Source organism: Benincasa hispida, chromosome 10 (genome assembly GCF_027475165.1).
Source record: "Benincasa hispida cultivar pf3 chromosome 10, pf3_genome.v1.1, whole genome shotgun sequence".
In the NCBI taxonomy this organism is placed as follows: domain Eukaryota; kingdom Viridiplantae; phylum Streptophyta; class Magnoliopsida; order Cucurbitales; family Cucurbitaceae; genus Benincasa; species Benincasa hispida.
In genome coordinates, this window is record NC_143487.1 from 48,802,299 (window position 1) to 48,874,387 (window position 72,089).

At 31.1% G+C, this 72,089-nt stretch overlaps 4 protein-coding genes, 3 long non-coding RNA genes and 2 pseudogenes across 16 annotated transcripts in view; 7 read left to right on the plus strand and 2 right to left on the minus strand.

The window, feature by feature from the left end:
• LOC120088354 (uncharacterized) overlaps window positions 1–2,044 on the plus strand; it is an 8,439-nt gene extending 6,395 nt beyond the window's left edge. The window contains exons 2-4 of one of the 4 annotated variants that reach the window (XR_005484898.2): window positions 20–185; window positions 1,203–1,260; window positions 1,703–2,044. This is a non-coding gene — a long non-coding RNA (uncharacterized LOC120088354). The remainder of the gene's footprint in view (window positions 1–19; window positions 186–1,202; window positions 1,261–1,702) is intronic. The other 3 variants (XR_005484897.2, XR_016523892.1, XR_016523891.1) reach the window with 3 other exon arrangements.
• Window positions 2,045–8,665: 6,621 nt separating this feature from the next.
• Window positions 8,666–9,268, minus strand: LOC120088632 (auxin-responsive protein SAUR24-like). The gene has a single exon (XM_039046050.2). It carries the CDS (start codon window positions 9,199–9,201, stop codon window positions 8,914–8,916), a length of 288 nt encoding a protein of 95 aa, XP_038901978.1. The 5' UTR covers window positions 9,202–9,268; the 3' UTR covers window positions 8,666–8,913.
• A 9,608-nt stretch (window positions 9,269–18,876) lies between these two features.
• LOC150033433 (uncharacterized) lies at window positions 18,877–33,821 on the plus strand. 3 transcript variants are annotated; one of them, XR_016523896.1, is made up of 3 exons: window positions 18,877–19,184; window positions 19,321–19,404; window positions 25,011–25,308. XR_016523896.1 is itself a non-coding variant. In XM_090305917.1 (3 exons), the coding sequence occupies exon 3, from the start codon at window positions 25,320–25,322 to the stop codon at window positions 25,962–25,964; it is 645 nt and encodes a 214-aa protein (XP_090162043.1). In that variant the 5' UTR covers window positions 18,880–19,184; window positions 19,321–19,404; window positions 25,315–25,319; the 3' UTR covers window positions 25,965–26,126. The 3 variants fall into 3 exon arrangements, 1 of the variants encoding a protein (XP_090162043.1); XM_090305917.1 differs by lacking the exon at window positions 25,011–25,308 and adding an exon at window positions 25,315–26,126 and having other exon boundaries at window positions 18,880–19,184; XR_016523895.1 differs by lacking the exon at window positions 25,011–25,308 and adding an exon at window positions 33,304–33,821 and having other exon boundaries at window positions 18,897–19,184.
• A 429-nt stretch (window positions 33,822–34,250) lies between these two features.
• On the minus strand, window positions 34,251–34,890 carry LOC120088129 (auxin-responsive protein SAUR23 pseudogene; annotated as a pseudogene).
• A 287-nt stretch (window positions 34,891–35,177) lies between these two features.
• LOC120089122 (auxin-induced protein 15A-like) lies at window positions 35,178–36,901 on the plus strand. Its single transcript, XM_090305918.1, has one exon. It carries the CDS (start codon window positions 36,454–36,456, stop codon window positions 36,745–36,747), a length of 294 nt encoding a protein of 97 aa, XP_090162044.1. The 5' UTR covers window positions 35,178–36,453; the 3' UTR covers window positions 36,748–36,901.
• Window positions 36,902–37,766: 865 nt separating this feature from the next.
• LOC120088128 (uncharacterized) lies at window positions 37,767–50,050 on the plus strand. Of its 3 annotated transcripts, none has more exons than XR_016523898.1 (4): window positions 37,767–37,998; window positions 38,309–38,381; window positions 45,701–45,767; window positions 48,919–50,050. It is a non-coding gene; the product is annotated as an uncharacterized LOC120088128 (long non-coding RNA). The 3 variants fall into 3 exon arrangements; XR_016523899.1 differs by having other exon boundaries at window positions 45,701–45,761; XR_016523897.1 differs by having other exon boundaries at window positions 45,701–50,050.
• LOC150033434 (pentatricopeptide repeat-containing protein At2g03880, mitochondrial pseudogene) lies at window positions 43,644–45,297 on the plus strand (annotated as a pseudogene). Of its 2 annotated transcripts, XR_016523894.1 has the most exons (2): window positions 43,801–43,940; window positions 44,048–45,297. The product of XR_016523894.1 is annotated as a pentatricopeptide repeat-containing protein At2g03880, mitochondrial pseudogene, transcript variant X2 (transcript). The 2 variants fall into 2 exon arrangements; XR_016523893.1 differs by having other exon boundaries at window positions 43,644–45,297.
• Window positions 50,051–56,236: 6,186 nt separating the features above from the next.
• LOC150033435 (uncharacterized) lies at window positions 56,237–58,334 on the plus strand. The gene is made up of 3 exons (XR_016524155.1): window positions 56,237–56,533; window positions 57,431–57,529; window positions 58,119–58,334. It is a non-coding gene; the product is annotated as an uncharacterized LOC150033435 (long non-coding RNA).
• Window positions 58,335–61,794: 3,460 nt separating this feature from the next.
• LOC120087833 (SAUR-like auxin-responsive protein family) lies at window positions 61,795–62,800 on the plus strand. Its single transcript, XM_039044763.2, has one exon. It carries the CDS (start codon window positions 61,971–61,973, stop codon window positions 62,301–62,303), a length of 333 nt encoding a protein of 110 aa, XP_038900691.1. The 5' UTR covers window positions 61,795–61,970; the 3' UTR covers window positions 62,304–62,800.
• Window positions 62,801–72,089: the final 9,289 nt, after the last annotated feature.

Genomic DNA, 72,089 nt, shown 5'->3' on the forward strand with positions numbered 1-72,089 from the left:
TGATTATAACCCGTGACAGGTGGTAGCCAATGGCAATGTACAACTTTTTTCCAAACTAGCAACCTCGACGTGTAGCACCCAATGAACTCATTGGCAGATGGAGCGAGAAAGTGAGATAAAAAAGGGAAAGAGCAAGAGAGGAAAAGAGAGAACAAATGCGGGAAAAAATTGATATGTTGGCAAAGGTTAGAACATTTTATTTTGAAAAAGTCGGTCAAATTTCATTTGAGTCCAATTTCTTAGGTCATCCATAAAAAAAAACTCCCGTAAAAGATATATTTTTAACATTGATCAAAAGTACAACTCCATTAAAGAAAAATGAAAGTGTCACATACTATCAGTAGAAAGCTTTCTAACAAACAAAGCTTGAATTATTAGCTTCACTTGTCTTAGAGAGCAATTTGAATGTTATGATTAACTTTTGATAATGTAGCTTGATAACACAGAGATAACAACTAAAACCAAATGGGGTTATGAACTTTGAAATGGAAAAGTTTTGATAAGAATTGTTTAGTGGTATTTCTCTCTTTTGGAGCTTTGGAATTTGGCAATACTTCTGGTTTCTTAATTTCCGTTTAGTAATTATTTGATTTTTAATTTATAGTTTTTTTTTTTAAATTATGCTTGTTTTCTCACAATTTTTCACTTGTAATTTTCAAATTTTGTTACGTAAACATACATCCATCAACTCCTTAAATTGGTGTAAACATTATTGAAGTTTGCACATTTACTTATCAAGTAACTTTATTTGTTATTTTTTTATTTTTTTTACTTTCCACATTTTTTAGGAATCCTTCCTTACCTCTATTTCTACTTTTTATATTTATCAAGTAACTTATCTTCCTTTCTTGATCTACTTTTAACAATTATTGAGGAACTCCATCTTACAATTTTAGGAAAATTGTCGGTTTTGACCCAAAATTTTTTTCCCATTCAAAAGTAATCTCATCCTTAAAATCTAATTTTTTTTTTATCCCTTCTTCCAATTTTCAAACTTTAAGTGGGGGTACCCACCACATAAAAAGACATTTTACTCCCGAATAAATGATCATTCAATTGTCTTGAATATGAAATCACCTAACTTACCTAACTCACATATCTTAAAATAGAAACTTCAATCTTCAATTTCACATTTTGTTTTCAATAATAGAATGCTTTACGTAAGTTAAGGGTCCCAACCTCAGAGGAATAATCTTTTTCAGAGGGTCCAAAGTTCAGAGGAACAATTTCTTTCCTCTTTGAGAGTTCCAAAAGAAACAGGTATGTTGAAAGGTAGTTTTTTTTTTTTTTTTTAAAGTCATGAAAATGGAGCAAAAAATTACTTTTTAAAGAAAGTTTTCAGTAAGCAACAAAATTCTTATTTTTTTTTTACTTGTATACGTGGAGTATTGTTACGTTTTAGAAGAAAAAGTGAAGAGAAAATTGAAAAATGAAAGTACTAGAACATGAAAAGTCTCGCGAAGTTGTCTTTCTCGTGAAGATGACTTTGTCTAACTTCACGAGACAACTCTTTTGTTCAACTTTTGTCTCATGCAATTGGACCAATCGAGCTGTCTCGTGAAGTTGATCAGGTCAACTTTCTCGTGAAGTTGACCAAGTCAGCTCTCTCGTGAAGTCAACTTTCTCCTAAGTTTTTTTTTTTTTTTTTTAGTATTTATGTATACATTTCCTTCTAGCCAATAAGTTTTATTTTCACTTGCAGAATGCCTCGTTTGTCTACTACGATAGCATTTGGAATGAGGATGAACGAGAATGTGCAGGTGGTAATCTAGAGGGTTTGAATGTAAGAGGTGACATTTACTTTCAAGACTTCTTGTTGGAGGTGTATAATCTAAGTGGGATTGACCCAAAAAACCACGATCTCACCCTAAGATGTCTATAAAATTTTGGATCTAGGGTTCCTACGTATTTGATACGAAATGATCAAGAAATTAGGTTCTTTTTAAATGGTGAGGATGCATGTAGACCCACTATATATTTATCAATGAAATCCAAACTTATGTATTGCGAGAATGATTTAAAGAACCCCAGTTGCTCATACCAATCAAGCTTTCCATACAATTTAGCCCAAGAATATCCATCCCCTTATATCCTACACAACCTTCCTTTGAAAAAAATTATTCATCAGAGACTATGCTACATCACTAACCTTTTTAGATAATAATGTTGCCCCATATAACCTATCTGATGACAGTTTCTTTGTTTATCCATACAATCCCAAGGATAATGGTTCATCCTCCTCAATGTACAGTGAGGAGAATATTGGTTGTGCAGACGGGGGGTTTGGGCATAATGTAAGTGAGGAGGATGACATAGAAGATGAAAATGTACGTGTTGAAGGGGTTCTTGAGCATGGTGTAGGAGAGGAGAACGTGAATTTTGTTAAAATGTTAAATACCTATTCGTGTCACAAAACAAGGTACAATGTTAAAATCCCTAGTGAAATAAAATACCTTTAAAAAGGACGAATTTCACAAGAAAGAAGCCAGAGAGCCATGACCAAAAGACAAATTTTGTGCAGTTTGCAAAAAAGCTTAAGTTGCACTCTCTGTGGGTTTGTCTCGTGAAGTTGAGTTGATTTCTGTCTTTTGTGTCGTAAAGTTGATTTGAAGTCAGTCTTCTACCTCTCGTGAAGTTGAGTTTGTTGGGTTTTATGTCCTAAAACTTGTAGATAGTAAATGTTATTAATTGGTTGTCATCAATAAAGAGTTACTTATGTTAATTCAATAAATGTTATTAATTGTGTTATCTATTTTGTCCTAATAACCCAAATTCAATAAATCAACATCCAAGGTGGCCTGATGAGTCTTGAATTGTATGTAGAGACATACATGAATCAATGTTCAAAATACAACCTAAAGGGTTTATAATATAGAGATAAGGTTGGGTACCTTATCCTAGTAACACTATGGATACGACCCACTTTGTATTTGATACAAACGCAATGATCCATCGTATTCGTGTAGGTGAAAAGCGAGTGGGGGTATCCTATGCAATGAGTTTGCATAAGACCAGACCGCGAAATAGTAACCACTAGATGTAACACCATTAACTAGTTAGGTTCTTATTTCAATAGGATGAACTAGGCAACTTAGTCTTAATCCTGAGTATATTATGAACTCTTGTTCATGAGGAATTGTCCTTTGATTTGTATGGGTGAGGGTGGCCAGTTCGCCGACATAATATGCCTACCATTTTACAGAGAAGACCAACTGGGAACATAATAATACAAGATGGAATTCACTTCTTCCTGCCTTAAGGGTAGGTAGATGAGTGTTCCCTTAAGTGGTGTCTCCGAGACTTGAACAAAGAGTTGTACCCTTTTACTGACCCGAAAGGGGTTTCTGTTTATTGATTGGATCATAAACAGGTTGTTCATTAGAGGAGCACTGGTACTTAAGGAGTCAGAAGTAACCCAATGGTAAAACGGTAATTTGACCCAGTTGGAGTTACGAACACTCATGAAGGACTAACTTGTTGTTATTGATCTATATCCGTGGACACATAAATATATATGTAGTGTGAAGAGTACAGTTGTGGGTCTTTAGTGGAGTGTACCCACAGTCAACAAACATTGATTAATTTGGTTAATGAGTTTAGCCAATTAATCTCATATCATTGAAGCTTCTGATCTACAGGTCCACCAAGTTCCCTTGTTAGCTAACTAGAGTATATTTAAGAAGGATAATTTGAATTGTTCAAATTAATTCGAGGAAACTATATATTAATGTGATTAATATATAATTGATTATGAATATAATCTACAATTCAAATTGGAAAGAAATACTTAAATAAGATTCAAATAATTAATTCAAGTGAATTAGATTCATAGAGAATTAATTAATAGAGAGGTATTGCACATAAGCATACGATGTTTATGATAATTAAATATATACACATTAAATTGGATTTAATGTATAAATAGTTATTTAATTGATGTGCAAACTAAATTAAATAATATTTAATTGTGCTAATTAATTAAATAAGTGTTATTTAATTAACTAATTGCGGAAAAGAGAAATAGGAAAATGATTAGGAAAATGGCTTGACAGTTCTCTACATAAAGACCTCCATATGGACCATCTGACAATACACAGCACACAAGTGTTATTGTGCAGAATTTTCGCTAAGCCACAAAAAGAGAATCCTCTCTACTCTCCAAAACCCTTTTCTCCTCTCCCTCTCCTAATAGTTGGATATCACATATCCCTTTATTGGAATCCTAGAGAATAATGAGGTTACTCTCGTGGTAGTGTTCGAGATTGTTTAAGAAATCGTTCATGATCAAGATCGTTGGAGGAGCCGTTCGTAAGAAATTCGAGAGGATTATTCTTGAAGATTGGGAATCTACAAAGGTAAGAACGATTCTAATCTTTTTTTTTTCCTAAAGCATGCTATTTTACATGTTTATATTATGTTTAGTTTATGTAAAAATTAAATTAAGGGATGCAAGGCGTTCACAACGCTTCTACTGCGAGATCTGATCCCCTATAAAGTTGATTTTTGTTTTCCATCTCATGAAGTTACTTCATGAGACAAACGACAGAAATCAACTCAACTTCACGAGAGGAAGAAGTTAGTCTTTTGTCTCTCGTGAAGTTGAGTTCATTTATGTCTTTTGTCTCGTGAAGTAACTTCACAAGACAAACTTACAATATTACGAGACAAATGACAAAAAACTTTCGAGCTATGTTAAAAACTTCCCACTATTGCAAATACTTCACAAGACAAACATTGGCAACAACTTCATGAGATATTTTTCTTCTGAAGTTCAATACACCCAAAAAATGTCAAATCAAACCCAGACGAATATATAACCCTTACCCCAAATATTTTATAGGTTCTTTTAAGTTCTTAAAGTTCAAAGGATGATTAAAAAAAGGGTTTTGGGTTTTTTACTACACATTCCTACCAGAAATCACACACTCCCCCTATAAATAATAGAATCGATACATTTAGAAAGAAAACAAATAGAAATGATATCTTTTGTCAAAATCCGAATCGGACGAAGGGGTAATGGAAGATGAAAAGATTGGTCTTTTTTATAGAGGCAAGGGAGTCTTTGCGAGAAGAGAGTCCAACAATGGTGAAGACAACTCAACAAGAAGAAGAATAAACCCTAACTTCCACCGGAAGATGAAGAGATTTCCACGGGAAGATGAGATTTGATTTAACTTTTTTAAATAACCATTTATTTAGGAGTAAAACTATCTTTTTACGTGGTGGGTCCCCCCACTTAAAGTTTGGAAAAAGGGTTAAAAATAGTAGATTTTAGATGAGGTTACTTTTGAAGGGGGAAAAAGTTTTTGGGTCAAAACTGGTAATTTCCCGCAAGTTTATACCCAAAACACAAACTTACTAACTCCAACATATTAACTCCAAACTTATTAACCCCGTTTAGTTAATCAAATGTTCCCTTGAATTCTTAGCTAATTTCAAAAAACAAAAACAAGCCCAACAAGGCTACCTAAATAGAGCAAGAATGAGACTCACTAAATTTCATTGTTAGAAATTTGAGGATTTCACTCACACGGCTAGGTTTAGACCAAGGCTTGGATACTAATTGATAAGGACAACAAGACCTTTACCGATCTTTATAATGGTATGATATTGCTTACTTTGAGCATAACTCTTGTTTTGAAGCCACCCAAAAGGCCTCATATCAATGGAGATAACTGTCCACACTTATATATCTATAATCATTCTCTTCTCTAATCAATCTAAGAATTAGTTTACACTCCCAATAGTATATTTTGTTGTCTAAATTTTATGAGTGTTTTCACATTTTCAAATATTATATAGGAAATAAGAAAACCATGAACAAACACAGCAAAAGAACCAAATGATTTACTTAAAGGAACCCAAAAGGTCACCATGTCTATCCAATCCTTTAAATAAGGAGCAACATCTGCATGTGAGAAGCTTTCTGCTATAAACAAGTGGACCCAATAAGGCAGTGGCCAATGCCTAAAAATAGATTTGTGCTATTGAAACTGAAAATATGCTTTAAAATAGGCAACTGGACCTCAAACTGTACCATACCATTCAACTGTGAACAAGTATGGCATAGAACTTTTTATCAATATTTAAGAAGGCAAGTTGTAAATATATAAAGCACTTGGAGTATTAATGTTCTTGCTTTTACATTTGTAGTACGAGATTTCATCACAAAATCAATTGACAAAAAAAAAAGAGTCATCCATCTATCTTAAAAAGAGTGTAAGGTCTCCTGATTTTTCTAATGTAAGATTCTCAATGTCCCCTCGAGATGGTGCCTCTTTTGGGTTCACCATTTTTTTATTGGATCACATTTTCTTTTTATTTGATCAAATTGACTCTTTGGACTTGATACCATCTTAATTTGACTGGAATAAATTATTTTATATTTCAATGAATAATTATAACATGCATAGTTTTCTTAGTTAGGAAAAAGGCTCAACACATAAAAGGTAAAAAAACTATAATACGAATAAAATAAAATCTTAGGTGATTTTACAACTAATTATCTAATTTACAACCAACATATTTTAAAGGCTAAATTATCAACAAAAAAATCTGATTTTTTTTTTAAAAAAAATGAATATACCAATTCTTTCGAAGGTTCAAATATCGCTCTTAACCTTTCATAAATGTTTTGAAAGTATCACTAAAATAGAAATTTGTTCAAAGTTTAAATGATGCTTTTATGGTTTAAAATGTTTGGATTTACCCTCCATTAGCTTATCCGTTAAAATGGGGACCAAAATATAATGGATAATTAATTGAAAAATAAAAGTTCTTGTGCACCTAACTTATATGTTCTTCACTTTTTTAACACACAAAAAGGGAATCATAAGAAATTTTTTTTTAAAAAAAAATAAAAATGCCATGTGACGGTATTTTAACTATACTTGAGATTCATTAAAATTGGTGCATCCAAGAGAGCATCTAAGTTTTTCTCTTAAAGTTAAACGGTAGAAATGCACACGGATTATTATTGAAACTTACTAAAGTTCATGGATATTTTGTATAATTTAACTTATAATTTAAAAATAGATGTATAATAATTTATCTAGTTTTTAAGTGTTTAATTTTGAAAACAAGTTTTTTTAAAAAAAAAAATTGAAATATTTGATAACCCGTCAAAATAATTTTTGAACTACTTTCAGAGTGTATTTTTAACAATATTTATCAAAAGATTTTTTAAAAAAAACAACTTTTTCTAAAAACACTTTTTCTTTAGTCAATTCAAACATACGGTCAAATTTATAACCTAAAATAGTTTCCTAAAAATTGGCTGTATTTATCAATTAATCAATTTGATTGTGCAATATTTTATTACAAACTCTATTGGATAAATGATCTTCTGGTTTATTGCCCGTTATGAACAGATATCTTCAAAAGCTTGGGAGCTCATAAAACTTACCAAATTTATGCAATTATTTATGTTCATGTCAAAAGGTGACATTGACATGTATGAATTTTGAAAATAGTGTTTTTTATGTGTATTTGGTAGCAGATTTAAGAATTAAGTTTTATAATTTAAACAATTGTTTTTTTAAAAAAAATTATACTATAAAGTTTAAATGGTAGTTATCAGTTAAATATTATGTCAATTATAAACTATTATTAATTGATTTATGGATATCAAATTTTTTATATAATTATTATTTTGTAATATTAAAAAGATGAATTGAGTTTATAACTTAAAATATTATATGAATATTTTTAATTTATTAATATAATTATGTAAATTTAAGGCTAAAAAATGCATTTAGTCGCTAAACTAGTTGGTAACGATTTTATCTCTACAAATTTAAATTTGTATTAGTTTCTTGAACTTTAAATAAGTAACAACTTAGTCATTGTACTTAAAATTTGTAACAAATTAGTTCTTATTGTAAAAAAATATTATTAAAATTTAATAAAATTTCTTATACATATAGATTGATAAGTTGATTTATAGACAAAGTCATTACATAATAAAAGTTGACACATTCATTTTAAATATTTTCCATTATAGAAACTGAATTGTTACAGATTTTAAACGATTACTTATTATTAATTTTATATAATCGATCAAGGATTAAATCGTTACTCCCTTGACAAAAAAATATTGTTTTTTAACTATAGTATTAAATTTTCATCGAAATATTTCCACGTTTCTGGGTTCGACGTTGATATGAAAAGTTAATCAATATTTTCATTAAATCATCCAAAAATACACGAAACACAAAAAACAAGCATCATTTACTTATTTAAAAATAATAAAATGTTCAGGAGATTTTCAAAAATAGAAAAATAAAAGAAACTATTTTCTACTCTTCTTCTTCCGTCCAATCTCGGTCCAGCAACCACTTGGGTCTTAGGTCAAATAGAAATTTATGGCATAACCAATACAAGTCTATCAAATGTATTTTTCTATCCAAATTTACCGATTGTTTATTTATGAATTTAAATTTATTTTTTGTTTTTCTATAATTTTTCTAGAAATATAGATTCACCTCCATATTTTAGGGATATTTCCGACATCTATATTTTAAATTTTGGTTCATACGACCGGAAAACAAAACTGGAATTGCCAACTAGGCCAAAGATTTTCAAACTCAATACTGATTTTGGATCCAACAGTAAATTTTTGAAGTATAATTCTAATTCATGAGAGAAGAACATAAACAAGATCCAATGATACAGAAAAGTTGTATTTGCATTACAATTTCTGGTGAAAAAAATTCACCATTCCAACACCGCTCATTACAACACCCAAAGGCAATGTAATTGGGTTCCATCAACATTCTAACATCAGTCAGAATGCAAAAATCATCATCAACAACAATGAAGGATCTCCATTCAAAAACAAAAAAAAAAAAAGAAGAAGAAGAAGAGGCCAAAGGCAAAAATCGAGAATCATCCTAATTCTTCTTCTTCATGGATTTAACAAGCTTGCAATCTAGAAGTGAGATCGATGAACGCATCTTCTCCACAAGGAATCGTCAAACCTCCTTCTGGATGATCAAATCCAAACTCTTCCTCTGCTCGATTCAACAACTGTTGAAACGAAAGATGATTCAAATACGATATCGGAATCACAAATCGCTTCCTCTGTAACTCTCCGACGTACACCGCCACATGACCTTTCGGGACCGCCGATGGATTTCCCGAACTCCTCCTTAGCAATTGCTTTGCCTGAGGAATCAATGACGACGGAAGACGAAACCCCATTGCTGATGAACTGCTTGAGCAGAAAAAAAAAAACAGAGAAATGGCTGAATGTGGAAGAAATTTTGATTTGGGAATTTGAGGGAATTAGGGTTTCGAATTTATAGGGAGGGATAGGTTTGGAGAATGGTAGTTGGCCATTGGAGGGCCCCCTCCAAGAAATTAATTTAATATATTATTAATTGATGGTGTACTATATCCACTTCATTATTTCATTATTAAAGTTATTTTAAAGTTTGATACGACACACCGCGTTAGGATAGACTGGCAACTCTATTAAAATAATTTTTCAAATCAAGTATATTATTGATGAACTCAAGTTAGATCCAAATATCGAGGTAGGAGGTTGAAAAATACAATTACACTTTCTATGACCCACGTCACACACTTTATTAGGATATGTTGTCAACTCCATTAAATAATCATTTTGAGTTAAACACATTGTGTATGAACTTGTATTAAATACAAAAAAACGGATAAGGTTGAGAAATAGTAAATTACATTATGGTATGATACACACCTTGTTAGGATATATCGTCGACTCAATTGAATAATTTTTCAAATGAAACACATTGTAAGTGAACTTGAGTTAGATACAAAAGTCGGGTTAGATTGGAAAGTAGTATAATTACATTTTAGTGCAATATACGCGGTGTTAGGATAGATTGTCAAGTCAATAAATTTTTTTTAAATAAAATACATTGTTGATGAATTTGTTGGGTTGAGAAGTATATAATTATATTTTGATATGAGGCATATCTGTTAGGATGAGTTGTCTAACTACAACGAATCAATTTTCAAATCAAATGCATCGACTTATGAACTCGAGTTAGTTTCAGAAATCAAGTTAGGTTGAGAAGTATGATTACGTTTTGGTATGACACATATCGCATTAGGATTAGCTGTCAACTCCATCGAATAATTTTCCAAATCAAATATATCGTTTATGAACTCGAGTTAGTATCAGAATCAAGTTCAGTTGATAAGTATAATTGCATTTTGATATGACACACCCTGTATTAGAATAATCTGTCAATTTCATAATTAAATAAATTTTCAAAATAAATATATTATTTATGATCACTCGAGTTAGTTTTAAAGATTAAGTTAGGTTGAGAAGTATGATTATATTTTAGACTTAGTTGTGTTTTGTATTGAAGTACAATGAACTTTAAATATTAAAATAAAATTAATTAGGAATTATTGTTATTGTGTACTATTTTATAGTTAATACTTGACCAATATCTTCTGAAAATTGGCAAGTGTAGATTATTGCACATGGTATGCTTATAAACTTTTTTATTATTATTTTTTAAAAAAAGACTTTGAATAATAAATAGTTATGATATATATATTAGAACATGCTAAGAGTTAATAATTATTAGTTTTTTAGTACTAATAATGATTAGTTTATGGGAATATTTTAAGTTTAAGACTGCCATAAATATTATTGCCAATGTTATTTTAAAGTAATGTTTAAGCATATACGTTGAATGTGAACGAATCACATGGCTTCAACTGCCTCAATTTGGAGATGAAAGATTAAACAAATATTTAATTTGATTTCTGAAGTTTATAAATCTTTTATTTATTTATTTATTTTTTATTTTGAACCCTTATAATTCTTTTATTTAATCTATAATATTGGAATTGAATAATGTAATGGTGATGTAACATTTAAAGATATTCTTTTTTCTAGCGATCATCAAATAATATTAAAATTTTTCAAAATTTTGCTCATCTAGGTTTTATAATTTTGTTCTAAGATATTTGAATTTCAATATTGACTTTTCAAATACTTAAAAATAATTCAAGAAAAATATCTTTGGGCCTAATTTTATTTTCTTTTTAAAGATAATTCGAGAAAAATACTGATGTTACTAGTTTTATCCATGGGTTTCAAATTTGATTTTTATTTGGTCCCTAGATTCACTATAAGAATTTTGGTTTTTCCTGACAAAACTTTTCCTGATGCAGAAACAAGCGTCGGGAGAGAGCTCATTTTTCCTAACATTATTTCGTGGCGTCGGGAGAAAAATAAATCCCAATGAAAAGTTGACTAGTATTGGGATAAATCGGCCATCCCGATGCCTTTTTCTTTGACCATCGTCATAATCTGTGTGAGGGAAAAGATTGGTCTCTCCCGATGCCTAGTGCCTATCCTGACGGTATAGACGAGGCGTCGATTTTTAAATAAAGGTTGAAAATTTGTAATTAGAGTTATCCCAACGGTATTTAAATCGACCGTCAGGAGAATGGACGTATCTCGACGGTTTTACGAGCGTCGGGAGAGGGTTAAATTTAAAAAAGTTTTGAGAAAATTTTAGTAGTGTTAACCCGACAGTGGGTGAAAAACTGTCAGAAAAAGATATTTAGCCCGACGATTATAGAAGTGTCGGGAGTTGGTGAATTTAAATAAAAAAGTTATAAAAATTTATTAAACTTATCTTGATGGTATGTAAAACAACCGTCTGGATAATGTACTTTATCCAACAGTGCGTTGGGAGAGGGTCAATTTAAAAAACTTGTGGAATTTTTAGTAGAGTTATCCCAACAGTATTCGTAACGACTATCGGGAGAGTCTATTTATGTCGACGGTTATACGATCATCAGGAGAGGATTAATTTTTTAAAAAAAAAGTTTGAAAATTTTCATTAGAGTTATTTCAATGGTTGCCCAAACGACTGTCGGGAGAAGGCACTTACCTCGACGGTTGTCTAAATGACCGTCAGGAGAAGCTACTTCTCCCAACAATTTTTAGAGCGTCGGGAGAGGGTCAATTAAAATCCTAAAGCAGCCTCCGCCCATAGTTTCCTTCTTCTTTCTTCCAGTCTTTCTTCTCCTTCGTTCTTTCTTCTTCTAGTCGGCTCGATTTCTTCTTTCGGTGTGCCCTTCGTTGTCGTCCGGTGTGCCCAATTCTCGTCGTCTTGTTCTCACCGTCCATCTTCATTCGCAACCAAGTATGAACCACATTATTTTTTTTTTCTTTTTTCATTTTTCAGTTTTTCTGTTTTCCGATTGTATCTGCATAAGTTATGAACTTAAAAATTTTAGTGGTGCATGATTTAACATGATATGTAATAACTGAAAGAAGAAGAATAAGATTGTGTTAGTAGTGGAGAAATAAGGTTCAGGGAATAGATTTAAGAAATATGATTTCTTAATTTATGACTCTTGATATTTTTCTTTGGTATTGTGAGAGAATTTTTTTTCTAATTTTTCTGTTGTTAAATATTTTATATTTGTTTGATATGTATGTTACGATACAGTCAACATATAAAAAAAAATTTGTTGTCAACCTTTTGTGATGAATTGCATGTTTTTTATGGATTTTTTTATTGCAATTTAAATTTGTTGAATTGGATTTCTTTTCTTGAATCATATAATATTTGCATATTATATATATATATATATATATATATATATTTTTTTTTTAAATGTTGGAAATGAATTTCATGTTTATAGTAGATTACTTTGATGTGATGGATATTTTGTTGAACTAGATTTGTATTAATTAAATAAATTTGTACTAGAATTGTACTAGTTAAATGAACTAATTATTTTTATTATGTACTATATAAGTAAATAAATTTTATGACTTTGAAGTTTCATTTTTAATATTCTAAAGATGATTGGCTCATTGCTCTTCAAGTTGTAGTAGTTTCTCTTTATGATTTTTTTGCTAAACTCCATATACATGAGATGCTCAAGTAAAATTGATTTCATGTTTTTCCATAAAATATAAGAGGATTTAAATTTGAGAATTAGTAGTAGTGTTCTATTTATGAGTTTTCCTAATTAATAAATACATGAAAATTTCCATGCAAATAAAAATACATGTATATTTGAGAAGTAGTAGTATTCTCTTTATGAATATTTCTAATTCTAACCCATAAACCCATGAAATTTTCCACTTGTAATTTTTAGTAAAAAAAAATACATGAAATTTTTCACTTTTTAAATGAATTATTTTTATATTTAGTTTGATGTTGTTCTACTTGAATCGGTCATTGTATTCTATTTGGACAATTATTGTAGCCTACTTTAGCAACTTGTGCAAATAACATAACCATATTTAGGTCCATGCTTTTGAAGCATGCTTTGACTACTAGTCATCACATTTTTCTCTGTTTTCAAGTTTTGTTTATTTGATGTTATTACTATTGTTGATTTGATAATCTAAAATTAAGGCGTCGGGAGATAGTGTCTTTCGATAGAGTGTCTTATGTTATCTTTGTGTCTGAATTCATTGATAGTTGTGAACTTGTTTATTGCACAAACACTTGGAAGTTACCTTCAGCTACTTCTTCTTGTATCATGATTTTCTATTTCATGACCTTTCTTTGTTTAATTGGATTACAAGGGATTGTTAATCCGTTGTAATAAAAGAAAGAAACCCTTAAAGGAAAACTTTATTTTGAAGGATGGTTGGAGAAATTTACCCAAAAAAGAAACACAAACAAAAAAAAAATGAAATTGAAATTAAAAGTCCTAATATATATTTTAACTTGGGTTTATTATTTTTGGTCGAATATTGTTCATAAAGAAAACAACTCTTCTAACAAAAAATTAATACTTAGAAATTGAAACTATGTGTTCTAATATAACTAATTGTCTAAATCACACAGGTTCAACTTATCACATATTTATTAAGAATGGATAAGAATGGATTAAGATTAGGAACAAGTTATTGAGTATGCAGAAGGAGTATACCGATTCCTTGAAGTTACAAAACTTCATGTTAATAACTCGAGAAAAACTAGATGTCCATGCAGAAAATGTATGAATGCAATGTGGGAGCCAATAGATGGAGTTGAACGATACGAAATAATGTTTATGCTTAAGTTGAGTTTGATTGTTATTTGTATAGTGAGTTTGAGTTTAAAATGTGTAAATACGGGTTGGTTTGAAGCTAAAGTGAGTTTTATTTGTTAATGTTCTTATATTGGGTTTAAAGTTGGAGGGGTAAATGTATAATTATGAGTAAGTTAAGTTGAGTTTTAAGTTCTATATTGAGTTTGAGATTGAAATATGTAAATCTGAGTTAGTTTGTTTCAATTTATTAATGTTCTTAGTTGAGTTTTAGTTTTATATTCATTTTGAGATTGGTATATGGTATATTGAGTATTAAACTTATTTAAATTTGTCTTTTGTAGGTATCTTGAGATTTATGTTGAAGATGCATCTCCCGACAAGTTTAGTTAGGTTGTAGAATTGTGTTTTATAGGTAGTTTGTTATTGTGTAATGTTATTTTGGAATTAAGAATTTGTGGATGTTATGTTATATCTAAGACGAATAGAATTAGTAGTTGTTTATTTGACAAATTCTTAAGATTCAAACATGTTTTCTAGATATTATTTACTACTGTAGACATCTAATTAATTTTCGCAATTTTTATTTTAGTTTATTTGATATTTGTAAGATTCAAACATGTATGACATTTGTAAAAAAAAAAAAAAAAAGGATTTAAAATATAGTAAATAAAGAAAAAAGTTATTTCCAATGTTTAAATATATAATCCAACGGTACATGGGGCCAGGAAAAAGTGTAATTTCATGCTTTTTTTTTTACCTTTTCTCGACACTAAACCAGATTATTGTCGGCATAAGTAACCATTTCCTGACGGTATAGGGGTCGGGAAAAGTGTAATTTCACGCTAAAATAGTTTCACAAGAACTTTTGCCGATGGTAGCATTATAGAGCAAGCGTCGGGATAAGTAACAGTATCCCGACGTCCAAAACGAACTGTCGGCATAACCTGACTTCTCCTAACGATCGTAATTTATTCTTATCGTCAAGAGAAATAACTTATCTCGATGGTTTCATTTAGGGTCGGCAAAAAGCCCCCATCCTTGATCCATCAAAATATCTTTTTTTTTCCTATGACAAGGGTTTTTTTAGGCCGGGAAAATTTTTTCCGATGATGCTTTCCCGACAATTCTGCCGACGATTGATTTACCGTCAAGATAGGTTTTGTCGACGTTTTTACTTTGGTCCCTTGAGTAAAAAATATAACATATTAAAACTTAGGGACCAAATAAAAATCAATCTCAAAATTTAGGGATAAAAGTATAATATTTTGAAACTTACGTATTAAATGAAAACTAGATTCAAAATCTAAGGATACATATTTTTTTTAAATAAAGTTTAATTTTAAAGCTTTGAAAAAGATTTTAAGTGTTAAAAAAGAATTTATTTTTTTAAGTATTTGAAAAGTCATTTCAAATTCGCTCACTTGAGATGCGAAAAAAAAAAGAAAAAGAAAAACTTAAAGATTATGTGTTTAAATTTCACCTTTGCATATGGTACTCAATAAAAAAGTTCTCATATTGTGTTTTGGAAGAATAGTTTTTAAAAACCTGTATTAGTATTTTTGAATTTAGTTAAGAATTCAATTTTTTTTTTTTTTACTTAAAAAAGATGAAACTATTATACGAAATTAAGAGAAAACAAGCACAATTTCTAAAAATCAAATAGTCAAATGAGGCCTTAGAAATTAAATTTATTTAATAGTTAAAATTTTATATCTAATAAAACTCTAAATCTTTGGTTGGTAATCGTTTCGTTTAATTTAGTTTTTTATTTTTGAAAATTAATTTTATAGACACTCCTTTCACTTCCAAATTCTTTCTATGTTATCTATTTTTTACTAATGGTTTAAAAGACCCAAATTTTGAAATAAAAATAGCTTTAATTGTTTTTATTTTTTGAATTTAGCTAAGAATTCAACCATTATAATTAGAGTTGTAAGATGTTGGAAGGAAATAGATTTATCTCTCAAAATCAAAAATAAAAAAACGAAATGGTTACCAAATAGGATCTTAATTTTTTATTTTCTATTTTTTGAAAATTAAACTTATTACCACTACTTCCACCCCAAAATTTATTCCTTTGTTTTCTATTTTTTTTTTACCAATTGTTCATAAAATCAAGCCAAAATTTGAAAACTGAAATAAGTAGATTTTAAAAACTTGTTTTTGTTTTTGAAATTGAACTAATAATTGTAAATCATCGTAAGAAATAAGGGGAAGTAGGCTTAATTTTCAAAAATCCAAAAAATGAAATGATTATCAAATAGAATCTAAATTTTCTACCTAATAGATCCATGCCTAGCTTTAGGGTTTAGGGACTTAACATTGGACCCAAAATAAAAAATTCAGAAAACGATTTGACACAAAATTAAAAATTTAAGAATATATTAAACATTTTTTAAAAGTTAAAAGGATATATTTAGATTACAACTAATGTTTATGAATATTGATATTAAATGTCTATTAAATATTTTATTTGGATATGTGTGATAATTAATATTTGAAAATATTTGTGTTTGTTTGCGGATACTGTTGGGATTTTAAATAATATAAGAACTAACCCAAATTTTAAAATGGCTAGAAAATTCGTCAAATCTTATTTGAATGGATTTCTTATTATTATAACCAAATAAAATCAAATTTATACCATTATTATATGCATTATATACAAATAAACGTATTCAAATTCAATTCTGTCAAAAAAATAATAATAAATTACGATTCAAATATATTTGTTTAGAAAGAGTTTCAACTGCAAAATTTTACCTACTTTGTCTTCTTTTCTATCTTTACCTTCTAGTTTTTTTTATCAATGACATTAAACTTTGATTAAAACAATTTGAAAACATAATATACACTATCCATATTCTTTTGGCTAAATTATAACAAATATCTTAATTCTTTTTTAAAAAAATATCTTTATATTTTCAAAAGTTACAATATTACTCCTCAACTTTCATAAATATTTCAAAACTACTTTTGCAGTATAAATTCTTTAGAATTTCAAATAGAAATCAGAACTTAGAACTGTGTGAAGATGACCTAAAACGATGAGTTGATTCAAATTTTCATTTTATGTCACTTACTAAACCATTTCACATCTCAAATTCTATCCAAATTCTAACAAATTTCCACTCCAAAAGTATTTTTAAAATGTTTATGAAAGTTCAAAAGTAATATTGCAATTTTTGAAAGAATAAGGATATTTTTGAAACATGTGATCGAAGTTCAAGGGTATTTTTTTTTTTTTTTTTATAATTTAACCTATTTTTTCATTCAATTATCCATAGAAATTTACAACATAGATCTAGTAGTTTGTTTAAATGTATGGATGAAAATCTAGAGTTTTGAATTAGATTTGTTGAAAATTTGGAAGATCTGGTGTGTGAAGTTTGTGTCTAAGATTTAGTATTTTTTTTTTTATCTCAATTTGAAAATTTATTTTTGATTTGTTTGAGTTTTTACTTGAAAATTTGGATTGTTTTTTTGAGTTTATTATTGTAATTTGGACTGATCTTGTTTTTTTATGTTGAATTGAGCTATAGTTTGAAATTGACTTTGTTATTGTAATTGGTTTTTATTTATATTATTGGACTTTATTATTTTAATTTGAAAATTTATTTTTTTGTTATTGGACTTTGTTATTGAAATTTGAAGTTTTATTTTGTTTATCTTCAAATAACAAAACTAATAAAATAACATTTTATCTTGAGACACTAAATCTATTAAATGCGTATGATATAAAAGAAGAAGAACAAAACAAGTAACGAAGAAAATTGTTAACTAAAAACTAAAATATATATATATATATATTTAAATCGAAAACCAATAAAAAAAAAAGATAAAAATATGGAAATCTTGGTCTTCATGGACCAAGTCATATGCTAACATGGAGGCACGAGGGTGATGACTTGGTTTAATAGTAATCGTGTATAGTACACGATTTTACTACCCTATTTTTGTGACTTTTATCTTCTACCTTATTTTGTAAGTTCCTTCCATGTATTCTATTTTTGTCATTACTTACAAAAAATATATTATTCTTGGGCTTAACCCCTCCCTCACCTCCAAGTTCAATGAAAATATTATCATCCCAAAAATGGAAAGAAAAAGAATTATGCTTCACAATGGTTAATTTAATTATGTGATCATATAAATCAAATAATTTACAAAGATTGACGTTATTTTCACTTTTCCTTGAGCAATTATTTTTACTCTTTAAATAAATTTATTGATAGATATTCTCATAATAATTTTTTTGAAGTATAACAATAGAAATAAACAAGAAAAGAATTTAAGAAACGAACAAATCAATAAACATAATAGAATTCACCTATAAAGGGTGATTTTTGAGCTAAACCAAATTCTTTCGAGCATGGTATGCTAAGTCAGGAGCGACAAAGTTACTTTTGCAATAGACTAAAATGAAACCTCTCAGAGAGATAGAGATCATAAATAGAATCAACAAAAGGCATAAACCTCATTCACATATTGAATTTTCCTCGAGAGATTATGGTATGGAAATCAATTTTGGGCCGGAAAGGGGATAAATCAACTTGAAGAGCTTCGAAAAACCTTCATACAAAGCAATACCCTCCTAAACAGAATTCGTCAAAAGAAAATGGTATTTCAACTAAACTTAATGTCATTATTGAAGTAAAATGAATATAATTTAGTTGGCTATAAAACTTGTATTATCAATTTTGACATTAAAGGTTTGTAAAAAAGAATGTAAAAAAAAAAAAAAAAAAATTATTTACATACATATATGTATTTTATGAGTATTGATATGAGATATCCATTATTAAACTTTGATATCAACGTCCCTCCAATTTAAGGGATTGTATAAACTTATATTTTAATCCTTTAATATCCATTAGATTATGCAAATTATCGTATAATCCAAATCAAACAGCTAGAACTCGACGTACATCAGATGGCCAAATCATACTCCATATCTTTTCAAATTCAATTCGATTCGAATCAATTCAATTCAATTCAATACTCGCAACAAACTCACATGCTAGAATCTGTTCTACACAGTTCGAATTTATCATCAATTTGTACGTTGGTGTTTGCCACGACGCCATTGTCTTCCAGATGCGACATGACATTAATCTACCATAACTTCCTGCGTCATTTCGTAGACTTGTACTGATCTCTTTGAAGTAAAGGTACGAAAAAGTTCATACAACGATTGTAACTAATGAACAATCCAAAATCGGTTCATACTTTCCCATGTGTTAAGGTTCAATACTTGATAGATACCTAATATACAAACGATATATTGTATTTGAATTTACATCTCAGGTTTCTGTACCGATACATTGGGGGATCTATATTGGCTTCAAGCAAGAGAGGGGAAGAATACGTTACTCCGGTGAACTACATTGAGTAAGTATTGCTAATTTGTATTGTAAAATGATTGAAGTTTAGATTTCTTGATTGGATGTAGTTGATAGCTAATTTGTATTGTGAAATGATTGCGTATGATTATTTTATTTTATATTTGTTGGTGAAAAGATTTAAGTTTAGACTTCTTGATTGGATGTGGTTGAATCTAGTTTGGGCATCTGCCATACCAGATGGTGTGGCTGGAGTCTGGAGTGTTTTCTTTTTTTAGGGAAATGTGTTGGATAGGATAGAAACTGTGATAGTGATGGAATCCATTTCCTTTGTACACTTGTAGGAGAAGAGAATTGTGTCTGTCACAACAGTGACAAACTCCATTATGATCAGATTGATTTGATTTTCCCCACACAAATTGTGTGCGGGACTTGCAGATTTATAGCGTAAAAAAGAAAGAAAACTTGTTTGGTTATGTTAGATTAGATAGCATGTAGGCACACAGAGAGTTAATTGTTTGAAGTTGACAAGTTAAGTTGATAAACCATGGTTTCTGATGTGGTTCGTTATGGTTCTCTATCTCTAACTTAGCTAATACAATTCTTCTTGTCTCTCTCTCCCTCTTGAACATCAGAGGACGAAAACCACATTTGCTTTGATAATCTCTTGCTTAAATCATTTAAATTTCCTACTCAGGGTTTGTCTGTGTCAATATTGCACCATAGAGGAAATAATATCGACAACTAGGACTTCGATAAAATCCTGAGAGGGAAATATGGAAATATACATTGAAATTCATGAGTAGGAAGGGGCAAAGTTTTCTCTAGGAAAAATGTCACATTGTTACTCTCTAACTGCAACTTGAATGTGTTGTTGGCATTTCATGTGGGGACAACAGTTTTCCGCTCTTTCTAAAGTCATTTAAATTTACTTCATTTCCTGTAGAATGAAATTCTACTCTGATTTTTAGAAACTAGGAACGAAAAATTAAAGTTGGAATATAGAAGTAAGATCAATGCTTTTCTTACTTGATGTATGCAACATAGAAGTAAGATCAATGCTGTCAGACCACAAATTGGATGGTTTAACCAAAAATCTTCCTCAGCCTTTTCTAGCAAGTTAATAATTGGTTTTTTTTTTGGGGGGGGGGGGGCCTTGTTGTTGTCGTTAAAGCAAGTAATGGAACTGCAAATCTGTATATGAATTTCCCCAAATGCAATATGACCTTTGGGGATATTAGCCTTGTTCTGGGTAGAAGCATCCTGCAGGCTGAGAATTATTTGGTTTTAGAAGAATTGAATGCAAACATACTCCATCTTCAAACTTGCTTGAATTGAAAGCAGAATGAGCAAATCTAGGTGATGGCACGCTTGATTTTGATTTGAAGCAGAAAACTTTGATACTTGGATGAAAATTTCTCTGTGATTTGAGTAGGAAGAGTGGTTGTTAATTTAATAATTTGTTTTGAATTATATATAGAGTGAGAAAGACAAGGTGAAAATGAAAGAATATCAAAATAGGAGTCTAGTAGACCTACTTTATCCTATGATTTCATGTGCTTCCCAAATTCGTTGGAACATACTCCTTTTCTCATTTGGCTTGACTTCTGTAGCAAAGACCCGCTTGTTTGAATGGAAGATAATAGAGTAGAAAACAAGTGGTGAAGGAAAATGGAAAACTAAGGCCCCGTTTGGTAACTATTTTATTTTTGAAAATTAAGCCTATATCATTCACATTTCTTATCATGATTTGCATCTTTTTTAAGTACAATGGTTGAATGCTCAGCCAAATTCTTAAAATAAAAACAACTTTTTGAAAGTTACTTTTTTTAGTTCTCAAAATTTGGCTTGGTTTTTTAAACCATTGGTGAAAAATAGATAACAAAGGAAGAAATTTGAAGGTGGAAGTAGTATCCATAAAGCTTAATTTTAAAAAACAAAAATAAAAAACAAAATGGTTACCAAACGGGGCCTAAATGTTGTGAACCAGTAAATAGATAGACCAAAAATGAAAACCACTTGAGAGAAACTTTTGACCACTTGTTGTGCATCACGGGCTCAATGCTATCACTAAGAAATTAGTCCACCAAAGTACATTTTGGTATTCACATAACATAAGATACTGGACTATGTGTCATCAATTTTCTTGGCTTTCATGTAGGCACTTCAAATCCTTCCTAATTGACTCTTCCATTAGCAATATCATTACGCAACTTTACTGGTTTGTATTCCTTAATTCACCATCAAACAAGAATTTTTGCATTCTAAATGAACTGTTTACCATAAACAACAATTGTATCTGCCGTACAAACACTGTATTCAATCTCAAGAGTTTATTGAAGCAAGCTTGCGCCTTTTTGATGTTGTCACATTATTCATTTAAATTAATCCAGAAGTTGAGAATGGTAATTTTTCTTTTCAAAAAGCATTAGTCATGGAAATGGACATTCTGCATCTTAAGTAATTGTTGAAGAGGTGCTTAATTGCTACATAGTTGTTTATTGTTCTTAAAAGAATGTTCACATAGGCTGTTCAGATGTCCACTCTTTTTAGGGAAACATTGTAGGCCAGCTTTCAAGTGAACTTCACATAGGCTTGTTCCAAATATATATATATATATATATATATGTAAAATAAGAAGGCGCAATTCCACAATCTACATCATGTAAATTTTTCTCCACTTATGACTACAATCCTCTTTGTAGTTTAGATTTCATCAGATTGTTTTGTGGGACTCCAATAGCTGTATAAACATGTTGTGACAAAGGCTTACCTGCCAAGTTTGATTTTGTTCATGTATTCAGCTAGATGGTTTAGATTTTTTAATTTGATAAATCTTCAATTCATTTAGACAGAAAAAATCTATATCATTTAACGAGTGTGCTCCCTGTTATATGTTGGCATAGCACAAAATGAGGGGAATGGTTTACATGTCTCAGGCATGTCTCTAACAAAAGTTATGGCCATTGATAATGTAATGTGATTAACATGACAAACGAACTTTCACTGAGCCACAATTTTCAGTGCAAATGGGTCCTCTACGGGCTAGTTTTCCCAAAAAGTTTGGTGATTTGATTTCCCAATATTATTTCCTAAGTAGGTGAAAATTATTACCTGGAAGACAGGATCATACGATACAGTAGGCTTCACGATCACTTGCCTCCTAGTTGGCCCCATTCAAGCATATCTTACCACTCATTTCTTACAGCAAGCTATTACCCACATCACCCATTTTCATCCATATATAGACACTTGATTTTAATTCCCAAGCAACTCAGATCTCAAACTTTCAACCACCCACCACACTTTCTCACTCTAGCAAGCTATTATGCAACTTCAAGTTTCTTCAATTAAAAACTCTGTGACTTCCTTTTGTGAAGAACAAAACTACAAAGGAACAAAACTACAGGTTTTTGTTTGGTGAATATTGCAAATTTCTGTGCAAAGTCTTAGGCTTTCTTCTCTAACAACAAACCAGAGTCACAGATTTTCAGTAGTTTGCAAAGATAATTGTGCAGTTTATGTAGAAAAGAGCCAAAGGGAGCAGTTTGTGATTCCAGTAGCTTACTGAAATCAACCATTTTTCAGGGACTTGCTAAGTCTAGCAGAAGAAGAATTTGGTTACAGTGACCCTATGGGATGCTTCACGTTCACCATTCCACATTGATGATAGATTCATGGTCGAAATACCATTTTAGTCCAGACGTCCAGTACTTTTGGTTTCGTTTTTTTATTCCTGTACTTTTAATTGTCCAATTGTAGTTTTTTTTTAAGAAAAGGATACGAAACTTTTCATTAAGGAAATGAAAAGAGACTAGTGCTCTGAGATGCAAAAGGATACTACAAAAACATAGTCTAAACAATTAACCACAAGGGACCAAAAACAAAAGCCTAAGACTTAAGTAATAAAATAAAGCATAACAGAATGAGAACTTAAACATAAGACTTAAAAACAAGGTAACAGAAGTAAAAAGCTTAGAGAGGCTTGATAAACGCCGGCCAATTGCAGAAGATATCCTGAATGGAATACCTGCCGAATTTCTTGGATAGGAAGCACAAAGAAGATTTTAACCGAACAGAGCCAAAGATGGATGAAAAACGTAATTCTAGTCTACGTACTTTAAATAAATATTGACATTAGTTCTTGCAGTTAGTTTATTGTTGATTTTTTTTTCAAAATTTTTAAATCTATATTAGTATTTCTTTATAAACTGTATGTTTAGAACATCTTTTCTTGCATGGAAATTATTAATATTTAATCAATTTCAATAAAAATTAACTTTGGAGGACTAAATTTAAGATTTATTAAATGTACATGGACCCAGAATATAGGGACCGAAATAGTATTTTAACCTGTATTCATTGATCTCATCTCCCAGTTGAACGAGTGTTGAAAGACAATATGTGTTAGATACAAACTGTGTAGATTAGACAGTACCACTCTTATTTACGCTCTTTTGAGGGAGTGATAAAAAAATACCTCTCCAACTGATGTTTGCAGAACTAGATAATCCATTCCATGCAGGTTCTTGTCTTGTTTTACTTCTTTTGCATGTTTTTCTGTTGACATAAAAGTAGACACATATTAGAGCCATTATATTTCATGGAGTTAATTTGAAACATAGAGGCATCGATGATTTTTATTTTTCAAGTGACACCTATATGGCCTATTGGACACAAGACATTGCTCAAGATTGGATGAACCTACGTAAATCTTTCACCAATCTTTTCCATATAGTCTTTTCTTTTGATATTAATCCTTTTTTATCACTCATAAGAGCAATTGAGGATTTATGACGCTTAATTGTCAAAATCAAGTACATAGAAGTGCTAAATCGTACTAAAAAATGATTGTATAGTCATTTTTATAAGTCTAACTCGTCTACAATTAAATCTGGAAGATATTAGTATTCAAGGAAAAGATGATAAAAGAGTTTGGAAGATTGATCCTTCAAGTTTGTTTTCTCTTTTCTGTAAAGTGATTGACCAAGGAGCTTAGTATTTTTTTTCCTATGCTGAAAGCATTATTCACAGAAGTTTGAAAATCCAAAGTCCTAAGAAGATTAGTATGCTCATTTGGATTTTTTTATACAAAGGTCTAAATACAGCAGAAAACTTAAAAAGAAAATTTGCATTTTCTGCTTTGCAACTTTTGATTTCCTTCCCGTGTTTAAAGGGAAATGGGGTTCAAAATCATGTCTCTTTCCACTGTTCTTATGAGAAGGAATGTTGGCAGTTCTTATCACCATCCCGAGAGCTAAACTTGAGAGTTTTTGGATATTGCACCATGTTTGATGTAATTATATTGTTAAGTTAATCCAGCGCTGGTAAATGGTAATCTTTCAAAAGGCATTTGTCTTGGAAATGAGTAGTCTGTATCTTAGTTAATTGTTGTAGAAAAGATGCTTGATTCCTACATAGATGCTTATTTGGTTCTAAAAGAATCTTGTATAATACGCCAATATAGGCCCATTTTGAGAAAACAATGTAGGTCAGCTTTCATGTGGGTTTCACATAGGCTTGTTTGGAACACACTAAAAATAAACAAATAAAAAAGGAAGGGGAAAAAAAGGAGGTAGGATCTCACAATCTGGATCAAGAACAGTTGATTTTTCTCTACTTCTGACTATGATCTAACCTTATTGTCTCATTCAGGTTCATCATTTGTGGGACTCCAATAGCTGTACTGATATGTATATATCACAAAGTCTTAGCTGCCAAGATCGGTTTTGTCTATTTTCACCTAGATAGTTTAGGTTTTAAAATTAGATTGATATTCAATACATTCAGACAGAAATAATCTATGCCATTAAATGGTGTGCTCATGTTGTATGTTGACGACAAAAAATAAGGGGAAGGGTTTAGATGTTTCAGGCATGTCTCTAAAGTAAGTGATTGACTACTGCTTATGTTATGTGCTTAGATAATTAAAATCTTTTTACTTTGCCACAATTTTCAGCTCAAATGGGTCCTCTATTGGCTGATTTTCCCATAGAGTTAGGTGACTCTGTTTACTCAATATTATATCCCGAGTATCTGAAGATTATTATATGGGAGACAGGACCATGTGATACAGTAGACATCACTAAACTGCTTTCTAGTAGGACCCATCCAGAGATTTCTCACCACCCATTTCTTAGAGTACTATTGCCTACTTCACTTTTTTTCTTCTATATATATACATGCTTCATGTCCCAAGCTACTCAGATCTCAAACATTCAGCCACCCACCAAGCTTTCTCATTTTCTCAATTGCTACTGTCAAACTCCCAAGTTTCTTCTGTTCAAAATTCTTCGACTTCCCGTTCTCAATAACAAAACCATGGGTTTTCGTTTCGCAAAAATTGTAAATGCTGTGCATAATCTAGGACTTTCTTCTCTAGCAACAAACCAAGAATCATCAATTGTCCGTAAAGGTTATTGTGCTGTTTATGTTGGAGAGAGCCAAAGGAAGCGGTTTGTGATTCCAATTGCTTACTTGAATCGGCCATTTTTCAAAGATTTGCTCAGTCAAGCTGAAGAAGAATTTGGTTACAATCACCCCATGGGAGGTCTCACCATTCCCTGCAGTGATGATACATTCATGAATCTCATCTCTCATTTGCATTAGTTATGAAAGAAGCTACATTTGTTAGCCACAATCTTGTAGATTAGATTGTACCATTTTTATGTACAGTTTTTTGAGTGAGAGATAAAATGGCTCCCTAAATGATGTATACTGGATTAACGAGTGTTTTTTTCTTCTTCGAAAAAAAAAATATATTTTTTAATTCATGCACAAGACTTGGAACGAATAACCTGCATAATACAAAGAAAGAGAGCAAAAATGTTTTGTACTCTGTATAAATAGGTTCCTTTTGTATCTCTTAGATATTTCATTTATTCAACGAATTTTTTCTAATAAAAAAGAAAAAAAAAAAGCGCACCAAGAAGATATATACTCACGTGATTGTTCTGCATGATCTTCATTTGATAAATAGTTTCAAAGGACTTGTGTAATATTCATCATAATAGAGTTAGAATATATGAAGTCTACATAAAATAGAGTATACTCCAATTTTGGAGGAGTCCATATAAATCTTGTATTATTCTCTTGCATATAACTTTTTCTTTTGCTGTTATTCTCTTACATAAAATATAGATCATGCTCCAGTTTGAAATTGTACTCAATAGTTTCAAAGAGAATAATGATCTTATTCACTTAATCAGGCTGAAGATACATATATATAGGGAATTAAGAAACTTAGGAGATATAAAATTACGATAAAGGACAACTAATAATAATTACAATATAAAGCCATATCAATAAATACATATCATAACACTCTCCCTCAAGCTGGAGCAAATATGCAATCATGCCCAGCTTGTTGCACAGATAACATATTCTTGCTCCGTTTACTCCTTTAGTAAGGATATCTCCCAATTGATCGCCAGTCTTCACATATCTTGTAGATATGAACCCTTCTTGTATTTTCTCGCGAATAAAATGACAGTCCACTTCAATATGTTTAGTTCATTCATGAAATACTGGGTTGGATGCAATATGGAGAGCAGCTTGATTATCACACCATAGTTTAGCTGGCACAGTAACACTGAAGCCCATTTCAGACAAAAGTTGATGTATTCACACTATTTCATACACAGATTGTGCCTTCGCTCTATATTCTGACTCAGCACTCGAACGAGAAACTACATTCTGTTTCTTACTTTTCCATGACACCAAGTCCCCTCCTACAAAAACACAATATCCAAAAGTTAATCTCCTATCTTCTCGAAATCCAGCCCAATCAGCATTTGAAAAACATTCAACCCTTGTATGACCATGATCTTTATATAAGATCCCACATCCAGGTGTAGCTTTTAGATAACATAAGATTTGTTCAACTGGAGTCCAATGATTCATAGTCGGGGAAGACTTAAACTGGCTCACAATACTCACAGAATAAGCAATGTCAGGTTGTGTCACTGTTAAATAATTCTAACTTCCCAACTAATCTTCCATAACTCTCAGGATCTTTACACAATTCTCCTTCCTTTGTAAGTTGAAAATTTGATATCATCAGAGTACTACATGATTTTACTCCTAGTTTACCTATCTTAGACAATAAATCAAGTACGTATTTCCGTTGGGATAGGTAAATATCTTTCTTACTTCTCATTACTTCAATACCCAAGAAATAATTCAATAGCCCCAAATCTTTGGTATGAAATTAACTCTAGAGAAAAGTCTTGAGAGAGGATATACCTGATACATCATTTCCAGTGATTAACGATATCATCAACATATACAACAAGCAGAGTAATAGCACTGTCAGATTGTCGATAGAATACAGAATAATCAGACATACTCTTCTTCATACCAAAACATTCGAGTGCTTGACTAAACTTACCAAATCATGCATGAGGACTTTGTTTCAATCCATACAAAGATTTTCGAAGGCAACATACCTTATCATTCTCCCCCTGAGCAACAAACCCAAGTGATTGCTCCATATAGGCTTCCTCTTGAAGATCACCATGAAGAAAACATTCTTAATGTCAAGTTGATGCAAAGGTCAATTGTGAGTAGTAGCCATCAAGATAAATATTCGAATGGAAGTTAGTTTAGCAACAAGAGAAAATGTGTCAGAATAATCAGTCCCATAAATTTGAGCTTAACCTTTGGCAACCGGACGAGCTTTCAATCGAGCCACTGCCCCATCGAGATTAACCTTTATAGCAAACACCCATTTACACCTAATAGCCTTCTTTCCAGCTGGACGTGAAACAAGATCCGAAGTTCCATTATCATCCAAAACAGTCATCTCCTCATTGCACTACGCCACCCAGGATGTGATAAAGTTTCATTGATAGAGTTAGGGATAGAGGTGGAATCAAGAGATGTAATAAAGGAATAAGTGGGAGAAGACAATTGGTATACGAAACAAACGAAGAAATAGGGTAAGTACAAGTACGTTTACCTTTTCGAAAGGCAATGGAAAGATCATCACTCGGTCCTAGATCAGATGTCGAAGAAGCTAGTGGTGGAGGACATGGGTCTGAAGGTGGCTGTGGAGGACGTTTGGAGTAGACTCAAATAATCGGAGGGTTAGAAGGAAGAGATATAGAGGAAGATGAAGGAGAGGATGATGTAAAAGATGTAATCTCATAGATAAAAAGATCTTCATCCTCTCTTGGACACAGACTCAATGGTGGTATATCTTCGAAGAATGTAACATCAGGAGATAAAAGATACCTGTTCAGAGTAGGAGAATAACAACGATAACCTTTTTGAACACATGAATAGCCTAAGAAAACGCATTTCAAAGATTTTGGATCCAATTTCGTACGATTTGGACAAATATCCCAAACAAAACAAACACAACCAAAGATCTTAGAAGCAAGAGGAAACAAATATTTCATAGTAAAAAGAGTACAATAAGGAATCTCTCCATTTAGGACAGAGGAAAGCATTCTACTAATCAAGAAGCAAGCAGTAGACACAACATCAGCCCAAAAATGCTTTGGAACATGCATTTGAAAGGATAAGGCACGGGCTATTTCAAGGAGGTGTCTATTCTTTCTTTCAGCAACCCCATTTTGAGATGGAGTGTCTGCACAAAAAGATTGATGAATAATGTCATGACCACACAGGTAAGATCCAAGTACATGAGAGATTCACCAATATTATCAGTTTGCAAGGTTTTTATGGAGACATCAAATTGATTTCGAATCTCGGCATGAAAAGTACAAAAAAGGGACAATAACTCATAACGATTTTTCATTAAGTATAACCAAATTACACGAGAATAATCATCAACAAAAGTAACAAAGTAATGAAAACCTGTTTGAGACACAATAGGACAAGGACCTCAAATATTTGAAAGAACTCAAAAGAAGCACTAGCTCGTTTATGAATCCTAGGACTAGAACTAAGAGGATGAAATTTAGAAAACTGACACAAATCACAATTTAAAGATGATAAGGAACGAAATTTTGGATAAAGTTTCTTCAACACAAACAATGATGGATGACCCAAACAACAATGAACTTCAAATGGGGATGTAACTCTAGAACAAGCCACAACTCTCGATATCTGATTGTCAAAAATGTAAAGACCCCCCGAGGCAGGTCTTCTACCAATAATCTTCTTCTTCATACGATCTTGAAACAAGCAATAACCAGGAAAGAACGAGACAAAACAATTAAGGTCACGAGTAAGCTGACTAATAGAAATTAAATTAAAAGAGAATTGAGGCAAATGTATGATAGAGGACAAAGAAAGTGATGGAGTGAGAGAAATGGTGCTGGATCCAAGAATAGAAGAGGTTGATCCGTCCGCCAAAGTGACAGACGGAGATAAGACAGGAGACAGAGGCATAAAAAATAGGTTAGAATTACCTGTCATATGAGTGGTGGCCCCGGAGTCTATGAACCATTTGGTAGATGATGTAAGAAGATATTTCGTACTACCTGTCTCAGCAATGGTGGCAATAGGATTTGATGAAGAAGATGTCTGCAAGGATTCCTGGAATACTTGAAATTTAGCAAAGTCGTCAGCAAAGATGGTAACAGAATTTTCAGCCATATCACTGGTGGAAGCTATCTAAGCATGTTAAGATCGTTGAGTCTCATATAACAATTTTCGACAATCATGTTTCATAGACCTGGCTTACGATCTCCAAAGAATCTGATCTTCGATTATCATAACTAGGCTTCTGAAAATCAGTAGTCGTCCCTGAAGTACCACGAGAGGTATTATTATTCTTACTCATAAGAGCACTATTCGGTTGAGAACCATGCAAACTGGACTGAGAACTCTCAATACGAAGAACACGACTGAAAGCTTTTTTTAATGATGGAATTTTAGAATCAGAAAGGATCTGTGTTTTAGTCATTCCAAACTCAGGTGAAAGTCCATTAAAAAATATCATAACAGCCATCTTTTCTCGTTGAGCTTGTTGAACTTTGGCATCAAAACTAAATGGCGATAGTAAAGCAAGTTCAGCAGGTGTCTTCTTAAGTCTCATAAAATAACTTGTAACAGATTCAGCGTTCTATTCAGCTCGAAAGAATTGCATATAGACATCAAACATTCTATGAACATGTTCTTTCCCAGAGTACAAAAATTTTAAGAATTCTAAGAGTTCTTTCACAGAATCACAATGATTTACCAAACTAACAACCTCACTTTCAATAGAATTCTTAATTTGAAGATAACATCGAGCGTCATCACGAAGCCAAGCCTTTTTCTTTTCATCTTTTGGTGGCTCCTCAATCACATGATCATCCATATCTGTACTAAGTAAATAAAATTGAATCGTTCGACGCCAATCATATTAATTCAATCCATTTAATTTGTGTTCAATTATCTTCGATACCAAGAGAGTTACATTAGACATGACCATATGCTTCACTTCATCCATTATTATCTAATAAACAGTTTGTACATCTCACAAGCGGAAAGAACAAACCAGAATCGAAAGCAAAGGCAAACCAAAAGAATAAAACTGCTCCAAATTGAACAAAACAATAACAAACCCTAAGCACAAAAAGGGTATTTTATCCAAATAACTCACAACCGAGCAGATTTCGATGAAACCAAATGCACAGAATGATCAGGAACGACGAGCCTAGAAGAACTCAACTAGCAGAAAGCAGAGAGCAAGCTCCACGCGCTCCCGTGCGCCGGCGCGTGGCGAAGAAAGATGGTTGTTTCCGACGACGGAGGGCTGCAGACGTGATCGGACGGTGACGATGCTTCTCTTGGGATGGATGGTGAGGCAAACAACCACTCAAACTTGATGACTCAACTCAAACCCTAACCTTGTGAGAAACGTAAACCCTAACGTAGCCGTTGAACGAATATTCTAAACTCTAGACTGCTCTGATACCATGTACTCAATAGTTTCATAGAGAATAATGATCTTATTCACTCAATCAGGCTGAAGATACATATATATAGGCAATTAAGAAACCCTAATCTAGGAGATATAAAATTACGATAATTATAATTACAATATAAATACATATCAATAAATACATATCATAACAAAAATCGCCAACATCAAGTAGACAAATAATAGTCTATAAATATTGGTAAACAACACACTTGAAGTGTAAACCCCTAAACTCGTTTTACTAGTTAATTATGCTTAAGTCCTCTTAATTATGTGTTTTACTCGTTTTACAAATGCGATGATGGGCCACTCAGTTGATACGAAGAGGTGTGTTAAGGAAGTAAAGATTGATTACGTAAGGTGCGCTAAGAACATCTAAGACGAGGCGATGCGATTACGACTAGAAGTATGCGATAACCAGTGATAGGGCCTAAATGATCGCACGCTCTATGTGATGAAAATTAAGCTAAGCATTCAACTTAGAGATGCTATGTTAAGGATTAGTATGCCAGGTGGCGTTTAATTGAGATTAGCTCACATGCAAGTTCAAGTATAAATATGGCTTGCAAAGAAGAAATCAGTTTTGCCAAATTTCGCTTACACCTAAGAAAAAGTGTGAGTGCCTATGAAGCTCTGAAGGTGCTAAGGGATTGTCGAGCAAGCTTGAAGAGACTTGAGGACTTCTAGCTGAATCAAAGAGGATTTGACGCTCAAATTCTAAGGTAAACAACTAGGAAGTTTTGAGCAAATTCATGGAAAGGAATTTAGTCAATTGATGGCTGAAAATAGAGTTATGAGATTTAAAAGATTGAAAGCTGAAATGATGTTATGGATTAATAAGCAGGCAGCTGCATACAAAGAGTAAGCAAGCAGCTGCATACAAAGAGTAAGCAAGCAGCTGGCTTACCAAGGTATGCGATAACACGCATAGACGTGAAGTACGACACATGGAGGTTGATTGACACATGGGCACATTAGTGTGTCTTCATGACCATTAAGCACCTAATAGAGAGGGTAGCCAGTTTTTAGCAAAGAGGAAGGTAAAGTGGGTAAGTATAAGTGAATACGATGACTCAACCATAATGCGATAAGATTCATGTGTGCGATAATGAAAAGTTAAGTGTTATGTTAAGCTCAAAAGGGAGCTAATGATACTAAGGGACCTCTTCTTTTTACAGGGCAGGCGTAAGTAGAAGAAACTTATAGACCCCTTGGATAAGTAGGTTAAAACTGTGAGTGACAAGTTTTAATAAATGCTTTCAATGACAGTTTCATGAATGATTTTCAATGCATAGGCAATGTATATGAAGTTTCTATATCACGATTTATCTAACGCATGCCTTTAAATGAATGTTGATCATATGATCCATGTTTTCAAATGATGAAGTTATTTATGAACTTAGCATGCGTTTTTAATATGTTAATGCCTACACTTTATAGTATGATGAAGGTATATCAAGGAAATTTTATAAGTATACTCCATGTTTTACAAGGCACTATGCGATAATATGAAACCATGAAATCTGTTTATGTTCTTTAGATGTTTAAAATTTTTGTGCCTTGTACAAGCCCTACTCTAGTGTTGGTACCGAAGGAATGGTAAGGTACCCAGATTTCAGTTATACTAGGGATCCTTGACACCAAAGGTATGGTAAGGTGGTCAGGACTCAGTTCAGCTCTGCGTGTACGTGTGGTTCATGTTATCGACGTTGATGAGATCGAGCAAAAGGGCTCTCTCTCTCAACTCAGGCTGGTAGGTGATTGAGCAAAAGGGCTTTCACTCCTGTCCAAGCTATCATAGTAGGGATTGAGCAAAAGGGCTCTCCCTCGTGTTCAGACAGTGGAGTAGTGGTATTTTACAGTATGATATTGATGAGCTTTATTTCAGGGTTTCCATTTGATATGATTTCATGTTTTCAATTTTATTTTTTGAACCCTTATCATAATCACGTCAATGTTGTTATGAAAAGCATGTTTATGTTATTTATGAATAAAAGCATTTTTTTTATTTAAAATAGTTACTCACTGAGCCTATTTAAGCTCATGCTTTAAAATGTTTACTTGCTCCAGGTAGCAGTCAGTGTTCCGAAGCCAAGTAGATCTACCATTCAGTCGCTGTTTAGGATTCTTCAGGAAGTTGAAGCTTAGGTGGTTCACCATGTCTATTTCACCCTGAGTTTGTCTGTACATGTCATGGGGTTTAGGGTAGAATTTTGAGTTAAGGGTTGTAAATATCGTTATGTCTATTATGTAAATAAATGTGAATTTTTTTTGCATGGTAGCACCTGAGTTTATAAAGTTGATGTGGAAGTTATTCATATATTGAGTATAAGTTGTAAACTGTATATTAGGTTAACAAGTGCTTAGGGAATTGGTTTATAGGAGTATGTTGGGTAATAGTTGTCATAAGAGGGTTGACAATTGCTGTCTTCACATCACTTCTCCGATTAAGAGAACAATCTGGAGAGGGGTGTGACATGAAGACTAGTAAATTATATTTAAAATGATTTTTTCTGGGTATTTTGATATTTCTTTGTCAATGTAATTCAATCTAAACACACAAATATGCATATCTTGTTTCTCTTGAACTTTTGTACCAAAAGATATATACATATATATACATATATACATATATACATACATGTGTACATATATACAGAAGATTTTCACAGGTTGTGTCAGAAAAAATCCTATTGGGTTAGACCCGATAATAGATTAGATATGATCTCAGCACATAAAGAGAGTTAAGTGCTTTAAGATGAAAAGTTTTGGCCAATAAGCTTTAGTTTTTTGAGGGACACTTTAAAGTTCTCTTTCTAAATTATACGAGAAAGGCTAACTCTCATCCCTCTCGAATATCAGAGGGCAACTAGCCTCTCCTTTTTCCTTTCTTTTCTTATTTTCCCTCCCTTACATTAAATATATTCTTTTCAATCGATTCAATATGGGATTTCTACTCAAGATTCATCCATGTAATTGCATCCAAAAAAGAAAATGAAAATTTTGATGGGGCATAGTTTTCTCTTTGTAAAAACAAGTCAATTTACTGAGTGCGATTGCAATTTTTATTTGCTGTTGCCGTCTCAGGTGGGAAGATCAGTTTCCACCCTTTCTATACAGTCATTTTTATGCACTTCCTATACATTGATATTCTACTATGACTAGGAGCATTGAAAATAAAAAACAAAGTTGGCAAAACTGTGGATGGTTGATCTTTTTTCTCCATCTCTCATGGTATATGCAACCTAGACGTGAGATCAATGAAGGTCTCTTCTCTGCAGGGAATTGTCAGGCCACCCATTGGATGGTTGAATCCAAACTCCTCCTCGGCCCTCTTTAGTAGGTTTAAAAAAGAAGGATGGTTCAAGAAAGAAATTGGAACCACAAATCTCTTTGTTTGGATTTCCCCTACATAGACTGCAATATGTCCTTTGGGAATATCAGACTTAACTTTAGAAGAAGCACCCTGCATTTTGAGAATTTGTTTGGTGTGAAGAAGAATTGAAGGCAATCGGATTCCCATCTTTAAATCTTCTTGAAGTGAAAGAAGAGCAAGCAACTCTAGATCGTTGTGTCCTCAACGTTGATCTTAAAGTAGAAATCTGCAATACTCGGATGAGAATCTTTCTGCAGTTTGAGTTGGAAGATGGCTGTTCATTTGGTTTGAGTGTATATATATATACAGCAAGGAAGAGGAGGCGTGAACAAAAGAATATCAAAGTAGGTGTCTGAATGGTCCTACATCATCAAGGCTCACATGGGGTTGCAAAATTGGTTGAAACACACTCGTTTTCTCATTTGGCCCAACTTCTGATGGTACACATTCACTTGTTTCAATGGGAAGATATTAGAGAATAAAACAAGTGGTCAAGGAAAGCCAAAAATCTTAATGCGGTGACCAAGAAAATAAATAGACCAAAAAAATCAATGTGATGAGAAACTTCCAATCACAAGTTGCTGCATTGTTTGCCTAATGCAATAGTAGCTAAGAAACAATATCACCACAAAGTACTCTTCAGATTGTACATAAGGTACTCACATTTGTGCAATAAATTGTCTTGGCTTTCATATAGACACGTAGAATCCTCCTTGCTTAACTTCTTTAGCAATATTATTATAACTTTTCTGGTTTGTTGTATCCATCAATGCCCCACGAAACAGGAAACCGAGTTTTCCATATGATCTACAAACACTGTCTTCAACCTCAGGTTATTGTGCTCTTGCACCATGTTTAATGTTTCCACATTGTTCAGTCAGGTCCAGAACTTAAAATGATAATCTTTTGAAAAGCATTAGTTTAGAAAATGGGTAATCTACGCTTTTAGTTATTGAACTTATAAAGATCTCATTAAATGTGCGGAACTCCACACCACTCGTTGTGAGAGAATGTTGTTAGTCAGCTTTCATGTGAACTTCGCATAGGCTTGTTTGGAAGCCAAACAGAAAAATTAAAGATAAAAAGGCAGGACCTCTCACTCTGCATCAGGTAAATTTTCTCCACTTCTAGCTATGTTATAATCATCTTGAATCTCTTAGTAGTTTAGGCTTGTCGGTTTGGTTTGTGAGATTCCAATAGCTGTACTAATATGCCATCAAAGGTTGGCTGCTAACTTTGGTTTTGTTCATATCTTGAGGCACTTAGTTTAGATTTTTTAATTAGATAGGCTTTCATTATGTTTAGACAGAAACAATATATGCTATTAAATGAATGTCTCCCTGCTATACTTTGGCATGGCAAAGTATTAGGGGAATGGTTTTGTTCTCTAACGAAAGTAGATTATGGATTCCTTATGTAATGTGCTTAATATAGCTAATTAGTTTTCCCTAAGCCACAATGTTCAGCTCAAATGGGTCCTCTATTGGCTGGTTTTCCCAAGAAGTTAGGTGACTTTGTTTTCCTGATATTATTTTCCAAGTAGCTGAAGATTATTATCTAGAGTACACTACCATGTGATACAGTATACTTCACAAGTACATGTCTCTTAATTGACCCCATTCATAGATGTCTCACCAGTCACCACTCATTTCTTAGATCAAGCCAGTGGCCACGTCTCCCTTTTAGTCTATTTATACATACTTGTTTTCAATGTCCAAGCAACTCAAATCTCAAACTTCCAATTCAACACCAAGTTTTCCCTCTCTTTCTCTCAAGTGCTGTTGTGCAACTTCTAGATTCTAAAATTCAAGACTCTGACTTCTTCTTGAGAGGGGAAAAAAACCATGGGTTTCCGCTTGGCAAGAATGGTAAATGCTGTGCAAAATATTAGACTCTCTTCTCTAACAACTCACCATGGTTCGTCGGCAATCCGCAAAGGTTATTGTGCAGTTTATGTTGGGGAAAGTCAGAAGAAGCGGTTTGTGATTCCAGTCGCTTACTTGAATGAACCATTTTTCAAGGACCTGCTTAGTCAAGTTGAAGAAGAATTTGGTTACAATCATCCTATGGGAGGCCTCACTATTCCTTGCAGCGATGATACATTCATGGATCTCATCTCTCGTCTGAATGAGTCATAAAAGAAGATTTATTTGTTAGATTAGTCTCTTGTAGATCAGACAGTCTCATTCCATTGTACAAATTTTTGCGGGAGAGTCAAACTGCCTCCCCAAATGATGTATACAAAGTTAAACATGCTAATATTAGAAAAAGAAGAGATTATTTCCTTGCAAATTCTTCTCTTTACTAGTTTTTTTTTTTTTTTTTTTTTTTTCATTTTTTGGATAATTATGCTCTTTCTGCCACAGTTAGATTCATTGATTAGTATTTACCTAAGAACATCAGAGTACATGTACAAATAGAAACTATCATCGTGTCATTCATTATGAGCAAAGAATGCTACTCCAATTTTTCTGTCAAATTTTCATATTTACATGTTATATTTGACGTAGTTTACTGAATGGTTTATTTCCAATTCTTATTCTACATCCATGTCTCATTTTCTCTAGATATTTGAATTTGTAACAGAGATTTTCAGCTATCAAGAACCATTAAATACTAGTTCCATTTTTTACATGGACTTCATTAGTTCCAGAGAATTGTTGATTGCATCACAAGTTTGATCATTTAACTATGACACTATTCCTTCCACACACTTGGTGTTAAAGTGTTGATACAATTAAATTTATAATAACCCACCAACTTAGGTTTTTTAGTCAATTGGTGATTCAACATGATATCAGAGCATGAAATCCTATGTTCAAACTCTTTTGTAATGTCATTTACTCTCCAATTAATATTGATTTCCATTTGTTGTGTTTTCTACAAATTTTCAAGCCCACAAGGGAGTGGTAAAGTGTCGATAAAATTAAATTTATCATAACTCATGAGCTTAAGCTTTTGGGTCAATTAGTGATTTAACACTTGACTTGAAGATGACAGTCACTCTGGTTTTATCTTCCATTTAATCACCTTTGTACTTTGAGCCACATTCATTATCATCGGAACCTTCATTTGTCATTCAAGAAAACATGTTGACATTAGCTGACAAGAATCTTAATTTTGGACTAATAAAGATCTTGTTGTAGGAGACGCGGTAAAGGTAGGTAGATGATATAAAGACACTGAAAAGAGATCTGATAAAGAGCTTTGCCTTCAGCTGTTTATTTTTGTTCCACCTAGTGAAATGATTTATGTAGCACAAAACTTCATCGAAACGTGACGTTTCCGTCTAATCTTTCAAGCTTGGAAGCAACATAAGTTTATTTCATTCATCTTTTGCTCGAATCCGACATCATGTTTCTCTTCACAAATTACTGTATTCGAAAAGGGTAATGTTCTCTCAGTAATAAATTTATGATGTCTAGCCCCTTTGTTGATATATATCTTCTGGCATAAGTAAGCTACATTTCCATGCTAAGCAGTCTTTTTGTGGAATCATATTCATATGGATTTAGAGGGCACTTGCAACATGATGTACTAACAGTTGAGTTTTCTATTAAATTAGTTCTAATTTTATAACATCTTTTTAAGATCAAAATGTTCTTTTTTTCTGTAAGAATAGTTATATTCGATGTCTGAAAGCTTATCCACTATAATCAACAATGGAGCCTTTCCTAATTTCTAGTGGATTCATTGCAGGTTGTGCTCCCAGAATTTGTAGGCTTGCTATGTTTTCATCAAATACACAATCACATTTACTATAAAACTCTTGGTAAGTATATATATATTTTATTATTTTGATATTTTTAAGTGTTCGAGTCAACTTTTATGCACTTAGACCAATCTCACGAGATAACCCACATGAGCTTGCAATATTTTGGTGTCAAGGAAACTTGTTGAATATTAAATCACTACCATGGATTAAGTTCATTCTGGCAAGTATTTTACAATTCCAAGGGGCTCTTTAGACAACCATCCGTCACATTATATCCCATCTAATTAATGCATTTAACGACATTTCATTTTCTTAATCGATATTCCTTGCATTTCCTTGTAATAAATATCTTCCTCTGATCATAATTCCTAATCATTCTGAAAATTCTCTATTTGGACTGACAGCCATGGTTATTTGCAAGTCCCCAAAGCCCACTTTTCAGTCTATGCAGGGTAGCAAGAAGATTTTTCAAATTCCTGTACTAACCAGTGGCCAACACTGTGAGTTCCTGTGGTCCTAACTTTCTGCATTTATGCTACTTTAGTTTAGGTAGAAAAAGCAGACACTGGTTGAGAGCTTTGTACATGGTTTCAATCAACAGTAAAAAGAGTCAAAGTCATCTAGCATTCATTTATGTTGTAATTTTCCTTCAAACCACATGAGAGAGAATCTGCTTTCTGTTGGTTTTGTATGTAAATGTTAAGACCACGCCATTGTCTCTTTTGCTTTCTTTCAATTTGCACCGAATCCCAGTTCCTTTCTTTGGACAACATTCACATATTTGGTCTCTCCCAACTCTCCCTATAACCCAAGAGCCACCTCACTGTGCCCCTAAATTTAAGGTTCTCACCCACCTAGCTGTCCCTTTCCAATCTTCTCCTGGTCCTCAAATTGGGTTATGGCTGATTCTGTAGGACATTTGTTTAGGACCAGACTAAACTGTGACAATCTAACTTCCTTAGCCCTTAGCCCAAACTGCAAGTTGCAAGACAGCCATGTGAAGCCCTTGTGAACTCTGCTCCAACTAGACCCAAACCTGCCTCTTCCTCCCTTGCCTCATAACTTTTATATGATATTGTAACGCCTTGGTCTAAGATTCGGAATTCAGATTCGACACCTGATGGTCCCGACATTCTCTTGCATCCCTTATGATCTAGCAACGTCATCTTTGCTTGTCTTAAATTGTTTCTAAGAGTGAAGATTATCCCCACAAACCAACAAGCACGGTTAACCTTGGAGTTCTTATTATTGAACCACTGAAAAAGAAGGTGCATCTTGTTGGTATAGGTATAACTTTCAATTCTTTTTAAGTCTTTCTTAACTATGATCTCTCTCTTTCAGATGTGATCTTGGTTCATTCATGTATTCCTCCTAAATTCAGGAGTTATAGACATCTTCTTTTTCAACCAATTTTATCAATATAAATACATACATAAACTTGCGGTTGAAGCAACCCAACCCACATTTTCACTTCATTGTTACCAAAAACCAACTTGGGAATCCGTTTGGAGAGTGCTATTCTCACAAAGAAAGTTCTTAAATGGTGCATTTTGAGTGAAAGAAAGACAATCTCAACATCATTGGACGTTTCAAAAGGTTTTTTTTGGAGTTTATGTAGGAGAGAGTCTTAAGAACATGATGTGGTTTTAATATCATACTTAAAAACAACCTTCATTTCTTCCGTCCATAGTGGCCACCTACCTAGAATTTAATATCCTACAGATTTCCTCGACATATAAATATTGTAAGATCAGACGGATTGTCCCGTGAAATTAGTCGAGGTGCACATAAGCAGACCTGAATACACGAAGGTCAAAAAAAATAAAAACAACCTTCATTTTCAGGATTTGCTAAATGTAGCTGAAGAAGAGTTTCACTTTGGTCACTTTTTAGGCAGCTTAAGCAATGCATTAGTTTTCCCGTACCTGTTACTTTAGTTGCATAAGTGTAGGGATGAATAATCAAATCAACTAAATTGGATTTTGGTAAGTGCAATAATTTCGTTACCTACAATTTGACAATCAAATTTTGATTGTTTGAAAACCACGAAAAGTAAAATGATACATTAAAATTAATTTTAAATATTAAAAGTATGTCTCAAAATTAATTTGAAAATCAAATATTGATTTGTTTCAAAGTTAATTCGATTATCAAATTTTGATGGTTTGAAAACCACGAAAAGTAAAATGATACTTTAAAATTAATTTTGAATATTAAAAGTATGTTTCAAAGTTAATTTAAACATGATAAAAGTGAATCTAAAAATTTCAAAATTATTTTCGAGCATGCATTTAATGTCATAGTTCAAATAAGGATATGAATAAAAAAATATATTTTGGGACTTAAAAAGCTCACCTTCCAAAACTAATCTATTTCATAAAAACTAATTTTTCTAATTTTTTTATTTTTTTAGATTTTAAGTGGAGGGTTACATGTGATGAATATATCATTCTGTCTCTCTTTCAAGTATTTTTAAGTTTACAGTTTTTTATTACAACTTTTCAAATCCAACTTCAATTTTAGACTTTATGGGAAAAAAATCGTGGAAATTCTGGTAAGAATTTGGAAATTTTCTGGTTAAAAAATGTTTTTACGTGAAATTTTCCATGAATTGAAAAATTGAGAGAAGAAGATATCTTACCTATTGTGAAGAAGATGTAAAAGATTTTTTTAATATTAATTATAATTTATATTAGAATTTTAAAAACTTTTCGTCTATTTTCCCGATAAGTCTTGCAGGAAAAATAGATAGAATGCGTACATAAGTATTTTTTAGTTATAATAATTAATCATTAATTTTAATATTGTTAAAATTTAATTAATAAAAAATTGTCGACAAAAAGGGTTTTAGTTTAATAATTAATAATTAATTTTAATTTATTAAAATTTAAATTATAAAGAAACTAACTTATGTCCATTTTCTCGATTAAAATTACCGAGAAAATAAATAAAAACCATTAAACTTTTTCTATAAACAATTTTAATTATTAAAATTAATAATGAATAATTTTTTTATTATTTATTAAAAATAAATTAAAAGAAAAAAAATTAAAAACCATTATAAACCTAGAAATCGGATAGAATGTTTTCTTAAAAAATTTAAATTTAAATCATTAAAATTAATAATTAATAATTAACAATAAATTAAAAAAGCTAAAAACCATTATTTAGATTCTATCCAATTTCTAGGTAACTTTGACTTTATAAAGTTACCTAAAAATTGAACGTAATATTATTTTTATTTTTATTTTAATTATTAATTATTAAAAAAAACTAAAAACCATTATATGGATTCTATCCAATGTCTAGGTAACTTTGATTTCTAGGTAACTCCTCAAAGTTATTTAGAAATTGAACAAAATGTTTTCTATTAAAAATTAATTAAAAAAGCTAAAAATCATTGGATAGATTCTGTACAATTACTAGGTAACTTCAATTTCTAAGTAACTTCCTAAAGTTACTCAGAAATTTGAACATATTTTATTATTTTTTTAAAAAAAAAAACCTAAAATGGCCAATTTCGCTTTCTAAAAGTTACCTAGAAATTGGACATAATGCTTTTTAAGTCATCTCCATTTCCTCTAAAACTTAAGTGAGTTTAATTCATTTTTGCCCAATTCTTTTTTTTTTTCGTTAATCCTAAATTAGTTTTGAGCTCCTAATTCTTATAAAAAAAAAAAATTCTAAGTAAATCATATTTCGTCATTTGCTTCCAAAGCCCTCCATTCTAATATTACAATTGGATTTTTTTTTTTTTTTTTTTTTAAATATTCCTATCTAATTTCTAGGTAGCTTCCCAAAGTTGCCTAGAAATTAGACAAAATGTTTTTTTTTTTTTTTTTCCTTTAAGCAATCTCCATTCGCTCCTAAACTTTAGTTAGTTTAATTCTTTTTTACCCAATTCCAATTTGTTTTTCTTAGTCAATTAATTTTGTTCTGCTATATTTAAATGAGTTTAGGCCCCTAATTCTTTTCAAGTAAATGATATTTGGTCATTGCATCCAAAACCATTCATTCTAATTTCCCAATAGGTTTTATTTATTTTTGAAAAAAATAATAGTAACTTCTAAATCTTACCCGAACAAACGATAAGTTCAAATCTAATAAAAAAGAAATGTAACTTTTAAATCTAATCTTACGGAAAAAAACATTAACTCCCAAAATCTAATATTGGGATTCAATTTAAATAATAATAATAATAATTAAAAAAAAAAAAAAAAAAGCTTAATGTAAAAAATGAAGTTTCAAATTTAACATTGAAGTTGGGATTTAAAATTGTGTATAATAAATGTAACATTGAATGGATTGAAGGCATTGGAGAAGGAACAAAATGATATTTTTATTATGTGGGACCCTCCATTTAAAATTTGAAAATGTAGAAAAGAGATTAGAAAAAGTAGTTTTTAGAAAAGATGTTAGTTTTGTGAGATAAAAATTTTTTAAGGCTAAAAATAATAATTCTCCAATATATTTTTAGTCCTTAGGTTTTGGCCTCTGGGTCTTGTTTTTACTTGTTTTTATGTTTCAAAATATTATACTTTTAGTTATTAAGTTTTGAGTTTGATTTTGTTTTACTTCTAAGGTTTCAAAATGTTACAATTTTACTCTCAAGAATTGAGTTTTGTTTCAATTTGGTTTTTATATTCCTCAATCATTTACCACATATTCACTTTTTGGTGTTAATGTCTATTACTTAATTTAAAATAATTATGAAGTGAAATTCTAAAGTTAATTTCAATAATGATGAAAAAATAGTGAAACTTAATTAATTATAACTCTTTTAAACATTACAGACTCAAAGTGAAAATTTAATGAAAAATTAAGATTAAAAGTACAAATCTTGAAATTTAGGGACTAAATTGAAGCAAAATTCAAATCTCAAAGGTAAACGGGTAACATTTTGAAATGTAGAGACTAAATTGAAATCAAACTTCAAACTTAGGACTAAAAGGATAATATTTGAAAACCTAGGGATCTAACAGAAAATACCCAAAATCTAGCACCAAAAACATATTTTTCAAAAATTGATGCTTATTCCAAACAATTTCTTTCTTTTTATACAAAGTATAAACATTAATATATATATACTAGTCCATTTCTTATTAAGAAAAACACTAGTTTCAGAAAACAATTTAGGAACAAAAGAAAATCAATAAACTTAATTTTAAAATATTTAAAATAAAACCTATTGAGTCATTCAAAAGCTGAATTTGTCCTTGTTTGCAAAATGGATCTTAACTTGTAGCTTCTCAACTGTCATAACGGTATTGTTCGAATGACGAAAGTACCCCTGTACTATGAAAGTAAAAGACTACCAAATACCCCTACTCCAGTTTGTTTCATCCCATTCTTCTGATGTCGAGCCCTCACCATTTTTATATTAGACGAAGTCTTGATTCATTCGCCAGTTTCTTCCGCCATTCTTGTCAATCCAAAAATCTTAAAGCCATTAAGAGGATTCACGCCCATTTGCTTAGAACCCGCTTCCAATTTTTCTCCCCGAATCTTCACTCTAAGCTTATACTATCCTACTCCCAAATCAACCCCAATTTTGATGCGCAAAGCTTAAACAGCATCTTCAAATGCATCATCCCCAGAAGATCTTTAAACTTCAACGTAATAATTTCTGACTTTTCTCGACATGGGTTTCCAGATTTTGCGTTAATGGCGTTCTCTTTCATGCATTCTAATGGGGTTCCTATTGACACGTATGCCCTCTGCAGCTCTTTGACTTCTTGTTCTCTTGTTCAGAATGGGGTGTATGGAAAACAGATTCACGCATTCGTGGGGAAATCAGGTTGGTTATGTAGTGTTTTTGTGGGGAGTGCGATTGTTGATATGTATGCAAAAAATTCGTTGATTAATGATGCAGTTGAAGTGTTTGATGAAATTCCTATGAAGAATACTGTGTGCGCAAATGCACTGCTGGCTGGGTACGGCGAGGCTAGGATGTGGGTTGAAGGACTTGAATTGCTACGGGAGATGCAGGCTCTGGATTTGAAGTATGACCAGTTCACTCTGTCTGCTTCTTTACGTGCATGCGCTGGTTTATCTGCAATTGCACTGGGTAAGCAAGTGCATGCTTATCTACTGCGAACGGTTTATGATATTACATGTGATGTTCATCTGCAAAGTACATTAATTGAAATGTATGGGAAAAGTGGCATGGTGGAAAAAGCATGGAATGTATTCAATTTCGCAGGACTTAGACAAAAAGAAGATGGGAAAAGGGATATCATAATGTGGACTTCTATGCTTAGTGTTTATGGTAGAAACGGGTGTTACAAAAGAGTAATTGAACTGTACAACCAGATGTTGATGGAAGGGAACAAACCAGATAGAGTGGCTTTTGTGACGGTCATTTCAGCTTGTGGTCATACTGGTGAGGTGAATCTTGGAGTCAAGTATTTTGACTCCATGCAGAGTGATTTTGGGTTGGAACCTGGTCAAGAGCACTACAGTTGTTTGGTTGACTTGCTCTGTAGAGCTGGGGAATTGGAAAAAGCATGGAAGCTCGTAAATGATATCAAAAGTTGGGATTACAATGTTTCCTTGTGGGGAGCTTTACTCCGTGCTTGTTTGGAACAGGGAAATATTAAGTTGGGTAATTTGGCAGCTCATAGGGCACTTGAATTGGATCCTCAGAATGCTGGGATATTTGTTATGCTATCAAATCTGTATGCTGGTTTTGGATTGTGGAATGAGATAGAGCGTTTAAGGGAATTTGTGAGAAAGGAAGGGCTGTATAAAGATGTTGGATGTAGCTGGATAGAGATCACAAGTTGAGAATTACTCAAATAACCTTATGTAATAGTTAAACTGCTCAAGTTGACCTTGATTTACGAGGAAATGGTTTATTGTGAGGTGCTATGATGATTGTTTCATTGAGCCTAAGAGAGTAGCTAGCTTGTATCATAGTTATCCAGCATTACTACCCCATTGTTATGCTAAATGACATAAAGGCAGTTCTGAACTTTAGTGAGCAAAATAAGAGGGTGAAAATAGTTCTCAGATTATCCATGAGGTCTAAGGATTGCCCTCTACTTAGTTCAGTACTGTATACCTCTCCCCACCGCTTACATCATCTCCTTTATCTTTTTTATAACTACCTTACTCGAGGTGTCCTCTTCTCTAATTTACAAAGATCCCTTGCCGGTCATGTTAACTGACAAGTCAAACACATTCCCTCCCTTCTCCCTCCTAAAAGTACGTATTCTTGTGGGCAGTTTGCCAATTCAATCATCAAGTTACCTGCTGCCTTTGCTTTCCTCTCCCTGTCCTTGCATTGTCATGCACATATTGCTATCTGTAGTTTTGCGTTTTAACTTTTACCATGTAACAAGGCAAATGAGACTAATATATCAATGTCATGTCAGTTAGAAGATGGTGTGAAAACAACAAAAGATCAGTGCCAACAAAGATTATATCCCAGGCCAGGTACAGGTACTCGTGAATTTCTTTTCAGATAATTTTTACAGCTTGCAGCACTTGACACTAGGACATATTGGATTTTTCCCTTTCATTAATAGTAGGTGTATTTTTCCACGTTGAGATCCTATTGACATGCACTCCTAACAAATGTTTGTACCGATTCATTTGGACTGAGCAAATGCCTGGTCCCTTCAGTCTAATTCCCTTCTCATCCATTAGTATCACTGCCAAAACCTTTCTGCGTCGAGCTGAATTGCTCATTGCATCTAGATGATGTCTGCTTGAAAGAGCTTCACATCATTGTTGACATTTTCCTTTGAACCAACATTTGAATCATGCATTTATTTTTAGTTTCTCACTTGATGCTCTTCTCGATGTGGTATGGTTTGTCTTCCAGGAATATGTATTAACTCATTTACTTCTTTATATTTTTTGCACCATCGATCAGACTCAATTTCTCTCAGTTTTTTTCTGCTGACAGAGAGGATAACACGATGCAACTTGTCATTGAATATATTTTTCATTTAATGTTCTCTATTCCACTAGTTCTCCAAATGGCTGAATAAATCCGATCGGCAAACTTTAAGTTCCACATTCTGTAATTGTTTAATCTTTAGTTTCACTAGGATTACATTACATGATGTGATGAGTAATGCTTCTGACGTTCTAAAAGCTTTTTGATCTAATTTCTGAGATGGCCTCCTCGTCAAAGCTATGCTTTATAAATTCAAATTGCTTTGCACATTCTCAGCCTTAACGGGGGACTTCCCGTCCAATGTCCCCAAGTTTCACTTCACAGATGAAAGAAAGTATTGGTCTATTCGTTTTCCATGGTGGTTTGATGAGCCTGTTAACCATTCACATGTAAGTAAGGTTAAAGAAATCGAGTGCTGAGGTACTATTTTCGACTTGATAGGTTTTGGGTTTCTCATAGGTTAGGAAACCATGGGAGAGAGACATAATTATGTCCAGGCATAGCGCCGTTATTTCCTGCCTTGCCCATCTTTCTCCTGAGACACTCGGCACTCTCTATCCAGAGGATGATAGGCATGCACATAGACACATATTGGCAACAAAATTTTAAGAAATCAATACATGAAATGAGATGTCAATGTTGACAGTTTTCAAGTTGTTTTGGCAGGACGTATGTATAAGTTGACAAGCCTGTGGTTAGTTTTTTTTTTTTCTTTTTTTTTGTTTAAATAAAAGCCAATGGTTACTTGGCATTTATAATCAGAAAACACGAGTATCCGCATGCATCTCATGGAGAAACCATGTGAGAAGCCATCTAACCCCATTGAGTGGAAAATTGAATTCAAAATGCTCAACGTGTTGCAATATACAAGAACTTAATTGTGCGTTATTAAGGAATAGTGAGTCACTTAACAATCTAATAGCGTCAAAGTAATAGAGAATTATTGAAATTGAGATTGCTAGAACTAGATTTCCATTTGTCACTGGAATTGGATAAGATTGGACATCTTCTGTCTCTCACTCCTGAGTCCTCACAAGTGATTCCTTCCTAATGTTTCAGTGAAATTTCTTGGGATATCATCTTCAAGGTTATGAAAAGGGTGAAAATTTTCTATTAGTAACATGACTTTCTGTCATGTGAAATAAAGAAAGTAAGAAACAACGAGAATACATGACCTTCAATTGTTGGTACTTTAAGTGTCCATCTGTGTTAAGAATTGAAAACCCTTTTATAGAGCTTCATTAAGATTATTTCCTACAGACTAGGAGCAACATTAACCATTATGTTTCATCATTTATTTATTTATGGTTTGAAATCTTGCCGTACTTCCAAATGAGCTGCCACGCTTTTCAAATGCAGTGTATCTTCGCATGACCTTTGAGGTGTTATTCTAAACTAAGTTGAGGATGAAACCACGACTCACCTCCGACTCCCAGGTCGATAACGAATTGACGGCGATCGTCCCTACGTTTCCGTTAGTTTAGCTAGTGTTTCATGGAATCACTTGGTGGTTAAAGCGTTGTTTGCACTAGGACGTTTGTGATTGGCATCTTGATCTTAACTCTCTACCTTCCATTGTAAAGGCAAGGACCACCCTGTTGTTATTTCTGTGTTGCTTTCATGGGTGTGAGTTGCTTGATCTGGTGGACAAGAAACTCTAGGCTACCTTGTGGGTTCTATATGCTCTCAAATGCTATCTGCAAATCGGTAGATAATGCAGCACTAGGATGTCTTTCGTGTTAATAGACTTTTTTGTCCTCCAATTACAAATTACTGGTGCAGCAATATTTAGTCCTTTTCCTTTAGGATAGAGCTCCTTTCTAAAGAATTTTGATTTCTCCAGTTTACTCATTTAGCATTAAAGTTGGAGCTTACATAGCTGGCTTTAGGATGTTTGACTTTTTCACTTCTAGTTTTTTTTAGCCTTTTGGCTATATTATATACTTTTGTAGTTGAAGATTCTCTAGCCTTTCCTTTTAAGATTTTGACATTTGGCTTTGTTATATAAACTTATACTTTTTAGAGGCCCCTTTATATATGTATATGATTTAGTTCTTTTTCTATTCCTTACCCAGCCAAGATTAAAGGATAGTGTCATAAATTGGGTTTTGATCTTTCTTGTTTGGCTTGAACAAAGTTAGAATCTTTTCCATTCCTAAATTTGGTGACTTTTTATGATCATCAGAAAGAAGTGCTTTAGGTTCCCAGTGCAATGTTATTTTGAATGAAATTTTCATGCTGCTGCTTCATAGTCAGTTTTAAATTATTAGCCCTTTGCAAAATTATCAAGGCCATAGACAACTCAAGCATGGACTAGTAGTGTTCTGAAGGAAACTGACATTTTCTAGGGAAAATAATGGAAGGTTGCATCATTCATTCCATCATTCTAATTCCAACAGTATTATGAAACTTATCAATTAATCAAGCAGACATGAAATGTAAGCATTGTTCAATACATTTAACTTGCAAATAGAAACTTTAATAGGGTACCTTTTGTTTGCTTGTCCAAAGTCCTAACTGCTAAGGTGGCTTTTCGTCGGCCAGATTTAAAAGTAACGTTTGAATGTTATAATAGAGTATTTGTCTTAACCCTGCTTCTGTGAAGTGATATTATTTTCAACTCAGTCATTGCTATGCGTTCTTCTTTCTGAAACATACAGGCATTGCATATTATTTTTTTTTTTCCAGAACAAAGTTCTTAGGATGTTTCAGAATACACATGATCATTCACAAACCTTTCTCCAGTACATGACATTTAATGGGGATGGGACCCTACGGGCCCTGCTTTTGGTTTGGACCTGCATGTGCAGTCATGTTCATTGTGACATGATTTTGTATCAATCTCGCCCTTGTTTCTCACATTTGCTTACGAGGTAAAGCGTAATCCTATCCTCAAGTTTTATATTTGTTCCATCAATGTCTAAATGGGTCCAATTGTTCAATTCCCATCCCAATCAATCGTTCTTTCATTATGTATATCCTTCTAATCCAGGTTTCTTATACTCTAGACCCCCATTATCCTTGGTTAATTTTTCAACTAACTCAACTGTATACATATTGTGGTTTGAATATTGAGTTGCCGCAGATCACAACTAAACTCCCAACCAGAAAACTAAGGCGGCGGCCTGCTGCTGGCTACATTTTCAGCACACCTACAAAACCGGTCATCTTTACGACAACATCTCACATGGGGTTTAGCTCTGCTAGCCAGATTGCCAGAGTCGAAATGTTTGTTTCTGTGTTTGGGCATTGCATACCGCAGCTGGCATGCAATATTGTAAGTATAGGTTAAAAATGAGGTTAGAAGTAGCAAAGCAGGGGTGAAGGCAATGAAGGGGAATATGGTTACAGTTATGGTAAAGTAAAAGTGGCAGTTTTGAAGTAGTTGGGGTTGATCTGCCTTACTATGTTGTCTTCTTCATAAGAAGACTTGGGGACAAGAGTAACATGGCCTTCCATGTGCCAAACACAAGGAATGGTCTCAATCAAACTCTCAAAAGAATATCCCTTTTACCCCATTGGACCCTTTTGCCTTTGCCTTTCACTCTCTCTGTGCCTGTGATTTTTTTTTTTTTTTTTCTGTTTTTTCCACCATTCAAATCTTTTTCATGTAACATGGAGGAGTCCCTTTTAGGACAGTGACCCAATTTTTCTTTTCATCTCATTTCTATTACCCTTCGGTTATTTTTCTAGTTTAACATGGTATTAGAACAAAATAGTGTAGAAGGTTTATCAGGTTTCTCGAATTTTGGTTTAAGATAATAGTTCGTACATTGGATACCGTGAATGAAATCAATATATGAGCCACCATGTTTAATGGAGCTTTAAATTTTTGGATCTAGTAGTAGTTTTCTTTTTTTTTTTTTTTTTCTCTTGAAAAACAAACCATCTCTTTTACTTTTTTTGTTTAGGTCATTTTACCAACTGATTGTCCTAAAAAGTACAAAAGATTCTCTTTTCTACCTTTGGAACTATGGCCGTTATTCACGCAATCAACTGTCCATAAGATGTTAGGAAAAAAAGCTTCTAAAGTTGCTTTTAAGGACCCTAATTTTGAAGAGTTGTGTCTTTTCATGAGGGTTACCCTTTTTTTTTTCTCTCTCTTTTGCTATGATTTTGATTGCTTGCAATCAAACATAATCATAGTCCTTTAACACAAATAATCAAACAAAAAAAAATGAAACTAAAATAGAGCTTATTTTAAGTTTTAAGTAACCTAAAGGTTTGTTACATATACCTTATAATTGAAGTATTAAAAGTTATCATCTTTATATTATGCTTTTAAAGAAATTTCACTCATCCTTAGGCCAATCTCAAGAGACAACAATTGTCTTAAATAATTAAATTTCCAACTCATGGTTCCCACTAACCACAACTTTACTAATTACATATGCTATTGTTTGAAAAAATCAGAGGTTCGAATCTCTCACTCCCACTTCTTGTTAGTCAACTCATAGCTTGAATTTGAGAACTAAAGTATCTTCAAATATTCCAAAACTTTACTTTAGGAGCCCCAAGTGAACATAAAAAATAAAGACAAATTGCAAAAGCCACGGTGGAAAAATAGTGGTGGTTGTAATTACACCGTCAAACTTCTAATTGTAAAATTTGAGCCCTCAAGCTTAAAATAATTGTAGAAATTAGACCTCCAAATGATAAGAATTGAACTCTCAAACTTGTATAATTATTACATTTTCTACAATTATGTAAATTTGAGGATATAATTGCAACTACCACCCTATTTTAATCGTGCTTTCTGCAAATTACCTTGAAAATAATGATAGAATATGGCAAATATACCATAACTTACCAACTTTAATCTACAAAATGGACAATAAAACTTAGATTTATGGTAATATATAGTTCATATGATTATGAAAACCACACGTCCAACACGACTACTCAATCCTTAATCTCAAGCTATACAAATCCGACTTGTAAGGTCCCATGAGGTTACTAATATATACAAAAATGTTATTATTGTTATTATTATTTGATAATATTGTAGAGTGGGTGGATCGAACTTCTTATCTCGAGATTATCGTTAACACTATATAGAGAAATGTTAAATGGAGAGAGAGAAAGATAGGTGGGCAGTCTACGGAGATATCAAAGTTTTTGGTAATATAGACAGTGGGGATATATGTCTTATTGTAGGCAGTTCTGACTTAGTGGCTCTCAAGTTATTAGGACCATCCAAAAAAACAAAATAATAATAATAATAATATAATAAATAAAAAAAAATAATTAAAAAAACTATAATTTTCTGATACACTTCATTTTAACACCAGACATTGTCTTCCTCTAATAAATGTGTAGGACACACCATCACTATTGTTTTTATTCTTTATTTTTCTTGAAAATAAAAGGAAAAAGAAAAACCATTTATATTTATTTTCTACAAATTTCTTCCATGTAAATGAATTTTATATTTTTCTTTTTTTTTCCTGCCCCTTTTGGGATGACCTTACAAAATATCTTCCCTAAAGGGGCCCACTTGGCCCACTTTGTTATAAAAAAGAGGGTAAATTAATTAAAGGTTGAATGTGTAGAAATGGTTATATTATTACTTCAACAATTTCAATGAACTAAAAAAGTTTGATTGTAATCTTAAAAAATTATGTCACATTTCTCATAAGTATAAGGGATATGTACCATAATATCATATAAGAAGTACTTGGAAAGTGATGGTACTTTTAAATAACAAATTAGATTGTGACAATTATTTAATATCCCCATTTGGTAGAGTTTGGTTGTTGTTAAAGTTTTCTTCTAAAGTTTAAATGTATTTGTACCAATTCTTTCCCCTTAAAAACTCATATGCTTTCACGTGGCTAAGCTATTTGATATTGCCTTCTTCAAAAGGTAAGAAGACTTTAGAGATTTGTGCATAATTTTTGGTACAATGGCAAGATTGACAAAATTGATAAGATTTGGGAATATATATGGTAGATATAAAATAAAGATGGTCACTTATTTTTTTTATTTATTTTTTTTTAAGGTACATGGAAAGGAGTGTTTGAACTTATGAGGTATTAGATTGCTAAAAAGAGAGATGGACGCCACAATTTGAGGTCAAGGTACAAATAAAACACCACAAAAACAATATGACGAATAATGACAAAACCCAACTAAACAGAAAGATATTAAGCATACACGACTCAAGTGAAAAGATCCCAAGGAGAAAAAGCCACTTGGGTACTCACGAGAAAAGCTCATAGCCACTTAAAACAATAAATAAGAACCTCAAACTAACCAACTAGACTAATCACTTGTGGGGGATACAATGTGGCACCATGGATATGCATATTATATTCGCACCAAATATGATAAATGACAATATACTAAACAACTCTCTAGAGTACCTTACGTCTTCTATCCCTATTTTGTTATAAATTTCAACAAATTGAAATTATATATATATTTTTTTTTTTGAGAGAGAGAATTCTACATTGTTAAATTTTATTAGCCATTTTCAATATCTTATGCTAGGTTTTCAAGCCCAAATAAAATCGTTTATCCTCAAGATTGATAATTTAATTATGTTAGTGAAAATTCATATTATATGACCAAGTTTCTATCTTCTTTCTTTTTTTCTGGTATAATAATTATTGGAATCAAAATCTCCGACTTCAAAGGTATGTCTATCAATTATTGCCGAGATAAGCTAATTTTGACAACCTATCGAATTTCTAATAATGTCAATCCTCAACTTTAAAAGCTTTGTCTTCTCTGCAAAGTTTTTTTTTTTTTTTCCCCTTTTTTCTCTTTTTTTTTTTTCCCATTTTTTTTTTATTATTACTATATTTAAGAAAAGGCTAATGTGCTCATACTGAAAAATCATTATTATATGAATCTAAAGTTTTGTAATTAAGAAATCATATGGTGACAAAAGGAGAGTTTTTTTCACCTTAAAATTCTCTAGTTATATCAATTTAGATTCTAAGTTTTAGTTTCATCAAATTTGACTCTATACTTAATTAACTGTTGCACAAAAAAAATAATAATTGTAAACTCATTTAATTTCAATAAAACAAAGTTTTGTTATGAGAAATCCACAATCTAATCATGAAATAATTTTGCAAAATTCATAGATTTTAAAAATTAGAAAAAATCTTATAAATATAAAAATCTCAAAAATAATTACACTAAAAAGTTTCAAAAGTAAATTTTTTACTATAAAATTTAAATATTTTTAAATATTTTCTTATATTTAAAATTATCTCTTTAATATATATATATATATATATATATATATATATAAATAAGTTCAAAGGTATATTTTCCTTTGAAAATTAGAAAAATTGTTTTAAACGATAAAATTGTTGAAAATATTTTTAAATTTATAGATCAAAATTGATTTTTTTTTCACAAAAGAAATAGTTTAACATCACATTGTACTTGTAAAGAGAGAGAAAGACTAATTATAATAATTCCAATGCATTTGCATTGAAATATTAAGTTTTAGAGAGAGAAAGAAATAAAGAGAGCACATGGGTTTATAATTATAAACAACAATAAATAATATATAAAAGAAAAAATAGAAGATTAAAAAAAAAAAAAAAAAGTAAAAATGAGAATCCTACATCCAAACAAACACTAAAATTCAAAAATCCCAACAGAAATTGTACTCCAACAGTACACTTCCATTGTTGGTCCGTGAGTTCAGGTAGACACCCCAAATGGATCATTTTCCCTTCCTTTATTATTATTATTTTTTTTAATTTCCTTTCATATATATTTTTTTTAAAATTACATAATTCTCGATATATGGACTTAGCTCGATAGATATCTATTTAGTTAGACAATTTGAAAACAAGGGATTCAATTCCAATTTAAAAAATTATTCAAAATGTATTTGATAATATAAGAGTAAAAAAGAAGCCCAAAATATTTTTTAAAAAAAATGGCAAAGTAGTGATCAACCCAAAAATAAATAAATAATAAAATAAAACCTATGTAAATTGACAAAAAAAAAAAAAAAAAAAAAAAAAAAAAAAAAAAACCAACCCAACTCCCTCACGATTCAGGAAATCACACGAAGATACCCACGATTGTATGCAACCCAACCCACAATTAATCGCCTACTAACAGAAAAAAAAAAAAATTGTGAAACCTTCTGCTTCATCTTCTTCATCAACCAACTTTCCTTTTAAAAAATCTCCCCCTACCTTTTCACAATCAAGTACTTTTGCATTCCATCTGATATGACTTTTTGTTTAAGTTAATGAAAGGTTTCAACTTCTTTACTCTTTTGTTGGGCTTTGTATTTACAATTTGTAGATATGTTGCATTTTAGGTTTTTCGTACATGTTGTATCTCTCACTGTGGTAATAGAACTTGATAGAAATCTATCAGTGATAAAAATTGATAAAAGTCTATCGTTGATAGAGATTGATTGAAGTCTATCAGTGCCTATCATTGATAGACTGATGGAAGTTCATCAGTGTTTATCAGTGATAGAAACTGATAGATGTCTATCATTAACAGAGGTTGATGGAAGTCTATCAAACTGATAAAAGTCTATCAGTGTCTATCAACGATAGAAATGGATAGATGTTTATCATTGGTACAATAAGTGATAAAAAAAAAATTGATACAAGTTTATCATTGATAAAAGTTGATAAAAGTCTATCAGTGTCTATCGATGATAGAAATTGATAGAAGTATATCGCTAATAGAGGTTAATAGAAGTCTATCAGTGATAGAAACTGATACAAGTTTATCATTGATAGAGACTAATAGATGTCTATCAGTGTCTATCAGTGATATAAACTTATACAAGTCTATCATTTATAGAGGTTGATAGAAGTTTATTAGTATCTATCAGTGAGAGTCTATCACTATTAAATAATGATATATTATCAATCAGTGATATATGATTATATAACATTGTCTGATTTGTAAATGATAGACATTGATAATATAACAATGTCTACTACATAACTTGACTAAGGTTTCACAATCTAGTGGGGAGGAACGTGATAGAAAGTGATATAGTTCTACCACTGATAGTAAGTGATAGTCTTCTATCACTATATATCATTGATAGAAATATACATGAAAATTGATAGGCTCTGATATACTTCTGATAGAGAGTGATAGACTTCTATCACCTGATAGACAGTGATAAACAGTGATAGTGTTATATCACTAACTATCCCTGATAGACAGTGTTATATTTCTATCACTATCTATCACCGACAGATAGCAATAGTATACTATCACTATCTATCAATAATATTGAAACATTTTTCTACTTCATTATAACGTGACTAAGGTTTTTATCACTAATAATAGGTTATAGTCTTTTATCACTCTTTCAATGGCTTGTAAAGCTTCAATTTAGCATTTCCTGAAGAAGAGAAAAGACAAGTTGGGGTGTGAATTTCATTTCTTTGAACCAAAATTTACAATTTCTTAATTGAAGCTAGAAAGTAATGATATTAATGTGATAGACACTAATAAAATACTATCAGGTAGACACCGATATAACACTATCAAATAGCACCAATATGACACTATCAGATAGGAAATGATAGTATAATGATAGAATACTATCACTATCTATCAGTTGGTTTATCTTCCATCAAGTTACCTTTTAGGTTGATGAGAGTGTGTAATTTGGTGGTTGTTTCTTCTTGAAATATATATTTTGTTTTGAAATATAGTTAGTTTTGTTTCATAGGGAGAATAAGATGGATAAATAACTTTTATATATATATATAGTTAGTTAGTTAGTTTTATTTTGTAAAGAAGATGTGATGACAGTGATAGATTTCTATCGTTGTCTCTCAATTAATTTGTAGTAAGGGTTTTACTGTCTATTAGAGATAGACAGTGATAGAACACTTTCACAATTTATCAGTTGAATTAGTCACATTCTGATGTTTATTAGTTCAATTTGAGCTGTTGAATTTGATTTAATCCATTGAAGAAGAAAAATAATATTATCATATCAATTGAAGAAGAATATACTAAACATAAAGTTTATGTGGAAGAAAGAAAAAGGTTGATGTTGTGTAGAAGAAGGAGAAGAAAAAGAAGGAATATATGAATTTGACCTAAAATTCCATGAAGAAGAAGAATAAGAATATGGATTTGGCTTAAGATTCTATGAATATCCTATGAAAGAAGAAGATAAAGATCAAGAAGCAGAAAAAGAAGAATAAGAAGAAGATAGATCGAGTTGATGAAGGACGGAGTCGATAGAGAAGACGATCAAGAAGATTTTGATTTCATGCGAAAGGAAATCGATGAAGAAGAAGAAAATCGGCGATGAGTATACACACAAATTTCAAAGGTAAAAAAGGGCGATTTGGGAAGTTTCAAAAAATGTAAACATGCTTGCAGTGAAGTTTGTTTTTTGCTACACTGTGTAAATACTTTTATACTTTTTCTATTTATGACAATTCCTCGATAATATATTTATAAATTATAAAATTTATTATAGTTTTACAAGATACTAGGTTGAATATGTATTATTATTAAATTTTTTTGTTTATATATATTATTATTAATTAGTTTATGAATATATTTTATCTTTAAAACTTTATATTAATAATACATTAATCTAAAAAATAAATTAAAATTATAACATGATTTTTTTTTTAATATAATTATGTATTTTAAATTTTTAAATGAAAAATTTGAATATACCATAAACATAAATTGTTTTAGAATTTACACTAACTGAATTAAAGGAAAATAAAAAAAATATATTATAATATATATTATTATTATAATGTTGTTCAGTAGTGTCATCTCTCACTCCAACCTAATCCCGTTTTCTTTTTTAGTAATATTTAGCTTTTAGACTTGAAGGATTTTGATGTAAAAGGCATATATTTGATCTTTTTCATAGAAAAATCAAGTTTAAAATAGCAAATAATTCATAGATAGCATTTTTAATTTTAAGTGTGAAAAACAGTGAATTTCGCAAGATTCTTTGTAATTTTGGTGTATTTTTGTAGAAAATTCGTTGAAGCCAAACTGCTACAACATTTAACAAGATTGCTCTAGCAATCTGCTACAGTAGAATTAAATTTCTAGATCCAATTATGGGCTTGATTTTGAGATCTTCTCCATCAATCTGGTGAATTAGGGCAACTCATACACTGTCTTTATTTTCTTCCCAAAAGAGCATCCAAGAATCCAATTTCTTCAGTGTAATTTCTATATGGTTGCTATTTTTTTTTAGTTTCATGGAGAGTTGTGTTGAAACGCTTGCACAGATCAAGTCTCCTTTGAAAGTTGGAGCTATCACATCTTAGTTCATCTTGATAAGGATTGAATCAAGGTAAATCCAAGGCTATGTGTTTCGTTTTGTCATGTTTTCATTTATTTTACACATAACTTTCTTTATTGGTTCTCATAGCCATTTATGATACTTTTGTTGCTATATATATATATATATATATATATATATATATATATATATATATATATATTTTGAAAAATCGTTCCCTTGGAGACAACTTGGAATTCTTCCAATTTTTTACCATTTGTCGACAACGTGCACTTACACTAGATTGAAGACTTTTCTTAAAAAAAAAAGTTTTTTAATTTAGCTAAAGAATTTCCAGTTGATCAATGATGATTTGAAGTTAGTCAAAACTCGACTAATTTGTAAATTATCCGGCAAACTTTGTAAATTAAAATTTCAATATGATGGGATTGAATCCCACAGTAGAAACGTGTAAATGTTTTTGTTTTGATTTTGAGAAGAAGAAATAAAAAATAAAAAAAAAAAAATCACATAACCACATGCGGTAAATAATTAGGTTAAACATGAAATAAAAAATAGAGAATAATTGAATTGCCATTGTAGAACTCTTCTAACAATAATTCTTCTGTTTCTATAAAACGTATTCCTCTACTCTGATAAGGACACCCCCAAAAAGCATTCCTTGCTATGACTCTGGCGAAGACCGACTTGTGGGAGCCTCCTTTGAAAGTTTAAGGAAATTGGAGAAGACTGACGGTTGAGAGAAACTTTGTGAGAGAGTGAAAATTTGTGTAGAATACGTTGTTAAGCTCTATGAGTACCAATCCCACTGTATCTAACGTAGAGGGAGGGAAAATAACTCCCTGCTCCCTCCACTTCCCTGTAATGCAAGTGAGTTATTTATTGATATAATTAATTAATTAATTAATTAACTAAATTAAATAAACACCTGAAATCATATTCAGATATATATTTCTCTCATAACCTATAGTTTTAATATGAACCTCATTCAAATTAATTTTTAACCTATAGTTTTAATATGAATCTCATTCATATTAATTTATTATTTGAATGATATTTAAATACATTAAATCTCTCATATTATATAGGACATATTGAAATTACGTTCCCAGCTCCCTATTCAGTCAAACTCAATACAACATTCATTAACTTATTGCTTGATAATAAAACATTTAGGTTTGAAGATCGAGCATATTCATATTTATTTTATTCAATAATTATTTTTTTCTCTTTGAAGAGGTATTGTAATTAAAGTGTAGGGTGGGGAAATCGAACCTCAAACCACGCATTTGATAGTATGAACATTATGCCAGTTGAGCTACGCTCTTGTTGGCATTAATTATTTATTTTTATTTTTTTTCTTTAACAATGCATGCGTTTTCATTAGCCAATCATATAGACAGATAAAATCTAAAATAAAAGAAAAAAGAAAATTATTTTCTTGGAAAATTAATGCCAAACATGAGATATCTTACTAATTAATTTATTTAATAGAAAGAAATTAAAATCTTACCAAAATTAAGGGAAAATAATAGGAATCTAAGAGGTATTTAACGATTAAAGACTTGTTAATGAAAAAAATGATAAAAGAAAAAAAGAAATGGAAGGTGAGGGATAAAACATTAAAAGAAAAATAAAGAAAAGAATAGTGAAGTATTAAATAGAAAAAAATATTAAAAAAAAGGAAAAAAAATAGGAGACGGTTGAAATAACCCTAAAATGTTTCCTCCTTTCACAACTAGCACACCTTTTTTAAACTTGTTCAAATGGTTTTTCATGGGTCTTCCTCACTGTCATATTTTGGCGTTAACTTATACTTGGTTATTGAAATTGTTTTTCCAAGATAAACGATAAGTTGGGACAATAGGAAAATAGTTAATTTTACGAATTTTGGGTACCATTGCCATCTATAAAATAAAGTAAAAAAACAGGGCTTGAACTCAAGACCAAACCAACAAAGACAACCACAAAAATATAACAAAACGAAGAGTAAATTATTTTCAATCTCAGTATAGATATGGAGCAAAATCGACCACCGAGATTGAAAACAATGTATCGATTAACCTTCCATCTCTAGCCTCTAGGACTAGGGCATGCCTCGAGATTGAGGATTTAAGGCCTTTTTATTTCGTCTCGATACAAATCTCGACCAAGCATGTCACTAAGACTGAATACAAAATGCCATAAACCCTTGATCTCAAGACTAATCTCGAGAAAGATTCTATCAATCTCAATCGAGATTCATGCAATCTCGAACGAGATTCAACCGGTTCCTGACTGAATCAACATTATATTGTCTTTCCTTAACAAAACTAGAATAATCCTACACATTTAGACCCTACACCCTAAAAATAAAAACATACTACTTAACACATCATATCTCAACTTTATAAATCATTAGAATAATTATGATTCTACGTTTTTAACATGTAAAATCATTTTCTTAAAACATTACATCGCTTAAGTAATAAAAATCCATAGCTCATAGTTTGGAAAATCTAACTTTTATTTAATATTACTCAACAAAATAGGGAAGAAAACCTAAATCTTCCATCCATATGAATCTAGAAATGCTTTATTCATGTTGTTTTGATAAAATCAAGAATTTAATAGGAAAAATACTAATGTATACCCTCCCTCACATTAAAACCCCACAAACATGGGAATTTAGATGGAATGTTACTTTATTTAATCAAATGTTAAGCCAATCCCAAAAACATTTTTTCAAAAACTAGGGTCCTCTCAAAAGCTAGGGCCACTCTCCTTTCTCCTTCAAAAGAAACCCTTCAATATGGCCGCCATATAATGCAACTACTCTTGATAATAATGGTTTGGTGTAAGATCAAAATCTATTTTATAAACAAATAATAACCAAATTGAGAAAAGTATTAAATTTAGCTTTGTTTGATAATTATTTGGACTTCGTTTGGCAATTATTTTATTTTTTATTTTTTATTTTTGAAAATTAAGTCTATCTCATCTTCATTTCTTACAATGATTTGCAGTTTTCTCAAATACAATGGTTGATTTCTTAATCAAATTCCAAAAACAAAAAGAAATTTTTAAAAGCTATCTTTTTTAGTTTTCAAAATTTGGCTTAGTTTTTTAAATCATTGATAAAAAAGTAGATAACAAAAGAAAAAATTTGAAGGTAACAGTAGTGTCAAGCCTTAATTTTCAAAAACAAAAAACAAAAAGCTAAATGGTTACCAAATGGGCCCTTGATTTTTTGTTTTTAAAATTATTTTGTTTTCTTACAACTTCTTTATGGTAGTTTCAACTTTCTTAGCTAAACACATTTGAATTCTTAGATCAAATTTTAAAAATGATAATAAGTTTTTAATTTTTTTTTTAATTTATAAACCTTTGCTTAACAAATAAATAAATCAATGGAAGTATCGTTTACAAACTTAATTTTTAAAGAAAAATAAAAATCAAATGGTTATCAAATGAAAGTTGTAGTTTTTAAAAGCACTTTTTCATTCTTGTACTTTGACTAATTCAAATGTTTAGTAAGGAAAGATCAAAACTATGGTACTTATTTTCAAGAACCTAATAGTTATCACATAGAACCTTAAATTCAATTTGGTAGGCATTTATCAATATAAAATTACAAGCCACATTGCTCCCATTCTTCAAATACTAACTTCTCCTCTATCTCAATTAGATGTTGGATTTTGACAAAATATTAGAAAAGTAGCTGTCCCACATCGAAAATGTTCATAAAGAAGTGATAGACATCAAGAATTATAAAAGAAGTCAATGGTTTTGGATTTCAAATCGTCCAAATTAGAAACACTTTAAGCTTGAATATACTATCTCTAGTTGAATTCTTTTTCATATCCTCTTATGTAGATTGTGGAGAAAAAAGTGAGTGACATAACACTTTTGAAAGAGTATTCTTGAAAATGAGATCACTAAAAAAAATTGCGTGATGACTATAACAACATACATTTTAGCATTTTTTTTTTGGTGAGCTGTGATTTTTCTTTGATGTTCAAAATTTTCATGTAAATTCTCGGATTTCTTAATTTTGTTGTTCTCGTTTACTCTCTCCGTTGTTTTCTATTTATTCGTACACTAGTAGTGAGAAATTTTTTCTAAACATGATTTCGAGAGAGAGAGAATAATTAAAGAAAAAGACTTACTAGTTAGTTTTATGAGAACCATTGATGAGTTCAAAATCTATTCTACCCATAACCTCTCTCTCTCTCTTTAGAGGGTCCAACTTGCCATTGGGATAGCCAACATCCAAAGCAAAAGTAGACCCATTTGCTCTTTGCCCTTCTCTCTCTCTCTCTTAGGACACATTACCCAACACTCTCATGGCTTGTCCTTCACTCCTTTCCTCAATCTCACCCCCTTCTTCTTAAATACCCCATTCTCCTCCTCCACCCCCTCATATCCATCCACTCTCTTTTTTTCTTCTCCAAGAGGAGATTTATCCCCCATTTTCCTCACTCAAATTCCCACAAAATCATATACAATCACAATGGCCATCCTAAAGGTAAACAAGCTCCCACAACCAACCGTTCTCAAACAAATCCTCAAACGATGCTCTAGCCTTGGCAAGAAGTCCTCCAACAACGGCGCCTACGACGCCGACGACGACCTCCCTCTCGACGTCCCCAAGGGCCACTTTGCGGTGTATGTCGGCGAAAACCGAAGCCGTTTCATCGTCCCGATCTCGTTCTTAACCCACCCCGAATTCCAATGCCTACTTCGTCAAGCAGAAGAAGAATTTGGATTTGATCATTACATGGGCCTCACTATCCCTTGTCAAGAACATGTCTTCAGATCCTTAACCTCATCCATGCTTAGATGAGTTATTACCAAACCAAAAACACTATATTATTTCAAACTTCATTTTCTTTCTTCAAGATGGGGTTTTTCATGAACAAGAATTTACAAGAATCTGAAGATGGGCCAAAGAAGAGAGATTATTCATTATCATTATCTCTTTTCTTTTTTTTCCTTTTTTGACCATCTTCTTTTTCACTTTCTTTTTCATGGATTTCATCATCTATCTTTTCTTTTCTTTCTTTTTTCTTTTCTTTTTTGGAAACCCTTTAATGGGTTTTTTGTGCTTAATGACTTGATCTCTAACTTAGTTTCCAATTTCCAACCCCTCTCTTGAAAAAAAAAAAAAAAAAAAAAATCTCAAAAGGGGTTGAGAGGAAAAAAAAAAAAAAAAAACAAAGGATCTGTTCTCTCTCTTTGTAAAAATAGTTTAATGTTTCCCTCATTGAGGTGGGTTATACTTTACACCCTTTGAGTGGTTTCTCTTTTAATGGAAAAATTGCATGGATATTATTATTATTATTATTATTCTTATTTCTCTCTCTCTCTCTTTTTTTTTTTTTGAGAAAATATTATTCTCATTTTTCTTATCTATTCTTTATTTTGCTAATATGTGCATAGTTGAATATTCAAACGAATGGGCAAATAAAAAGTTAACAAATTCAAATAAAATAAATAAATTAAAAATTTGACGTCTTTAATTATATCTGTTTTTTAATCTTATGACAAATTGAATTACCTTTCTATTGGATTTTGACGATATTTAAAAATAATTTAAGGAATATATATATTAAAAGGGGTTCGTCAGAGAATGTGTGTAGGTACGTTTTTTAAAGTGTTATGTGTACGGAACCTTTCAGATCATTATTAGATTCTTAATCTTAAAAAACATATATTGTCATTTAAGAAAGTTGTGTCCTTTTTTTTCCTTCTCTGGTTAAAAAATCACTTTTCATTCCTCTTTTAGTTTTGTTTCAATTTATGTTTTCTTTAAGTGATTCAACACTGACCTCGTAAGTGTTAACACATTTGTATATCACTTGAACTATTTTTTAAATATAACTGAAAGTAGAGGGATTTGAACCCCTGACCTCATAGATATTAACACACTTGTATATTACTTAAATTATACTCGATTTGACCATTGTAAGTTCTCATCGTGACAATTATTTTAAGAGTTATTAAAATTTCTTATTTGGATTGAAAAATAATCCTGGTAGAAACTCAATGTATTTATAAGCTACAAAGTCTAAAAAGTTAAATGATTAATAAAAATTGACATTTAATTTGATGAAATTTTTTATGAAGAAAAATGATTAACTTGTTACAAATTTGAATATATGTGGACTAAATTATTGCGTGTTAATATACAAAGACTAAAATGTTACAAAATTGAAACTATGAGAGGATGATGGACTAATTAAAAATGATTTTTAATCAATTTCTTTTCTCATGATTTAATTTAGGGAAATTCTTAAAAATATTTACATTTTATAGCAAAAAGTTTCAAAAGTACCTATAAATATTTAAATATTTTTGCTATATATTTTAAAATTCTCATACTTTTGGAACTTTTTGTTATAAAGTTTAAATATTTTTAAATATTTATCACTATAGCACACACAAAAATATTACAAATGTTGAATATTATTTGTTATTTTTTTTTTAATGAACAATATATAGTGTTGCATGTGAAACTTCAATCTCCAAGGTAACTGATCCGTACAGCAAAGATTCCAAATAAAGTTTTTTCTTTTCTTTTTCCCCTAAAAATGGAAGATTTGATCGTTACTCAAATTACATTTAATTATCTGAGTCAAAGGTTCTATGTTAATTTCATAAAATAATAATGGTTAACATCCTATTTCAGTAATTTACAAGTTTATATTTTAGCAAATATTGTGGTGGGAAATTATTTTAAAGGAAAAAACGTTGAATATATTTATAAATATAGCAAATTATCATAGTCTAAATATAATATGATTATTTTCAAATATAGTAAAATCAACCAAAATATTTATATCATTGATAGATATTGATAGACGTTTATCAGTATCTATCCACGATAGATGATAATAGTCTATCAGTGTCTATTAATGATATATATTTTGGTTCATTTTACTATATTTAAAAATAGTCATACTATAATTTCATAAATTTTATGGTTTAGTTTTCTTAAAAAGAAAAAAAAAGATTCAAAACATATTCAAATTATATCTCTTCTTCTGTAATATTAATGTTATTAATTTGATAAATTTTAATTAGGTTAACTTCAAATGATTAAAGGCTAGTTTGGGATTGCTTCTAAAATCCCAAAAAGTTATTTTAGGAGGACCTGTCTAGATTTTTTGGTAAAATAATTTATTTATTAATCTATCCAAAATCACTTCTAATATTGTTCTAAGATGCAAAAGTTATTTGATGGAGCTTTAAAATTTTTAACTTTCCTACAAATTTGGTATCTTTCCTTACTCATCTCAAATTTACATTTCATTAATTTATTTTTTTACATTTATTCCAAATTTTAATTGGTTCAAATACCGACTTTTCTAAAAGTATAGTTACTAGGAATTATTTTAAAAGCTACCGTAATCTAAAAAAAAAAAAAAAACCCTAAGTTTATTAACATTTGTTAAAACTACATTGATTAAATTTAGACATTTAAAAATAAAGAAAAATTGAAATTATAGACTAAAATAATATTTTAATCAATAATAATTTATCTAATAAACAAATAATTTAAGCAATACTTATTTGAGTTTTAAATATGATGGGTTCTTAAATAATAATAATAATAATAAAAAGAATGTAATTTTGAAAAATATTTTTCAAGTTTTGAAATTTAACTCCTACAGACGAAAAAAATAATTAAAAAATAATAATAATTGCAGAAAACGTTCGTACGGTAACACTTTTTTTCTCTTTTAAAAAATAAGGAAATTTTATAACCGTTGGATCGTATAACCTTTTGCATGTGACACGATTGAATTGGGTCATATTATATAACATATAAAAAGTCCTTTTTGGTTTTCATTTATCTGTTTTTCTTTGTTTTTCTGTTTATAGTAAATTATTTGACTTTAACTTGAACGATCATAGTTCAATCAATTACTTTATAAATGGATTGATTTTTCAAAATTCTCATTTTTTTTTAAGATTCAAACCGATAATTTTAAGAAAGTAAGGCCAAAAAATTACATTTTAAAAATTTAGGAATCAAATTGTGGATTAAAAATGTTAAATTTTAAAAATTTAGATACCAAATGCATCTATTCATAAAAACTCAATGCTAAAAGTGTATTTTTAAAAATCGAAAGACCAAACACGAAGACAAAAAAGATAATTTTTCTTAATGTAATTAACCTGTTGAGTTGTTCTCAAGCTGGGAAATTTCTCCATTATCTATTAGCTACATACTATTTTTAAAAATTAAAAAAAAAAAACATAATTATATACAAACTAATGAAATTAATGCTATCATGGTCGATATTTATGCAAAGTGATAAAAAATTGTTTATTTATTATATAGAATTTTGCTTTAAATTTCTCACATGAACGATCGTTTTCCAAAGCATGGCTAACCATATAGTTTCACTCCCCGGCCCTGTCATTATCCATCCCCTAAGCATTAAGTTCTTAATAATGAAGGCTATATATCTTTTTATGCGAAAATCAAACCCATCTCTATTTTTTTTTCAAAAAAAATCCGATAAAAATTCGAACAATTAAAAAAAGTAGATATATAATTATAGAACTATACAACCTTAATTCAATATATATAATTTTCCAAGCAATAAAGTGAGATGCATCTCCTTAATTTATTGTTTGATATGAAATGTGGATATTTATTATTAATCATTTTCATGTAATTGGATGTGTGTCCATTTTTTTTTTCTAATTTCCAAGCAATGAGTTGCATGTGGGTTTGATAATCCCAACTTTTTAGTTTCTTAAGAATGTGAAATTTAAGGGGTTGGATTTGATCCATTTTGTGTTGGAGTTCTAGTAGTGATGGTTTCCTGGAAATTTAAAAATTTAAAAAAAAAAACTGGTAAAATCATTATTAGATCCAAAATCTTGAGATTTTAATGCCACTTCATATATCTAATCTATATATAGATTTTTTAAACGGACCATATAATTACATTGTTGGATAAAGTTTAAAATATCGAACGATGTCCATATATATCGATACCAACGGATATTTTTGTAAATCTAAAATATCATAGATATATCGATTAATCATTAATATCGAACTCTTCAATTTATAGATATATCAACATATATCAATGAATATCTCAATCGAAGTCGGTTTCATTTCAATTATTATATATGTAGGTCCAAAAAGTGCCATAGATTTGAAAGCATAATTTGGCCAAACACAAACCCTAAAAGTACTTAGAACCCTTTTTCCTTGAGATGAGAAAAAGGGCCAATACAAATAAGCTGAAAGCTGGTATTATTGTTGCTTTTTTACCTTTTTTTTCCCCTCAAGTCCCTCTCTCTTTTGCTCTTTTCTCCACCATCCTATCTCTCTCACACTTTGTGTATGTGTGGTTTGTTAGGGGAAAATTTTCAATGGTATAGAAATGTCTTCATATATTATATGTCACACGTCGGCGTGTTTTCAAAAATAAAGTTGAGTGAGATCCACTTAGGATCTATTAATATTTATGAAGACAAATCTATAGTGTAAACAAAGGAACTATATGATACTCTCATAATACTAAAAATTTTCCTCTTGTTTGTTTTATAACTAAAGTGGACCAAATTTGAAAATAAGAGCTATTTGTGAAGAGCTTCATAGTATTCTATCCCTCAATTATCAATACATCATGGTTCAATCTCACTGTCTAGATGTTGTTAATCTACTTAACAATACCTATATGGATATTATTAAACTCTTTTTTTCAGTGAGAAGGCGTTCTCTCTCACAAATAGAGGAGCTAGACAATGTCACTCTTTCTCATGTGTGACATTGTAACAACGTGCTAGCACACTTACTTGCGTCTAAGACATTGGAAGAGTGGAGTTTTTCTCTTCTCCACATATTGTATCTTAAGTGGTTTATTTTGCTAGTGTCCCTCTTAAATCACCGATTGACCCAAAAACTTAAGTTGATGGGTGAAAGAAAATTTAATATAATATCTAACCCTCCCCTCACTTGCAGACTTGAAATATGAAGAAGAGCCAAGCTAATAAGTAACCTGCTCTAATAGCATAGACCCAACAAGTGGAAATCAATATTAAATAGAAAGAAAAAATTGATGGGTTAAGGCAATTGTTTAATATAATATCTAACACTTCCCCTCAATAAGCACCGTGCTCTGATATCATAGGCCAAACTAGTGGAAATCAATACTAAATTGGGAGAAAATAACGTTGCTGGGGTTCAAGCTCAGAAAATCTTGAACCAACTTACTCTGATATCATCTTAAATTACTCATTGACTCAAAAGTTTAAAGTAATTGATGAAAGAAAATTTAATATAATATTTAATAGTAAAAAAAAATAATAAAAAGAAAGTGGACGAAAAGAAAGAGGGAACATAATGAAAGAGAATGGTCCCTTTTCTAGCTATTAAATGCATCTTTGCTTTGTTTTGGTTGTAGCCACAAACCGCACTGATATATTACTGACCCCTTTCCATAACTTCCATTCTCACTCTCTCCATTTATCTTTTTAAACTATTCAATTTTCCTCCTCACATTAAATATCTATTTTGTTATTTTTGGAATAAATTTATTCCAAATATCCTCCAATTCTAAGATTGTTTCAATTAAACTATTGTCGATAAATGTTTTACTTCTACTATTGAATTTTGAAGTTGATATTCAAATATATATGCATGTCTACCAACAATTTTACTAGTAGAATTAAATGTTGTTTTTTTAATAGGAGAATAGAACAATGATGGATGTAGTTTTTAAAAAACGAACGATAAATATAGTAAGTATACCAATAACTACAAATGTAAATATTTTGATCTGTTCATTTTTTCTTATCCTACGCTTCAAGAATTGCATAGTAGACTATTGTTACTTTCTATTTTTGTCATTCAACTTTTAAAGTATCCTGAATATTTTATTTATAATTTAGTTACCACATTAACTTTTTAATGACAAATTTGTTCCAATGTTATATTATCAATTTTAAAAGACAATGGTATAGAAATTCTTGTTGGAAATGCGATCAGAGTCCCATGTTGGTTAGATAAGGAGATAATCATGGGTAAATATATATAATTTCATGAATAATAATTATATATATAATTTAATTGAAAGTATAAAGTCTTTATTTTATTGAGCATGTTTAGGATCTTGAAAAGAGGAAATGAAAAAATATATAGAGAGAGTTTTGATAGCATTTGCAGCAATATGTAGCCATCTAATATATTAAACGGATGTAAAGATAGCATTCTTCAATGGTGATTTGGAAGAGGAAATATATATGTGACACCACTTGAAGGTATGTAAATTCACAAAATCTCAATACGATCTTAAACAAGCTCTTAAACAACAATATGAAAAAAATTTAACAATACTTTAGTAAACAATAATTTAAAGTAAGCTGTTGTGATATATGTGTTTACTCTACGTTGTTTGGACTTGATTGTGTGATTATCTGTTTTTATGTTGATGATATATTGATCTTTGATACAAACATAGATATAAGTAATAATACTAAGTTATTTATGTCCTTACAATTGAAATGAAAGATTTAGGTGAGGGGAATGTGATACTTGGTATTAAGACAAGGAAAACTGAAAATGGATTTTCTTTATATCAATCACACATTGAAAAATGCTAAAAAGATTTGATTGCTTTGATGATGCTTCTATAAGAACACCTTATGATACTAGTATGAGTCTTAAGAAACATAAAGAAGATAGTGTTTCTCAATCTCAATATGCAAAGATTATAGGAAGTGTTATGTTTTTTATGAACTATACTAGACATGTTATTGCGTATATGTTGTGAGAATATTAAGTATATATACATATAATCTTGATAAAGATCAATTGATTGCCCTTCATCATTTCTTAAGGTATAATTTTAAGGGTACAATAGATTATTGTTTGTCTTTTAATATTTTTCTACCATATTAGAAGAGTAGTGCACGCAAATTGTGTAACATAAAATGACGAAGTAAGCTTTTACTAGTAGATATGTATTATTATTGGGTAGATGAGCTATTTCATGAAAACTAGCAAAGGAAACTTATATAGCAAAGTCCACTATGGAGTCTGAATCTATTGCTCTGTAATTAGCAGAATAAGAGGTTGAGTGTCTTAGAAGCCTATTGGGAGATGCATCATTGTGGGGCATTAGTACCCATCTCTTTGCACTGTGATTCACAGGTTGCTGTAGGAATTACTAAGAATAGTGCGTTTAATGGCAAAAGGAGGTATATACGCCTCAATCACGAAGCTATGAAACAATTGTTGAAAAATGAAATTATCTCCTTAAAGTTTGTGAGATCTAAGAGGAACTTGGTGGATCCTTTAACCAAAGGCCTAACAAAGAGAATAATTCAAGAATCCTTAGTGTGCATAGGACTCAAACCCATAAAAACTCCATAACCCTTTCTTTGTGTAGTTATGGTATAGATTTGATGGACAGAACTAGGCCCTTAAAAGTTCCACTTTCCTTGGGTGGTCCTGATATGAACTTGATGGATAATTGTAAAATCTTCATAACTCAGTTTTTGAGTGGTTTGTTTTTTATAGAGTTGATGGAATTGGTCTTAGTATGGTTTAGATGTGAAGTCTTCATAGCTCAATTTTTTAGTGGTCTCTGGCAATAGACTTAATGAAGTAATAAATGTGAATGTGAAGGTGTGGGTGCCTTATGTGAAAGAGTTTAAGGGTTTCTTCTAGAACTTTCACGTTGACCCAAGGTTCTATGTGCATGGCCTTAATTAATAGCATGTCTTTATCATGAAATCAATGAAAATTTAAGGAGTGAAACACGTTGTGAGGATCTCAACTATAGTTATTGAAAGTTCAAGAGGTAACTCACTTTCTTTAACAAAGTTGTTCTCTATTTCACTATGCATCAATTCAAATCGTCAAGATATTGATGCTTAAGTTTGTTCTTATATCTTTACTCAAAAAACATGTTTTATGAAATATCTTCTTATTTTGTTTTCTATACTAGTCATTCGTAGGGAATTGTTAGGAATGACTTTGAGCTTTTGGTCCATAGAAAATGGAAACCCATTTATTACCATTTTATTTAATTAATTTTTTATTATGGTTTTAAGATTAATTCTTCAATTGATTTTAAAATAGATTTTTCAATTAATTCTAAAATAATTATTATTTTTTCCTTCAAAACAACTCTCGGTTTTGATTAAAAAAAAATAGTGAGAATTTTATTTTCTTCATCTTGTTTCTTCACTAGTTTCTGAGCAATTTTCATTGAATCTAACTTGTCCTCCGACAAGTGCAACTCAGCGATCGGGAGTTGTATTAACCTTGGAGAGAAACTAACTTTGGTGATTTAACACCATGGTCACGCCGATTTTTCTTTCAAGGCACTGGATTCATCCACAACACAACGATTGACATTTGAAATTACATAACTAACATTATAGAGTTACAATGAAGCTAACCTCACAAAATTAAGGGGTTAAAGGCAAGTAGATAGCGTGGGACAATCTTCACTTTTTGAAGTAGTTTAATACAAGTAGACAGTGTGACCATGTCACAGGGGAAGCAAGGGAATGTTGAGGTTATTAAGTGTCGAATTCAAATTTCAAATCTTGGTCTAAATCCTAGGTCTCGGGTGTTACGTTACGTTTTAGTCTTTCGAACTTTGCATAAAAAGACCAAAACAAAAAAGAATGATCATAAGGGATAATATACACCAATGATTTAAATTTTGTTTCTAAACTTTGATAATTCAAAGTCTTTTCTTTTTCTCTCTCTTTTATACTTGAGAGTTATTCTTTTACTTGGAAGAAACAAACCGTTTTAACCTACAACATTTAGTTGTCAATCTTTAATACTTTATAGCTCGGTAGGTAGTCATCAATTCATCATGGAGGGTTTCTTTCAACTTTTTTTTGTTCACATGTGTTGTAACAACCACAAGATCAACTTAGGGCATTTCTTAAACCAATGTTTTTTTTATAAAAAAAAAGAAAAAAGAAAAAAGAAATAAAACCAAAGTTTATTAATCTTTAATTCCAAATATTAATTGTAGTAAGGTAATACGGAGAAGTCCTTTGAAGACAAGCTAGAGATGGATTGAGCCAGCTCAACATAATAGTACCTTGTCTGAATCTAAATCTCTCATATTTATTTGCATTTTTTCAAAAATAAAATTATTTATTTAATGTAAATTTATAAATATTTAATTATTTATTTTCATATATAATATTTATTTATTTATTTCCCCTATTAAAGTAATTAAATGGGGGGGGGGGGGGGGGGGGGGGGGGGGGGGGGGGGGGGGGGAAACACAATGGACTACGAATTGAAATCCAACTACACAATATTTCATAAATTTAATTTTCTGTTGGATTAATTATTGGAAAAAACAAAGTCCTTATCTTTCAATCAATTTCAAGAAAAAGCAACAAAAAAAATGTCACGGATCAATTTTGCAAGTTTTTCAAGAGGTAGTTGGATAATAAACTAATTTTTTGAATGAATGAATAAATAAATAAAATTATCTAATCCAATTCTTTCGATATTATTGTTCAATCAACCCTTGATCAATGCTTATTATATTATTGTTGATGATATCTCAAAATACTCGGTTCGGTTTTGTCAATTTTGAAGTCAACCAAGAATTAAACCAAA

Excerpts from the sequence above, each read along its gene's own strand:
- LOC120088632 (XM_039046050.2), bottom strand. The coding sequence starts at position 9,201 with ATGGGGTTTCGTCTTCCGTCGTCATTGATTCCTCAGGCAAAGCAATTG.
- LOC150033433 (XM_090305917.1), top strand. The coding sequence starts at position 25,320 with ATGGGTCCTCTATTGGCTGATTTTCCCATAGAGTTAGGTGACTCTGTT.
- LOC120089122 (XM_090305918.1), top strand. The coding sequence starts at position 36,454 with ATGGGTTTCCGCTTGGCAAGAATGGTAAATGCTGTGCAAAATATTAGA.
- LOC120087833 (XM_039044763.2), top strand. The coding sequence starts at position 61,971 with ATGGCCATCCTAAAGGTAAACAAGCTCCCACAACCAACCGTTCTCAAA.